The 72,089-nt window shown below is 34.8% G+C and overlaps 3 protein-coding genes across 3 annotated transcripts; all 3 read left to right on the top strand.

The window, feature by feature from the left end:
* Positions 1-14,834: 14,834 nt before the first annotated feature.
* LOC143560560 (uncharacterized) lies at positions 14,835-15,584 on the top strand. The gene has a single exon (XM_077048841.1). It carries the CDS (start codon positions 14,835-14,837, stop codon positions 15,582-15,584), a length of 750 nt encoding a protein of 249 aa, XP_076904956.1.
* A 40,090-nt stretch (positions 15,585-55,674) lies between these two features.
* On the top strand, positions 55,675-59,386 carry LOC143560572 (putative pectate lyase 1). The gene is made up of 5 exons (XM_077048852.1): positions 55,675-55,725; positions 56,796-56,867; positions 57,364-58,110; positions 58,193-58,331; positions 58,932-59,386. The coding sequence occupies exons 2-5, from the start codon at positions 56,857-56,859 to the stop codon at positions 59,151-59,153; spliced, it is 1,119 nt and encodes a 372-aa protein (XP_076904967.1). The 5' UTR covers positions 55,675-55,725; positions 56,796-56,856; the 3' UTR covers positions 59,154-59,386.
* Positions 59,387-66,270: 6,884 nt separating this feature from the next.
* LOC143560559 (uncharacterized) lies at positions 66,271-66,873 on the top strand. Its single transcript, XM_077048840.1, has one exon. It carries the CDS (start codon positions 66,271-66,273, stop codon positions 66,871-66,873), a length of 603 nt encoding a protein of 200 aa, XP_076904955.1.
* The last annotated feature ends 5,216 nt before the right edge of the window (positions 66,874-72,089 follow it).

The following is a 72,089-nucleotide window of genomic DNA, read 5'->3' as shown; positions in this document are numbered from 1 at the left end:
AAACTCGATTGGTCGTTGTCGTCTGTCGGCATAAGACACACATTCGCTAACGTTTCTGACGAGATGACCTCTCATATAGGCAAAAAGTGAGCACTCTTAGTTAATCGGTCCACAATTACCCAGATGGTATCATTGTTTTTAGCTGTACGCGGTAGCTTAGTTATGAAATCCATGGTGATGTGTTCCCGTTTCCATATCGAATCCTCCTAAGGTCATTACAAAAGGAGTAACAGGGAACTCACGTCCCTCTAATGCTTCCTTACCGCCCTTAACCATTCTCATTATCCTAACAGAGGTATCACTAGCCATTTTTACCATAAAAGTTTCACGTCATTTTAGCTACCTTACAAAACGTCACATCTACGTAACTTCTATTAGCACCCGAATCGAATAAAATTGAAGCAGAAATACCGTTTACTAGAAATGTACCTGTCACAAAATCGGGAATCTGCTTGGCCTGCTCCTGTGTCAGCATGTAAGCTCTGGTCCTTGGCCTGTTCTTCTCAGCATCCTTCTTTCCACTGTTTCCAACTTCAGCACATTCCCTCGCCATATGGCTCGTTTTGCCACATCGGAAACATGCTGGTTCTGCACCGCACTCATTGGCGTAATGTCCCATCTTACCGCACTTATAGCAAGCATTCGACCCAAACTTGCTGTCACACCCCCCGGCCGAAGGCGGAAACGCCGGGGCGTGCGTAGATTGAAATCATGCATATGGTATTAAATGTAAAATCTCCTATTAAAAGAAACCAACGAATTATTCAAATATAATCCAAATAGAAAATATGACATAGCACTTTATTCATTCAACTTCTAAGTCTGACTCATTCCTTATATGTAACTTCAAGAATCTTCATAACTTAATTTCCATCACCTGAAAAACATGCGAGAGTGTCAACTAAAAATAGTTGGTGAGAACATAGGTTTTGAAAAAAAATAAGTTTTGTGTTGAAAACATTCCATATGTGTTAAGTTACTTTGTATACTTTAGTGATTACAACCAAACCTCTGACACGTTTAGCGAGTCCTCTAATCCACGATTAGACTATATGTTTAATGTTTAACGATCGTCGGATTCTGAACACACAGGTCTCTACCCGAGGCCTGAGTGGGCGGGTCGGGCCAATAGATCTATCATCATACTACCACGGGCTTAACAAGTTAATGGTTGTACATGCGATTAAGTATACCTTTGTAATGATTACACATAACGAATATAATGAAATAAAGCTTGAATCAAATAGCATGTATAAAACGTAGAATAAATAAGTTGCATGTTTCCACCCGAAGTATAAAACGTTTAAAAGCATGAAAAGGGGCTATGAACTCACCTTGCTTGACGGATGAACACGAACACGAGCAAGAGTTTGTTGAACCGGTTACGGGATGCCCTAAATTAAGTTTGATTTTTAAATTAGTTAAAGTGTCGTATACTAGAATGTTCTAAACCAAGAGCATGACCTCCAGTAAGTTGATTCCTAGGTAAGAGTCGCGGGTCCAATGGGATTATTTACGCCACTCTTGCCTTAGACAGAACCGTTTGCTTGTCAGATACATACATACCCGGTTTATACTCTATTTGTATACTAACTCAAAATGTTTTAGAATGGTTTTCATAAATAATAAAGTACGAGGTTAAAAGTGTAATATCATATAGTTTGGGTGTTTATTGACATTTAGGAAAGTATAGGGTTCAAAGTGTAAATATTATAGTTTAGGATGTTTATCGACATTTATGAAAGTATAGGGTTTAAAGTGTAAATATTATAATTTAGGATATTTATGGACATTTATGAAAGTATAAGGACCAATTATGTAAATATAATTTTTAGTTATGATAACTTTATAAGTTTTTTTTTTAAGATCATAAGAATATTCATAGTTGTTCATGGAAAAATTATAATTTGATCCAAGATTATGAGAAAACAATTATGATTTCTTGGAATAACATGATCATCATAATCTTTTAGAGCAAAAAGTAAGGGTTTTATTAACAATTTATGATGATCATGGTGAGAGTATATGAACAATTATGAAGATTCAAAAGAAAACTCAAGAACATAGAAACAAACTAAAAGAAATTCAGAAGAACAAGATCAAAATCAAAGATATATGAAGAACAAATAATAAAACATATAAAATATACTTGATTATGCTTAGAGAGAATGAGATTTGGTGTGAAAAAAATATGAGAATGAGGTGCTATATTTATAGGCCAAAAGTTGAGGTTTGAATATGATTTAGATAGAGATAAAACTTATTTATACTTAAGAGATAAACTAATAATAATAATAATGATTATGATAATAATTCAATATATATATATATATATGTGTGTGTGTGTTTGTGTGCATGTGTTTAGAAAGTGCACGGCACTTTGATTTTCTTTCTTTCTTTTTTTTTCAAATTAAATAAATTAGATAATGTAAAATTTGAGAAACAAGATTAAGATAGAAGGTTCTAGAATGTTCTCTTTTTTTAAATCACATGATTAATTTAAATACTTAGGATAAAAATAATAATAACAAAATATTTTGTTACATGCTATAAAATATTAATCTAGGCATTCCGGTTCAACGTGTCATATTAATGATTAAGCACGATTATAATGAAATGAACATTGGATCATATAATTACGCATATAAAGATAATGCTATTCGATAAATGACACATAATTCAACACTAATAAATGTAGACAATGAAATAAATACGAGAACTTCATTAAATACGAGCATAAAAGCCTAGCGTTTTTGCAAGAAAAATCCATAGATGTTACACTTGCACTCTCCGCCATGAGCCTTCCCACATTTGCGGCACACATCAGAACCAGTTCCCATTTACACTCCCCACCATGCATTTTCCCACATATTTTGCACGGCATTTTCTCCCATTCTTTATATCTCTTATCTCTTGAATTCACCAACTGGGTGCCGGGTCGTTTAGCAGGAGCGACCCACTCCTTTTCTTTCTTCTCCTCTACCACCACTTCATTCACTGCCAGGTCCTCGTAAATCATTTCTGCAAGTTCCACCGCGGAATCAAAAGTAGCAGGTCTACTTGTCTTGACCAGTGTGCGGACGTTTGGTGGAAGTCCTCTGACATAACACTTGATCCTCTTAGCCTCAGTATTCACTATCTCAGGCACAAGTCTTGACATACGGTTAAACTCAGTAGTGTACTCGCGGTGTGTCATCTTTCCCGCCTTCAAGTTCAGAAACCTCATCTCAACCCTTTCAACCTCAGCATTAGCACAAAACTTCCTCATTACCATCTCTCTTAGATCATCCCACCTCATAGCCTTAATTTCAGCAGCAGTCTTTCTTTGTTCAACAGTTTCCCACTAGAACATAACTTCATCACCAAACGACTGAGTAGCGAAGCCCACAACTTGGTCGGGACGGCACTCGCTAATGCGGATAACCTTATCCATTGCGGTTATCCACTGAAGGGTAGCGATTGCGTCACCAGTACCAGGTAGCTTAGGTGGGTCACAACCTTTGAAGGTTCTTTAGTTGCAACCACCTAGGCCTCTCTTTCCCTCATTCATTTTCACAAAACGAACCTCGTTTGACACCTCATTCTCAGTCTTAGTGTCCTTCTTGCTACTCTCGCCAGTCTTCTCAGCAGTCTTAGTACAGCTTTCAGTAGACTTGTCGGATTGGAGATTTTTCACCGCAGCAGAAACGGCTTGAGTAATCATAGCTTGAATAGTTGGATCGAGCTGATACTCTTCTTCACATACAATCAGGCTTCTGTCTTCACTAGACTCAGTAATCAGTTCCTCAGAGGGTACTGGGTTGATGAGGGGCCTACCACGACACCCCTTGCGCTCTCCTTGTCCATCAGTCTTAGTACCAGCCATCTAAGTCCCAAAGGGAAACACAAACATCGTCACGTGAGGAACTATTTAGTACAAGGATAATTAGACTGCAGGTAATAACAGTGGCCAGCTGGGATTAGCTGCTCACGTTACTTTCCGTGTCCTATACACTTCCTTTTTTGGGTCTACTCGTGCTCGGTTCTACTTAGGGCAATTAGAGCATCAAACGTTGAAATATAAACAAGCAATTCTATCACTAACAATTCATATAACTTTCCTTACTTATCCCTACGTTATACGTATGGAAATTCACGTATTAGGCTTGCTTGAGTGACACGTGGCATTCTCTAACTGGCATCTTCTTTATTTCTTCTTTTCGTCCAATTCTATGTTTGAGTCTAAGCATGAAGGATGCTTATCCTCTCAAACTTATGCTCTGATACCAACCAGTAAGCCCCGTTGCCAAGAACCCTACTTTTACGCTGGTTGGATTTACTCATTCACATAATTCAGAAAATCAGGGTCAATTAAAACATTTCGCAGAATAAAAGTCAACTATCCTTACATAACTTAAATACTTTGTCTTAGCGGAAATAACATAAGTCTTAAACATTAAATATAAATAACACGCGCCTCTTCTTTTCTTCGATGCCAGTCTTTATTTATTTGCCACGTGTCCCCCTCTAAGCAACCTGCCTCGTTCTACCCCCCTGCGTGCATACTAAAAGTCAGCTACGCTGAGTGAGTTCCAGTTAATTAACATACATTGCATCCACTTACTTATTAATAGGCGTCCGAAGATACGAATTAATTAGTTACATATTCTTCTAACATTCATACATATATACATACATACATACAAACATACATTCATACAATCTTCCATACTTTATCTGACTTTCTTTTATTAATACATACGTGTCCTTTCTATATTTTAAAAAGCATTTCGCCATATAACCTTCGCATAGATTATTAGGGTCCGCAACCCTTTATTCTTCGCAGATATTAGTAGGGTCCGCAACCCTTTATTCATCGCAGATATTGGTAGGGTCCGCAACCCTTTATTCTTCAATTATAATATAATTAATTATAACTACGGCATACTAACTTAATCATTCAATAACGGTCACATACATACACAATCATATCTACCATACACTTACCATTTAAGGTAAGTGTATTAATCTAACACGTTGTAGTATGCACACAGCCCCGAAAAACGTAACATAGAAAAGGGGCTAGAACTCACATGTAGTCGGTTCCGCTCGGAGTTAATCGTAATGCCTTTCTTCAACTGAGCTCGACTAACTGTTTAATATCGTACACGTATTAAGTTCCTATTTTTAAGTCTCTTTAATACGTTAACGAAGTTATCCTTTAAGTTAACCGAACCGAACATAAAGCCTTATCAAACCGATTATATTAGTTTATGAAACCTAGCTTCATTTATTAGCTTATTAAACCTTAACCTCGTTACTAAGGTTCTTTAACGAACTTTAACGGTTTCTTAACGAACGTTCGGGTTTTGATTTCCTAAACAAGTCAGTTCTCGGACTCGGTTCATGAGCCGGGTCCGTGTCGAGTTCGTATTTGAATCTGGTTCGGTTAAGTCGCCTCATATATATATATATATGTGTGTGTGTGTATAAGTTAACAATTAGTTACTATATTATATGCTTACACTTTTATACAAGCTTTATAATTTTTAACAGGTTCTTCAACGAGTCGGGTTACGGGTTCGGGTCTCGCTTATTTTTTTTTAATCAAGTTCGGGTCACGCCCTTGTAGATATATATATTTGTATTGTTATTATTATAATAATTATTATTATTATTATTGTTTTTGTTGTTGTTTAATGCTTAATTACTAAATGACCAAATTGTCCCTCCAATCATCTCTATTTATAACAAGAGCCAACCATGCTCCTTCCTTATGTTCACAACTACCACCGTCGTTTCCTGTTTTCAGCGGCCATGGTGACGGAAAAGAAAGAAAAAGGTTGGAGTCGGGTGAAGGAACTGATATATGGGTTGAGTTCGAATCTTGATTTGGTTGAGCCGAAACCCAACCTCCGACCACTCGAGTCAACTACCACGGTCAAACGACCCCCGCACTAATCGAGTCGTTTTAGCTTCACCCAATCCAAAGACAATTCGAGTCGAGTGTTGTTTTCCAGTCGGCTCGTTATGGAGTCGAGTTTCGCCATCCCATCTAGCCGAGTTATGTGGTCGAGTACCCAGCTTCACTCAATTCAAATTGGAGTCGCACCCTCCCCCATATTCCAATCGAGTCATGTGAGTCGAGTACCTTCAACCAGTCAAGTCGACCATAGGGTCGAGTCAAATTTGGAGTTTCAATCGAGTCCCCCATGAACCCGGTCGAGTCGGCTTGTTTGAATCGACTCCTAGTTCCTTGTTTGAATCGATCGAGTTTCAAGGTCCTGCTCGACTCGAATGTGAGTTCGATTCTTCCATCCAATCGAACTTTTGGATCGAGTCGAATTTCTTCTTTTGTTCGGTTCGATTATCGTTCGGGTCGGTTACCCATTAACAATCAACTTGCATCGGTTACCCATAGACCACTCGACTCAAATATTTGAGTCGAGTTCTTGTTCTAACCGACCATAAATTGAGTTGGGTTTAGGGGTGTGCTTTTTAACCATACCTGAATAACAAACCCAAACCGAAGTGACCTGAGACCCAAATAAGCCAACCCGAATTCACCTGAACCAATTAAACTCCTAACCCAAACCCGAGATAAAATATTCGTGTCGGTATTTGGGTTGAAATACCCAGATTCGGGTTGACCCGAATAACCCGAAGTATAATACACCGATGCATGTATCCCTAATTTTATAGGGTAATTTAGCGAAAGTAGCACAGTGACCTTATGTATTCTTGTTTGGTTGTTCTCAAGACTCCAATTAATATTGGATCTACCACATCCCAATGTATTAATGACCATAAAGCATGTTGAGAATGTATCTTCAATTCAAAAACTTAAATAGTATAGTATTTAAACCAATATTTATTGAGCATGTTTCTTCAATCTACACAAGTATTAATCCACAGGCTACAACGCTCCTTCATCCCGTCTAATGCATTCTTGTATGATAAGTTTCATGTTTTGCTAAATAATATATGCTATTATTGAATATGGCTGTATACTATGGTTTTATAACGGCTTGGAATATGGTTATTTAATTTATGATATTGTTAAAGGTGGATTTTTTTTTTAATTTGTTAAACCAGAAACCCAACCCGAATTTATCCGACCCGTATTACCCAAACACGAACAAACTGAACTTATTTGGGTCGGTTCTTGGGTCAATTTGTTTTGAGCTCAAACCTGAACAACCTGACCCAAATAACCCGAAACCCGAATAAATAACCCGAAGAACACCCCTAGTTGGGTTTACCCCTTTTTCACTTGACTCAAACTTTTGAGTCTAGCCTTATCTTCCCTATTCAACCAACTTAAGTCGAGCCTCCTTATATTTATATGTATATACTCGTATATTATGCCAAATTATTTTAACCAATATCCAACTCATTTACGTATTAATATATGTTACGTCAAATCATTTAAACCGAAACCATCTTGCTTGTTCGGTTTATTTAAGGTTCATTTAAGTCGGGTTTGGCTCGGTTCATTTCGTATTCCACTTACAAGATCCATTGTTTATTATTACTTTATAACAAACAAGAAGGAGACGATTGAAAGGATTAACTTTTAACAAATACATACCTTTTAGATTAGTCTAACTAGATCTTGATTATCTCGAAATCTTAAATGAATCTTCTTAGAACTTGGATGAAAATGGAAGATAGAAATGTTTTGGTGAGCACAGAAGGTGGGTACGTGAGAGTATATGTGTGTTTGTATGGTGATGAGGAGGAAATGATAAGGATGAGGAATGGATTAAGGTTTTAGGTTTTCTTAAACAGGCTAGGTCCAAGTCTTTAGGCCCATAATCGTTTTTAAGCCCATATCAATTCCCTAGCCTTATCCATTCATTCCATATCATTTAATTAATTCAATTAATACTACGCGACACAATAAAATAAACTCGTATTTATTTATTTATTTATTGAAACGAGGACGTTACAGGTGGTGGTCCATTGGCAAAGGCAAAGAATTTAAAACATCGAGGTTTGGGAGAGGGAAGGTCTTGGGTTTAAGTCTAATAGACAACAAAAATTAAAATAAGTTCAATGTTCAAAAAAAAAAAAACATTCAGTTGCCCATAAACAATTACAATTTTAAATAGAAGTCGATGAATACCTAAATTGAATAAGTAGAATTCAAACCGTGGATGAGGGATTGAAGGAGCACTGGCCGTCGGCTACTTGGCTGTAGCATGGAGGTTTGGTGACGAGAGGAGGGAAGCAGGGGTCGGGGGCAGAGCGGGGTAAGAAGCAACTGAATGAAACTTTGTTTTGTTGAATGTTGATGTCCGGTCTAAACAAGCGTTCAAGCATGAGGGAATAACAAACAATGGTTTTATTTGGTTTGGGCTTAAATTTGGTTGGATTTTAATTGGTTTCGGCTTTTAATTTGATTGAGGTTTAAACAAACAGGGTTAGCGTTATAACTTTTCCGGTGTAGCGAAATACGAAAACCAACCACAACATATAAAAATTTGCACTATCGGTGAAAACTTGATAGGTAGCGGAGGCTACCCCTGATTCTAAACTAGTTCTCACGCCCGGATATAACTCATGCATGTCAATGTGCGTGCCCTTAATGGAACTAATTTCAATTCCATCAAATTTAATTTTCAGTTCTTTAAAAATAAACATTGTATCAACCAAAACAACCCTTAACTTATACAGTATACACAAGGAAAAATAAATTAATCACGACAAAATTACGAACTGGAATTGTTAAGCGGCCAAAATTAAGTGTCCTTAACAAAAATAATAATTTCAACATTTTATTCAATATTAATAATATAAACACTCATTTTGATGTGCCACGGTTTGCAAATTATAAGTGAAACTCACAAAATTGGAGTTCGTTTGAAAATGTCTAACCTCGTCCAACGTGTGACCAATTTAATATGATCACCTCCAGGGCCGGCTCCGAGAAAGCAAAAGAAATTTTAGGCCGAAGGCGAAAAATTTTTTGAGCCTTAAGTAAAAGAAGTATTTTGTTGGGTTTAAACAGTCTAATTTTTATATGGCTTATTTGGTTATAATTTGAGTTGTGTAAAAAAATTTTGTATAAAAAAGGATTAAACATGTCTCAAGTGAGGGTAGAACCCACAAACTCTTGATTGTGAATAATACCCATTTGCCACTAGACCAAACAAGTGGTTATGTAATTGTGTTTAAACATTAAATATATATATTGTTTTTAATAAAAATACATATAATTTTTTTTCAAAAAAAAATAAAATTTTGGGCCTAGCGGGGTGTCGGACCTGTGGCCGTCGACCACCTAGCCACACCCATGGGCCGGCCTGATCACCTCTCAGTAACAAGTGATCGTACTATTCACAGTTTATCATCACAAAGCCTAATCATTTAAACGTATAAATCAATTATCTTATATCCCTCAATGGACTTCTCGAATTTTACTCATGAAAACCCTAATTAATATTTTTAAGTCATCCATAATTTAAACCGAACACTTACGTTGGAATCTCTATATTCTTCTCAACCTCTTAATCTCAAAGTTTTCTTCTATATTTTATCCATCCAAATCTCATCTCTATCTCTAAAATATAGACATCTTGTAAGAAGTCATTATTCACAACCTCAAAAATCTAAAACGTATCCATCAAGCATTTTGATTTGTACCTTAAGCATTTTGGTTTATACCTTAAGTATGGAATCAAAAGAAATAAATAATAATAGAAAAAACAATTATAGAAAGATAGAGTCAGAGAATGAGATGCGCGATGTTAAACACTATTTAGTTGTAAAATATTTTTTAGAGATAGAAATGCAGATCCAATGTAAATGTTGTAAGGAAAAAAAACATTATAACTTTTTAAGGCTAACTAATAAATTTTTCATGTGCATTTAATTGACGATTAAAGGAAGTCCCAAAACCTTATAGAAACCATCAAACTTGTTGAACCACCGATGGCTTGGTGGTCTATTGGCAATGATAAAATCCTTAAACATCTAGGTTTTGAAGGCAGGTCCCATAAACGATAATAATTAAAATGAAAGTCACCGTTAAATAAAAAAAACTACTTGAACCATTGTTGGGCTAAATCCAATTTGTTTTTCTTCTTTTAAAACTTTGGGCTTCAATGAATCAAATGTCTAGACCATCCAAACAATAAAAATCTGCATCTGACTTCGCTGATTTATTTTCGTCAATGTCTTTGATTTCGTGTTATAACTTAAAACTAGTGCATTCATCAATGCTTCAGTGGCATTCAAGCAGTCTTCGAACCATATGCGTTTAGCTGGCGGGACCTAACAGAAATTCATACATCGATTACTTTTTTCTTTTTTTTTTTTTACCAATAGTTGATAGCAATACCTTTCAAGTTCCCATGACCCAAATCTTATAATCGACGTAAAATCGCTTTCATTTTAAGCATTTGTGAAAACAAGTTTCTTGGCTACCAACCAAAAAATCGTTATATTGATTTAAGCAAGGCTAAGTCACCAACATTATCATCTTTCGATAATGCAACTTCATCTCGGCTTCTTTATTATTAGTTTTAAGGATTATATTTGTGACTTTTAATAATGTTGTAAGAACACTTGGAAAAATCCTAAGAAGGATATCCAACGATAACATAAAACGACCGAAAACCAAGATTATTGACAATGCTCTATAATATTACCAGTTTACCACGGACCATGATCCATAACATTACAAACCTATTTAAAGCGGCCTTGCATTTGTGTACAATAGCGTTGTCAATAACAAGATTTCTTTTTCTCAAATTATGAAAGCATAATTATTTTTTTTTTGACATGTTTTAGTTATTCAACAATGTTAAAACCGCCATCATCACTTCAGTTTTACATTTATAGATCAAAACTCAAATGTAGGATTGGTATAAAACAATAAATAAATCGCTTGAGTTTCATTATCAACCCTTACTTTTCGGTTATGATAGGCGAAAACCATTCTTAAGGTCTATTTGGTATGAGGTAATAATGCGTGGGTGAAATATCGTGTATTAAATGAGTTATACCACTTGTTTTGTGAGTTTATGTGCCGGAAACACGTTTACTTTGTGTGTGCTTGTAATTACAGGTGTGCGGAGCTTAAATGAGCTAAATGGGAGCACATGAGATGGAAAGGAAAGAAAGATTTTATTGCATGGAATGATAGAGCAAGTGAAGACGAAGACGTGGCCGAAAACGGGACATAAATCGGAGTTCGGACGAAGAAGTTACGCGAGAAGTAAAACGTTGAGTGACAGGCCCACCGTAGCCTACGGTCACCCACCGTAGCCTATGGTGGGGGCTGCCACCGTAAGGTAGTGATCATCACCGTAAGCTACGGTCCCCACCGTAGCCTACAGTGGGGAGACCGTAGCCTACGGTCACCAGGACGGGGAAAAATCGAAATTTCAGGTTTTTTGGAACTATTTAAGGCCGGTTTAACCCTAGGACGGCTATCTTTGATATCATAACATACTTGGACGTTTTTGGAGGTTTCTTCCACCATCTTAACACCTTTCAATCACCCGAATCATCCATGGCATCATCCACTCAAGAATCAAATAAGCTATTCAAGACCACGATGCTAGGCTAAATCACTTGTGACCATCTCCGGGTGTAGGGTTGAGTTGTTCATTGGATTGTTGGTACTCTAAACCTTATTTTTGGATCTTGTTTGTGTGCTTGAACATACTTTTGGGTAATCAATGAGATTTGCAGTTTATCAGTTATTGATTTTGGTCATCAAAAATTAGGATTGAGTTCTTAGTGTCATTGGCCTAGTTATCTTTAACCATAGAACTAATATTTCATTATTGCCTAAGATTACAATCAAATAGATCATTGTTTAGATGTGTCAATTAATTGGATTAAGTTCTAACGATCACCATAGTCAAACATTTAATCTTTTGGTTTATTGATTCAAACAAAGAGTATAATTCCATAGGTTTAATCATTTATCCAATTGGCTTCAAAACCTGAACCCTGGAGTTTGGTTGCTTTTTAATCATTGTTTACAAATACAAATCTTTTAAACCGCTTGACATCGTTTGTCCACCTAGTATAATTAATAATTAAGTTTTAGAACTGATTAGCACTTTCCACTGATTCCCTGTGGATTTGACACCTTACTTGCCCTTGCTAGTAAAGGTAATTTATAAATGTTTTTTATTGACCTTTCGACATCGATCAAAATGGCGCCGTTGCCGGGGAATCAACGCGCAAAGTGCTAGTTAGTTAGTCTAGTTAAGTTTAATTTTAATTTCAGTTTTTGTTTCTTTTTCTTCGTTGATTTTACGCGGGGTTGTGTGCTTTCGTGTGCGCAGTAATCTTTCAGGTTGACGTATACACGGTATTCTCGAGAGCAAGCGCCGCTACAGTTTGATCCAGAAATAGAGAAAACAGCAAAAAGAAACCGAGCAGCTAAAAAACCGAGTGAAACTTCAAAACCTAAAGAAGAAGATATGAACCATCAGGGGGGATTACCCAATCCCACCCAAGTTACAACCTGAAAACCAAGAAGCACCTCCTAATCATGAAGCACAACACATTCCACAAAATCCCTCACTCAATGATTTACCACCACTAAACCATCACCTCAACCGAAACTGTAGAGCTCAAAGACAGTATCACATGAGGGATGATCGGTCAACCAGGTCTGAACCACCATATCTTTAAGGTGCGGTTGATTTTGAGAGAGAGAATAATCGAAGAAGGGGATTTGATGATTTTGAGGAATTTGAGGATGAGGAAGAATAGGAAGATACACCTAGGGGTCATTATTATCAGAGAGAACAACCACAACAACTACCACGTAACCAAACACATGAACCAGGACAGCAACCAAGAAACCGTAGGCTACGAAGAAGACCAATTGTGCAAGAACCACATGTTCCTGAGTATGAGTTTGATGTTGGGGTTTTGAGAGCATCTGCTCCACCACCAGTTCTGGGGGTTCAAAGCCATTTTATTCCACAGGTGGCTACAAATCCATTGCCAATCATTATTCCGGTGAGAAATGGAAGAACTTTTTCAGTCAGACAGAGTTGCTTAACCGGATTACCCACATTTCATGGAAAGGCCACAGAGGAGCCGTATCAACATTTGAGTGATTTTAACTCGATCTGTGTGACAATCTCCAGTCAAGGGTTTACTGTAGACGAAGTGAAGATGGTAGTCTTCCAATTCAGTTTGAAAGATGCAGCAAAGCAATGGTTCCTCTCATTGCCGTCAGCCAGTATTTATACGTGGCAAGATTTGGCACAACAGTTCTTAGATGAGTATTATACGCCACAGCGGACCTCAGAAGCTAGAACATCTATCAGAAATTATCAGCAGCGTACATGAGAGACTTTTTATGAAGCTTTTCAGCGGTTCAAGTTGTTGTTGAGGACTTGTCCTCACCATGGTATAGCTTTATGGGAATTGATAAAGGCATTCCATGATGGTTTATCGACTGAAGATTTGCGAGACCTCCAATCTACCACTAATGGATCTTTTCTGACTAATGATAAACATGTGGATTGGGGGCATTTGGAGAGACATGCTTTGAATTCTAAGAGACAGTCTCAGTCAAACAGAATGATAAAGAGGGTGGTGGTGAAAGCAGTAGACAGTGGAAGTTCAGATGATCGAATGGCACGGTTAGAAAAGTAGCTCGATCAATTAATGGTTGCTGGTATGAGAGAAAAAGGGAAATCGGGAAAAGCATATCCAGTTTGTGAACAATGTGGTGAGTTGGGGCATGATGTGGCGAGTTGTGAAATTGTGGAAGAATTGAAAGATGAAGAGGAAGAAGAGGTGAATTTTGTACAAGGGGAGAAGAGGTACAATAATAGTGGTAATATGAACTCGAACACGTACCACCCGGGCCTTAGAAACCATCCCAACTTCAGCTATGGAAACCAAAGACTCAGCAGAACCTAAATTTTCAAGGCAATACCCAGAGAACCGGTTACCAATCAAATCAGAGACAATATGGGAACGGTTCAAGTAATGCACAGAGTGGGTACAATCAAAGAGAGTTTGGGGGATACAACAAAGGATATCAAAAGGGTTATCAACAAGGGCAAGGGAGTTCTTCGGGTAATAAAGAAGAATCAATTAAAGATGTGATGGATTTTTTGAAGCAGATAAAGACGGATTAAGAGGCTTAGAATAAAAGCATGAATCAAAGATTAGAGCTCTAATAGAAAGCTAATGCTTCCAGGGATAAACAGGTGAGCCGGCTTGCTGAAGAGGTGGCTAGTTTGAAGAGAAATCCATCCAAATTACTAAGTGATACCTTGAAGAACCCAAGCCATCAGAGTAGCAGTTCATCAAGTGGGAAGAGCACTCACATCAACTAGGTAAGTACCCTTAGGAATGGTAAGACTTATGACAACGGGGTAAATCCACCACCCTTCATTGAGGGTGTGGTGGAAGACTTGGGGGAAAATGGTAAAGGTGATGTGGAAATTGTACCAAGAAATGAACCGAGAAAATCAATTAATAAAAATTTAAATGAATCTGTAAATAAAAAGGGAGCACCAACTACTAAGGAGGCGGGTTTAACGAGTAAAACTGTTCCGTTTTCTCAAGCGTTGGTGAACCCCGAAGCATCATCATCGCTTAGAAAGAGGGGCCCACAACAGGAGGAAATGAGGGAAATTTTCAAACAAGTAAAAATTAATGTACCCCTCATTGATGCTATAAAACAAGTCCCCGCGTATGCTAAGTATTTAAAGGACTTGTGCACTCAAAAACGAACTCATAAAATACCTAAACAAGTTGACTTAATTGCTAACGTGAGTTCGGTTTTGACGGGAATCCTCCCACCCAAACTTCAAGATCCGGGAACGCCAATAATACCCATTCAATTGGGCGATTTCAAAATGACAAGCGCGTTACTTGATCTTGGAGCCGGGGTGAGCATTCTTCCGGGAAGCTTGTACGACCAATATGACTTTGGTACACTTAGAAAAGCCGACACCACCGTGGTGTTGGCCGATCTAACACTCAAGCTTCCTAGGGGAATCGTGACTGATGTGATTGTCATGATTGAAGATTTTTATTATCCGATTGACTTTCTGGTTCTAGACTACGTAACAGTTGACCCGAAACGGCAACCGAACGTGATTCTCGGTCGGCCCTTTTTGGCAACTGCGAATGCTTTAATAAACTGTAGAACCGGGGTGGTCGACATGGCCTTTGGTAATAAAAATCTTCGGCTCAATGTGTTTTCAAATGTATCTAACCCTCTGGTGAGTGATGAATGCTTTGCGGCTGGCGTCATTGACGGGTTGAATCCTCACGAAAGTGAGGAAGATGCCACAGAGGAGTGCGTTATTTGTTGTAGGGAATCTGTTGAGCATGTGTTGCAGTTGAAAGAGGAGGAAAGGGCAGCTGAGGTGTTCGCTGCGAGTATTAGGAAGCCACCTTGGTCTCAGCAGGTGGAGAGACTACCGGACACTATTGACTCCAAGTTGAAACCCTCACTTGAGAGTCCACTAGTAGTGGAGTTGAAGGAACTCCCAAAACATCTCAAGTATGTGTTTTTGGGAGACGGAGAGACGTTACCAGCTATCATTGCCTCAAATTTAACAGACGAACAAGAACGGGCATTGATGGAAGTTTTGAAGTAGTATAGAGCGGCTATTGGATGGACGATAGCGGACTTACGGGGTATTAGTCCGTCTGTTGTGATGCACAAGATTATTACAGATCCCGAGGTAAAACCCGCCCACGATGCACAAAGACGGTTGAATCCGAATATGCGGGAGGTTGTGAAGAAAGGGGTGTTGAAGTGGTTGGATGCGGGACTCATTTTCCCGATCTCGGATAGTACTTGGGTAAGTCCGACACAAACGGTCACGAAGAAGGCGAGTATTCAGATAACCCATGATGAGAAAGGCGAGGAAATTGCTACCCGACAGGTAACTGGGTGGCGGATTTGTGTTGATTATCGGAAGTTGAACGCGGCGACCTCCAAGGATCATTTCCCTTTACCATTCATTGACCAAATCATCGAGAAATTATCAGGTCAGAAGTTTTACTGTTTTCTAGACGGTTATTCGGGGTACAATCAAATTGTCATTCACCCCGATGACCAACATAAGACCACATTTACGTGTCCATACGAAACATTCGCATTTAGGCGAATGCCTTTTAGCTTGTGTAATGCTCCGGCCACCTTTCAAAGGTGCATGATGAGTATGTTCTCAAATATGGTCGGGGATTCACTAGAAATTTTTATGGACGATTTTTCAATTTTCGGCTCATCATTTGAATTATGCTTAAATGAACTAACGAAAGTTTTGAAAAGATGTGTGGAAACGAATCTGGACTTAAATTAGGAAAAGAGCCATTTCATGGTTCAAGAGGGAACTATTTTGGGTCATGTCATCTCAAGTAGGGGGATTGAGGTTGACCGGGCAAAAGTCAATGTCATAGCTAATTTACCACCTCCTAAAAATGTGAAGGGAATTCGGTCGTTTTTGGGAAATGCGGGATTTTACAGACGGTTTATTAAGAATTTCAGTGTCATAACTAAGCCGTTATGTAATTTGTTATTGTAATATGTACCATTTTTTTTATGAAGATTGTTTAAATGCTTTTAACGTGCTTAAAAACAAATTGGTCGAGGCCCCGATCTTGCTTTCGCCCGATTGGTCACTTCCTTTCGAGACGCGAGCGATTATGCGGTCGGGGCTGTTCTTGGTCAACGGGTGGACAAGAAACCCGTTGCAATATACTACGCAAGCAAAACCCTTTCCGATGCTCAAATTAATTATACCACTACGGAAAAGGAGTTGCTTGCGGTAGTGTATGCGTTGGTTAAATTTAGATCTTATATGTGGGGAAACAAAGTTGTTGTGTTTTCAGATCATAGCGCAGTGAAATACTTGATGGAGAAGAAGGATGCAAAGCCGCGTTTGATAAGGTGGATTCTGCTCCTTCAAGAATTTGATGTGGAGATTCGCGATAAGAAGGGGAGTGAGAATGTGGTTGCAGACCATCTTTCCAGATTGGTAGAAATAGAAGAGGGAGAAGATGTCCGAGAGATAAACGAGTCATTCCCGGATGAACAACTTTTCTCCGTGTCAACTTTACCATGGTACGCTGACATCCTTAATTTTCTTGTTGCAGGTACAATTCCAGATATTTGGCCGAAGAAAAAGAAGCATCAATTAATGGCCAAAGTAAAACAGTACGTATGGGAGGACCCAGACTTGTTCAAGATTGGGGCAGATCAAGTGTTTCGAAGATGTATTCCAGATGAGGAGATCCGGAGTGTTTTGTCACACGCGCATTCACTTGCATGTGGTGGCCATTTCAGTGGGCAGAAACTGGTCATAAGATTTTAGCATGTGGTTTTTACTGGCCCACTATTTTAAAAGATTCGGCGGAATATGCTAAAAACTATGTGAGATGTCAATAGTTGGGTAGCATTTCCAAGAGAAACGAGATGCCCATGCAACCAATCCTCGTAGTAGACATTTTTTATGTTTGGGGGATTGATTTTATGGGCCCCTTTCCAAATTCCTTCGGGAATTTTTACATTTTGGTGGCGGTTGATTATGTTTCAAAATGGGTTGAAGCAATCGCCACCAAAACAAATGACCATGCCGTTGTTTGTAAGTTTGTCCAAATGAACATCTTTTCTAGATTTGGTGTCCCTCGCATTATAATAAGTGATGGGGGATCACATTTTAAAAACTTTAATTTTGGAAAACTACTTAAACGGTATGGCGTAAACCAGCGAATAGCCACACCATACCATCCTCAAACGAGTGGTCAGGTGGAGGTGTCCAATAGATAGATTAAAGAAATTTTACAAAAGACGGTGAGGCCCGATTGAAAAGATTGGCTACAAAGTTAAATGATGCTTTATGGGCCTACCGAATTGCTTTCAAAATGCCTATCGGCACCACCCCCTATCGGTTGGTTTATGGAAAGGGTTGCCATTTACCCGTAGAACTTGCTCATCGGGCATTATGGGTCGTGAAGAATGTTAATTTGGATTATGAGTGTGCATGTAAGGAGCGGAAGTTGAATATCTGCGAGTTGGAGGAGCTTAGAGATGAAGCGTATGAGTATGCTTCAGCATATAAAGACTGGATCACGATGCGAAGATTAAGCGAAAGGAATTTGAAGAAGGTCAAAGGGTCTGGTTATACAATTCACGAGCAAAGCTGTCTCCAGGTAAGTTGAAGAGCAAATGGTTGGGACCTTACCAGTTTAAGCTTGTCGGAAAGTTCGGTGAAGTCGAAATTGAAGATTTCGACGATCATTTAAGGCAGGTGGTGAACGGGCATTGATTAAAGCCGTATTTGGAAAATGCAGATTTAAACAAAACCATACATGAGTCGGTGGTGAGCTTCATAGCTAGTGCACCGACATATTCCGCCGACTGTTAAGGGCCAGGTAACGTCGGGCTGTAGACGATAAATACAGCGCTTTTCGGGAGGCAACCCGGGTTTGGTTTGAACATTTCTTTGTGTTTATTAATTAATTAATTAACTAGTTAAAAAAACGAAAATTAAAATACAATTAACCTTAACCATATATCTAACCTACCATCTTTCTTCCATCTTCTTCATTCTTCACTCTTCTCTTCTTCCACCATAACCATCTCCTCCAACCAACCCTAACTCCTTCAATCCTCCATCAAATCTTCCGATTCCAGGCTCTAATCTTACTAGTTTTTCGAGAGGAATTCAAGTCGGTTTTCTTCAATTCCTCTCCGTTTTTCGTCGGATTCGTGGTGGAGGGTGACGAACCCTAGAAATCCGAGTTGGGGTTTTTCGTGTTTCTTGGTTTATTTTAGTAATTGGAGTATCTAGAGACTTGTTACAACATTCAAGGTACGTTGATTATTGTTTTATTGATGATTGGTTGAGGTATGTTGTTACTAGTTCTTTGGTGAATGTACTTGGGTTGGTATATGGTTTTGGGTTGGTTTATGATAGTGTTCTATAGCTTATGGGCATTGGCTTTTTTTGGGGGTTAGTATACTTGTGTCTCGGGTTATTGATCGGTACGATTGTTATCATGGTTTGATATTTTTGAAAGTTGGAATTTAACGAGTAAAACACGAGTGTGGTAACAAAAAGGATGTGTTCATAATCATGGAATTTTGGGAATGAATTGTTAATGGGGTTTACCACATGGGCATAACTAACCATAAATGCATAACCAACGACAAGTGTGGGGAAATTTTGGGTTGGTATTAATCATAGTGAGAACCTCGGTTAATGCATTTTGTTTGTTACGTTGTGTGTAGGATGGGACGGACAGGTGAAACTCGCAAGAATCCACCGCGGAACAAGGGTAAGGCAACCTCGTCTTCGGCTGCACCGGACCCTCCATTACCAAAACGGAGGCTAATTTTACGGGATGATGATGAGGAACATGATCCGATGGAGGAACCGTATGAAGATGAAGGCATAGCACCTCCTCTTAAGCCAACCTGGAAAGGAGGTCCTTTGTTAGCAATTGGCCCTCGGTGGCAGGCAGAGTTATTTAATGATGAGATGAATAAGTTGCATGCGAAGAATCTGGGGTTTATTTGTGAGAGGAAAGTTGATGTTAGTGACATGAAACCATTCAGGATTGTCAGAATGTTTAAGAATCAAGGATGGGAAGCTGCGTTGAAATGCTATGATGGTGAAACCAGGGTTTAATATATGGAGAGTATTCGGGAGTGGGTATCCACGTTGAGATTAGATTGGGGTAATAATCCCCCAAAAACGATGCGGTTGATAGGAACGGTTAACCGTAAGGAGGTTGTGATGTCAATGGATTGTCTTCGCCGTATCGCTCAGTTTGATTCGTGGCCATCAGGGGAATACATCTACCCGTCGGAAGCCGATCTCTACCGACACCCCAACAAACACTCCACGTATGAAATGATGAAGGCAGAATGGTTTAAACTAGGGATGGGTAACTAGTTGTTGAGGAATAATCTGAGGGGACAGGTGCGATTATTGTTGAGTTTGGTGATTAGTAATGTTATGCCACGAAGGGAGGATCGAACAAGTGTGCGGCAGTGGGAGATCCCTATTTTGTATGCGTTAATGAAGGGGACACCGAAAATTTCGTTCCGATACTTGGTCATGATGAATATTTGGAAGGCTCGTCAGTCGAAGAAGAAACTGATTATCCCACATTGCCGGCTGATAACAACTCTGCTGAAAATGAAAGGTGCCATCGGGGAGGATACAACGACTTTTGAAAAAATCCATACTCTTTTTTCGATGGACCAAATGGAGAAGGAAGGGTAGGAGATTAAGCGAACAGAGCAGTATTTGATTTTGAAACATTGGGACACCAAGACGCTGTTGAAGGCTTTGAAGAATAGTGATGGTGATGACATCGTGGAAGAAGTGTATGAGCCGATGGTTGGCGGGGGAAGCACCACGTGGTGGTGTTGAGAGTAGTCAAGCGGGTGGTGTGTTTGAGCAGCCACATTTTATTCCAGTTCAAGAACCGCATGTGATGTTTCAGGATGATGCGCGTATGACCGAATGGTTTCACAATTCGAGGCCTGATAGTTATGGGGGGTTGGAGTAATGAGTTTCAGTATATGTATGACCAACAGAATCGGAACGCGGAATTACAGCGTCGGGAAACTCAGCGATTGTATGACAGGATGGAGCTGTGGAACCAAACCCATGCTTATAATTTTCAGCAGGAGATTAATGACCGGCACATGGACGATCGCCACCACAGGATGCATGAGGCATGGCATCGCGGGGAGCCGGTGGTGGAAAACCCGCCTATGATCAATTACACTACCCTGGGTCCTTATGACGGTAGTGTCCACTATCCACCACCACAGCTTCACCACTCACGCTGGGTAGATCCACATGTAGATGCAGCGCGAGATTCACAAGCAGGTAGCTCATCGGACGCATCTAACCTTTCTGGAGTGATGGAGACGATGCGGTCAATCTTTGGTGACCCGTAACCCCCGTATTATTGAGCACTCGCTGATCGGATGATCAGGTCCATGTGCCTCTCCTTATCTCTATGTTTGTGTTAAACAATTTGTCTTTGTTTTATGTGTCTGGACAGTTGGGAGGTGGCGTGAAACTTGTTGGCATGTTTGTTTGTTTATTTTGTTAACTATGTGTGGTCTGGTGTTGAACTTGTTATCTTTTGTGTATGGTCGCGTGTGTTTAGTGTCGTTTTTATGGGTAATCGGGTAGGATTCTCCAGATGCCTCACTTATGTTTTGATGGTAGCTTACATTGGGGACAATGTAATGTGTAAGTGTGGGGATGCGATTTGGTTTGAAAGAAAAAAAAATGCGTAGAATGTCCCGAAATTATTATACTTATAAACAATGAAAAATGATAGAAAAACTGGAACTGTTAAAAAAGTAATAAAATAAAATAAAAATAAATAATAATAATAAAATAAAATAAAATAATAATAATAATAATAATAATAGAACAGTAACACACTTAACTTGGGATATGCCGGTAGGCTCAGCCTTAAGAATGAAAGGGTGGTTTGGTTGTTGACATAATTGAACCTCTAATTGCTTGATTTTGGTGGGAAAAATTTTCGGGTTTTGTTTGTTTAGCTAAGCCTGTGTAAGGACTAGGATGAAAGGTCGGGCCATACTCAAGCCTTTTTGTTAGATTTGATCACCAAAAGAAAATTTTAAAATATGAATAGACTACTGAACGATGCTTGGATAGGCTTAACGTTAGAGTATGCTAGCTGGCTTGTGATATAAACATAACGAAAATACTTCTAGTTTAAGTGGTTAACGCTTCATAGGTGTATGGTTTTATGACCTTAAATCCTGTATTGATGGGATGCTCTAGGGTTCGGACACCAGGGGTCTTTATGCGGTATATCATCTGGGTATTCACATCTCCTAAGTGGATTTATGAATATTAAAAGAGCTCAAAGAGCAAACCCGTAGTTTATCTGCCACTTATAAGTCATTAAACATGATCATTACGTGCTTTTAAAGTACAATTACACTACTGACTTGATCATCCATGCTGTTAGTCATGTGGGGTCCCCGTGCTCGCGTCTCATTACCATTAAGAAACGGACCACACGGGACACGTCACATGTAAGCCCTATAGATGAATTCGTGCATACTCACCCCTGGAGATGGGCTTTGGGGTATTGCTTGATAACGGGGGTATACCATGTATTGGGGGCTATTTGCAAGTTGGTAACATAATTGTACCTTAATCATATCTAATGGCCATTCTGGTAGAATTTGACGCTTAAGTTTAGGTTTTGGTTTGATAAAACATCCAGGATTGTTTTAGCTATTGCATATGCGTTTTAATTGGTACACATGGTTGTGCATAATTTTGATCATCAGACTCTAAGGTTTAAGTCAAGTTGGGGTGGTCTGGCTCGGTAAAACCATAATGAAGCATGGTAAGGCGGCTTCAAGGCTTTGATGTGTGGGTTCCATTTAATCATATAAACTAATAGATTGTCACGCCTTATTTGTCCCGTAAGTATTAGGGCATGGGTTTAAGTGGATAGCAATATCGGCAATCGCGGTTTTTGTGTTATTTGTTGATACTTAAAATAAGTTGATTATTTAATAAAAACAGTTTCTGGTTCTGATTTCATTGTATATCTTTTTCGGGACGAAAAAGGATAAGTGTGGGAATGTGATGCGTGGGTGAAATATCATGTATTAAATGAGTTATACCACTTGTTTTGTGAGTTTATGTGTCGGAAACACGTTTAATTTGTGTGTGTTTGTAATTACAGGTGTGCGGAGCTTAAAGGAGCTAAATGGGAGCACATGAGATGGAAAGGAAAGAAAGATTTTATTGCATGGAATAATAGAGCAAGTAAAGACGAAGACGTGGCCGAAAACGGGGCATAAATCAGAGTTCAGACGAAGAAGTTACGCGAGAAGTAAAACAGTGGGTGACATGCCTACCGTAGCCTACGGTCACCCACCGTAGCCTACGGTGGGGGCTGCCACCGTAAGGCAATGATCATCACCTTAAGCTACGGTCCCCACCGCAGCCTACGGTGGGGAGACCGTAGCCTACGATCACCAGGACGGGGAAAAATCGAAATTTCAGGTTTTTTGGAACTATTTAAGGCCGGTTTAACCCTAGGACGGCTATCTTTGATATCATACATACTTGGACGTTTTTGGAGGTTTCTTCCACCATCTTAACACCTTTCAATCACCCGAATCATCCATGGCATCATCCACTCAAGAATCAAATAAGCTATTCAAGACCACGATGCTAGGCTAAATCACTTGTGACCATCTCCGGGTGTAGGGTTGAGTTGTTCATTGGATTGTTGGTATTCTAAACCTTATTTTTGGATCTTGTTTGTGTGCTTGAACATACTTTTGGGTAATCAATGAGATTTGCAGTTTATCAATTATTGATTTTGATAATCAACAATTAGGATTGAGTTCTTAGTGTCATTGGCCTAGTTATCTTTAACCATAGAACTAATATTTCATCATTGCCTAAGATTACAATCGAATAGATCATTGTTTAGCTGTGTCAATCAATTTGATTAAGTTCTAATGATCACCATAGTCAAGCATTTAGTCTTTTGGTTTATTGATTCAAACAAAGAGTATAATTCTATAGGTTTAATCATTTATCCAATTTGCTTCAAAACCTGAACCCTGGAGTTTGGTTGATTTTTAATCATTGTTTACAAATACAAATCTTTTAAACCGCTTGACATCGTTTTTCCACCTAGTATAATTAATAATTAAGTTTTAGAACTGATTAGCACTTTCCACTGATTCCCTGTGGATTCGACACCTTACTTGCCCTTGCCAGTAAAGGTAATTTATAAATGTTTTTATTGACCTTTCGACATCGATCAGGTAATGGTATAAACGAGAAAATAAAATAGTGTGAGGGGAAACCTACCTTAGGGTCTGTTTTGTATATCGAACATGGTCTTGATCTGAACAAAATTCTGAATTTGGGTTTTTAATCAAATTAGAATCTAAAATTTTAAAACAAGCCCTGAACATGTTTCAACCCCGGTGTTTCAAGAATATAGAACCGGATCCACTAGATTTTAGTGTCTCGCCAAATATGCAGTAGAAACCAAAAGAAAGCTAAATTTTGTGAGAGACATGGGATACTCCGTTTGGCGAGCAACATGCAGGGAAACTTGCACGTGTGGTTCAAGTTAAAAGCCTTAAGCCATGAAAGGGGCTTAAGTCATTGCTTCAAATCCACTCCGAACCCAATCCACGGCAAAACAGCCCAAGCGCTGGTTAGCGACGCAAAGTGTGAATATAGGTTCATCGCACCTTCCTTCATAAGGACATGTGACCAGGCGATTGACTCACTCGTAGGTAGCACTGTCTAATATGAGTTATATAACTTTTGTATCTCTATAAAAAAAAGAGCCTATATTTTTATTATTTATATGGTTTTTTATTTTATTTATTTCTCATAATTCAAGTCAAGTCAACTCGAATTCAAATCCATGTATGAAATTTCGAACAATTAACCTAATAATCACCATAACACTCTCCCTTAAAATGTTATCCAAAAATCGTAAATACTAATTTTCGTTTGAAGTTGGCCTTCTGCTACAATTGCATGAAAGTGATGGTTGGAGATTTAAGGTCTAAAGTTCAAAACCTGGCATATGAGTGATGGTTAAGACTTGAGATCTTATGGTCTCAAATTCAAAACCCAATTTAAAGGGGGGGGGGGGGGGGGGGGGGTTCCCACAATAGTGGGTTTATTACTTGATGGTGTTATTGGGTGAGTCTAGGGCTATAAACAGACAGGACCGGACTGGATGAGACATTGTTCGTGTTCGTTTGTTAAGCTTTTGTCGGACAAATGGATGGTTCACGAACACTCTACCGAACGAAAATTCGTGACTATGTCCGTCAATTAAGAAATTGAGTTTGTCCGTGACCGTTTGTGTCTGTTCGTTAATATTGTAAACAGATGTTAACGGACAAACGAACACTAACGGATCTAATGCACACTAATGGACAAACGAACACACAAACACTAATGGACAAACGAACACACAACAGACACTAATAAGCATTAATGGACAAACATTCGTAAACGACTAATGAACAAACGAACATAAATGATTACATATTAATTTCAAAAAATATAATCATTCCTAAACGCTACCGGACAGAAGTTACCGAACGTTCACGAACACTGTTGAATGAACACGGCTTCTGTCCGTGTCCGTCCGTAAAGCTTACCGAACCGTATGTTTTTGTTCATGTTCAGTTCACTTATTAAGCGAACGAACATAAATGAACTTCTTGCCAAACGGACGTCCGAACGTCCGCCGGGTGTCCGGTTCGTTTACAGCCCTTGGTAAATTAGGCCCGGAGCGTCAAAATCAATATGGACGGTTGACATTACGTCTCAGAAGATTCACCCAGATATTGAGGGTGATTTCAAACGTTGTTCAACAAAAAAAATGTCGTTTTTAGTTACTCAACTCAACGTATATTCCTTTTAGAAAATTATAAATAATGCAATAGAACATAAATAACATTTTTAAAAACAATTTTTTTTCCACTAAAATCCCTTTGATATCCTATATCCAAATTTGCAAGGACTTGAATCTAAATCCTTATTTGTAAAGGTCAAAACAACATGTCGCTAGAGCACTAGATTATGAATAACGGAAACTAAATAACTACAAAGTAAATTAAGAAAGTGGAGAAAGATATTAAAACTTAAAAGTCAAAACTAGAGTTAATGTAAAGAACCCCTTCTCCCCACAAAACAAAAGGATCCATACGAGATTGGGTAGAAAGTTTCACTTTCTTTAAAAGTAGAGGCCAAAATTATTGAAGTTCAGAAATATATAAAGTCGTCTTTTGTTTAATGACAATAAATAGAAGAAAAAGCATGAAGATAACTTTAAACGTACCGATAAAGTACATATATAGATAATATTAAAACCATCCAAAAACCATCCTTAGTTGATGGCGTTTTTGGGAGTTTGAGGTTAAAACGTCAGGAAACACCGCCTCTCGGCGTTTTGTATAGCATTTTGGAGGTTAGCGTTTTGTACATAACGTGAGGCTGGTTTGAATTTTGAGGGTTTTGTGATAGTGAAGCGTTTTGGGGGTATTTTCTTACAACGCTGACTTTTTTGGAAAATGCCCAAAAGCTAACTAGGCGCCACATAACGTAAAATGTCCGGATGTGTCTAGTTTTGACTACGCATGGTCTAAGGACTTGATGACGACAATATGCGGAGTTTCCAAAGGGTGAGTATTGGTAGGATTGGTCGAAAAACCTGAAACCTAAAGTCAGAAATCTGAAATATTTGTTATAGGATGCAAGTGTAGGTGTAAAACTCGATACGGGATTAATTAAAAGACATAATTCAAGTATTAAAGGCCAACCCTATAATATAAGTAGGTAAAGTCAGGGCTTAAGGCCTCCAAAAAGCTAGGGCATTCGTTAAAAAAATTTCAGTTTTTATATATCTACAAGGGTTAGTTTCATTTAAAAACTCAGAAAAAGTTAAGAACTTTTAGAAATTCTTAAAAACCAAATATTTTCTTAATTTTTTTTTATATAATAACATTATTTGAGAGTAATTTTATAATATTTGATATATAAATCACAAGTTTACATATATGTAAAGTTTATGTAAAACAAACTTCCATATGTGTTAAAGGAAATTAGATATGTGTAAAAACTAATTTTTATAATTGTAATCATATATATAAATATAAAAAAATGATAAACTACACTCAAATAATATTAACATACATATTTTTTTTATAAAAAACGTAAGTTATTATGAGTTCCTTATATTTCTTAAATAATTTAAGAGTTATTTAATGATACTCATCCATTCGAATATTTATTATAAATAATTGGTAATTTTACTAATCCTGTATGTTGGCCTGGTGGTTACTGCGATTCATTTTTGTTCCACCTTCTAAATCCAATCTATCTGTCCTACGCTTGTTCGATTCACACTATATATAACCATTTTTTAATTAGTTACATGGTCACTTATTTTAATCTGTTTCTTTCTAATTTTTTTTCCAGTTGTTTCTAATTTTATTGTTTTTGAACTTGTTATATATATATAGATCCTATTCAATTTTAAAATAAATAATCTGCACTTTATGATACATATACCGAACACATGTTGCTCGGTAAATTAAAAATAGAATGAAGTGTGTGTATATATATTCCTTTGATTTGTATTATATATAAATCTAACTTGTTTTTATAGCAAAACTGAAAATATTGTATTTTAATATACGAAACATGGCAATTTCTCAATGAATATTTAAAATAAATTTATAAACTCTATAATTTCATCTCTCTAACTTTTGATAAGGGCCCCAAACATTCTCTTTGCTTTAGACCTTCAAAATGGTTGGACCGGTCATGTATTAAAGGTTTACATATTTCTTCTATCTTTTTCCCGATTTGTTTGAAGTAGTGGAAGATTCAAACCATGTTTTTGAAGGTTGTCACATTGCTTCAAAGATTTGGAATGTTCTTAGTCGATAGATAGAGATGGCAATCCTAGTTATTAAGGGGCCAAAAGTTTTTTAGAGAACTCGGAATGGGACTATTTTTGGTCAACACGTGAACACAATGACACCAAAGAAACTTTATTTGATTCGATTGTTGCGATTTCGTTTTTGAGGATGTATTCTCGTAATTGAGACTTTAATTTGAATTGGGTAGCGTGGTTCAAAAACCAGTTACTTAATTTACCCTATTACTTAACTGGATACATTAGTATATTTTATAAAATTTGAAAATATAATAATATGGTAGAAGTTTAGCTAATGTTGGCGAGCTTAAGCAAGGGTGAAGTATAATGGTGACCGGGGTGACCCTGGTCACTGCTGTTTTTTCGCTTAAAAGGGCAAATTACGCGATTTCGTCCGAAAAATTTTATAGGTATTGAGCATGGTCACCCGTGAGGTATTGGGTCAGTGACTTCAGTCACGGATGTGACTAAGCCAAGCTTCACCACTAAGCTTAAGAATGTGTTTCGGATAATGAAAATTATTTCGTATGCTTTTTGACACATAAGATCCAATGTATACCTGATATCGGCAATAAAACTCACTACCCCAAAGGACAACTACCCCAAAGGACAAGTAATCCAGAAATCTAAATTAAGTTTCCCTGAACCAACAATCTTGTACTTGTACATTTTTATGATACAAACTAGTTTTTTCACCTCGAAATTCATTGCGTGCTTTATATAATTTTATAGGAGATACAAACGTTTTTAATATAATTTTTTTTTACGAAACAGGCAAAGTGTCCTAAAGAAAAGGTTATTGGTGTAGCCATATAGGAGCCTTTTTTTACATTATGGTATACCCACAGAGAAAAGTAGTGAAAAGAGATTTAGATTCAAGGAAATGTTTACAGTTGGGATCAGACAAATGTGATCATACTTTTTCATATTTTTGTTTGTTTTCATAATTAAGTTATCAATTTCATGGTTTTCTTAACTCTTTAAAAATGTTATATATTTTAAACCTTATCTTTTGATATTGGGACAAAATAAATTGGTGGGTGAAAAGGTCAAAATTTACCAGCTAGATTCTATGGTAGTGGGAGAGATTATTGATAATCGTATGCTCGAAGAGCATCTTCGGGATGACATGCTAGATGAGAAATTAAGGGCTTGATGATTCATTCTATATTGTTAAGGATTGTTCTACGGCCCATGACAATAAAAAGGAGGTTGATGCTACGATTAGGTTGGCTCGTGACTTGAGGATGAACTTCGAGGGTGTGGAAGATCTTGTTTGCAAGACTATAGATACGCTGATCTTGTGTACTTCTGGTTTTTTAATAGGTTTTTTGGTGTGTTTCTTTCTGCCTTTTAGTTTCATGGGTTATTTGTTGTGAGGTTTTTGTTAGTTTACCGCCAGTTTTTTTTTTATGAAATTTGTTGTAAAAAAATATATAAAATATTGGGTACCTTTTAGTATGCTTTTCCATCTAAAACCAGTAGAAGGCGTGATATCAAATCAGTTTTTGTTAGGTTGGAGGGGATGCTAAAGCATGTCATTCCAGGTTTAGCGGCAACACCGACGGCACCCCCCTCAAACTCCTTTCCGGTATTGATTCCTGGTTATACTGCTCAAGCACATTTCAAACAAATATATTCTTTAGGGTGATTGGATGGAGTCACAACTTAAGATAGTTCAGGATAGTTAAGAGTAAAATTAGGATGAGAGTGCGGGAATGGTCGTCTTATGATACTTTAAAACTTGGAAGGAGTGCCTCCATCACCCTTATGTTGACATTGGCTAATTGACGGTGTACAGCCCACGCATAACTATTTGTAAATAGTAACTAGCCACTACTTATCATACTTGATTAGAATTGATTATAATCTAGCATAATATGTGGAATAAATAGGCAAATTTTATCTTAAACACAAGTGAAATTACTGAATTAGTTGATCACCCAAATTAAGTATACTCATCCATATGGGCATGTTTAATAACCTAAGAGCGTGGTTTGAGGGTTTAAGCTTCATTGCTCATGTTTAACTAGACCCGGCTTATTTCTTTTACAAAAGTAAGTTTGATCACCTATAATATAAAATATATTCACAATTTTGTGTCTTCCATTCGAATTAGTGATGATTATAGTCTTCATTAACAAGTGCAAGATTTATTGTTCCCGATACCAAAATTGGAATCACTACTTGTAACCTTATGGTAATCAAACTTCAAATTGCATCTTGTGAGGATCAATGCTCTCAAAAATGTATTTTTTGAGGAAAAAAAATACATCTATGATTCATAGTCCTCAAATAGCTATGTGGGTGTCTTCAACTTTAAAGGTCGCATGTCTGTCACAAACTACGTTAGGTATTAATGGTGTCCTCTGAGTTTATTGATAACAAGTTCTTGCATATCCAAAGTCAACTATTAGAATCCAAATGAAGGATCAATCCAATTGGGTATTCCTTCTTGATATGTTTTGACTTATATCTTCCCTGAAAACTAAAATCTTTGTTTTATGTCTTGTGTAAATCGAGCCCGGGGAAAAGAAAATGTATTCATTAATTATACCTTGATTAAATGGCAAGATTGGTCCATCCAAATTCAAATAAAAATTAGTTGGATTATATTTAACTTTTGTGCTTCTGAAAATGCACGTTTATGATGGCCACGCTGTATTAGCAACTTACAATGTGTGCTAGCTAGCCTGATGTAGAACTTTGGACATCATGCAACTAGCTTGCGCAACAGGTACATGCATGTACTTTAATTTTGACTTGCAAAAATCATTAATAATAACTTTAATCTACCTATACTAATAAACAAAAATAATGATGATGATGTGTCCTAACCACATTCAATCTTAACTTTAATTTCCTAATCTCCACTCTACTCAATCCATGCTATCCATGGGTCATGAGTTTAATTAGTATGATCCATTAGTTGTAACTCATATGAGTAAAAAGTATTTAATGTAATTTTAATAACATTAACTTATACTAACCCATTGCGTCTAATGTTACTATTATATAGAAAATTTGACCATAATTTAAAAAAAAAACATATAAACAATTGAATATCTATAATAAGTTTAAAATCAAACAGTGAATTACCAAATTAATTAAATAATGATTTACGAACCATTATCGTATAATAATTAGTGACCTATGTTTATAATAGATATTTAGTTATGTGTGTCCTTCAAATTTCGTTGAGTAAATACAACATTTATAATCTTACAATTTGTAAAACACTATTTAACTTACATTCGTATTGATCATATAAAAAATCTTTAATATGTTTATGTACCAGTAATTGATTTTATATCATCTTAAAACATTATTTCGAAATTAAGAAAATGTAAAATTTAAATATGTAACATTTGGAGTGTGTGTGATTATATTAAAATTAATCTATAAATTCAAAAGAAAATCTCTAAATTATGTATGATTAAATACTTAAATTTCGGTCATTTGACAAATTTCGTGTAATACACGGGTTCAAAAGCTAATTTATTTATAATAGCATAAGTCAGTTTGGACACCATTTAAACCGATCGTTTTTCCATAACGGCAATCTATAAACGACGATTAAAACTTGTAAATAACCACCGTAATATGCGTATCAATTCCCGTAATCACCGCCGGATTTCCGGAAAATCAATTATACTCAATCAACGCTAACACGCTCCAATTAGTAGTATAAATAGGACGCCCTAATCAAACTAAACTCGCTCACACCCATTTCTTTTTCTCATTCTCTCTTAATGGGACTGTAATCTGAGTTGAAGATCCGTCTCCGGCCAACCACGGTTCTCCGTCAACTCGTAACGACACAAGGTAATTATTATATGCAGCGTTATAGTTTTTCGCCATCGAAACCCCCAACCTTAATTAAGCAAACATGGAACCTTTTAACTGAATTGGAGATCTAGGTATTGTTAAGGAAGAAGATGAAGTTGCAGTACATATATATATATATATATATATATATATATTTCTTTATTCATTCTAATACCAATTAATCAATCTAGCTCACTGAATAAAATGCAGGGGTGATGCTCAATGCACAATTTTTTTATTTTTTTCTTTTACAATAAACCAAATGTAATTACTAAAAATTAAATAGAAATAGTTATAATTTATATTTATCACCTAAAAGAAATTACTTTCGTTTCCGTTAAGTTTTCGTTAAAACCCGGTTAATATTAGATTAATATTTAACTTTTAGTTAACTTTATAAATCAAATTATCTTAAAATTAGTTATAAATCTAAACAACTAATTTTTCGTTTCACGACTCCGTTAATATCATAATGTTATATTATTATTATTTTTTTTCCGTTTCGTTAAGTAGGCTAACGTAACCGTTTTCAAAATAAATATTAAACCAAAATTCGATGTTCCATAAGATTTCTCATATTAATAATAATAAACCGTTATTTGAAATAACATGTAAATAGTATTATATTATAATTCTTTCTCGTTAATATTAGTTTCGTTAATTTTAAATCATTAGATATTAGTTCCGTTAACTTAAATTCGTTAGCTCGTAATTCATTGACTTTAAATTCGTTAGCCTTTAAATCATTAGACTTTAATTCGTTAAACTATAATTTATTAGATATAATTCGCTAGTTTAATCCAATAACACAACTAATTTTTGCGAGATAAAATTTGTGCCTTGTATATACCATAAGTCTTTTAATAACATTAGTTATAATATTTAAATAATATAAATAATTAAAATTCGATTAAAAATTAAAATAATATTATTATCATAAATTAATAAAATATTAAATTAATGCTTAAACCCTAAAACCAAATTACTTTAACTTTATCGATCCCGGTAGCTAGTCCTTGATTTTGTATCTTAGTTATTATTTATAGTTCATGAGATTCAATCGCTTGGGTTTCGTCATCATGCTTTCGGTTTTCATTGCAATGTTTATCTTCGATTTCAAGGTGAGTTTCTCACACCTCTTTTTTAAATGTTTTCATATTTTGGGGGTAGTATATGTATCCTTTCAAATCTCATTATTTACAATATTGCTTACAAACTACAATTCATATCATGGACTTGTGTGTTTACTTGCTTATTTGTTATATACATGGATTTCAAGTGGTTGCCTCAATAAGTATAATCATACGCCCCCCTTTGCACTCAGGTCCATTTGTATCGAGTGGAAAAAGGACCTCATATCCGAGTACGTTGGTAGCCCCAACTGGAAAGGACATTCATTTGTTCTTTACACTCAGGTCCATTGCATCGAGTGTAAAGAACCCTTATGTGCTCATTTCACAAGTTTCATGGAATTGTATAATTTTTACGTATTATATCAACTGTGGGAATCTCACCAGCTATGTTCATAGCTGACTTTATTTTATACATGTGCTATAGGTGTAAAGATACGAGGATGAAAGTTAGAAGACACATAGCATGCTTATAGGATATTCAAAGAACACCTTATCGTTTCGTTTAATTATTTGTTTACAACTTGTATTATTTAATAAACTTGTTACATGATGATTTAAATGAAATAATGTTATTACGGTCACCTAATAGTGTCACGTGTGTTTAAGCAATCTGTACATCACACTCAGTCGTTTTCGCTTTAGCCGGGGTGTTACAAAAGACAATGTATTTGTGCATGTCACTTTGAATATGATACATGAAAATATCATAAGAGCATCTATATTTCTTCCTCGTTATTTATCTTTTAAACACTTTATACAAGTACATTTTTTGGTTATTGGGATTCTCAGTAATATATATTGATTATAAACAGACCTAGCTCTCACCCATGTAGGGCTTGGCGGTCATGCCCCGCCCGATTCCGACGGGAACACTGAAAGTTATTATTATTTTTTAAATTATATGTGTAAAAATTAATCTATGTTTACATAAGGGCATGAGTTTAGATAAAGGGTTTAAAAATATTCAAAATTTCAAATATAAACAAAATAATGGATTTGAACTCTTCTAATTTTTAAGAGGTTAGTGACAAATTGAGCTAACACTTTATTTAATTGATAAATTGGGCCTAAGTTCTAATAAATTTGCCCCAACAATTGATAAATAATTTTTTTATTGTTGATCTTTTGGAAAATAAATATATATAAAACACATTTTACGTATTCATTTTGCACACTCGAAATCTCGAAAACATACGTTATTATGAAACAGAAGTGTTTAAATGAAAATAAATTAAGAATCTATGAATTTTGTTGATTAAAGTTGATAAAATAAAGAAAAGAAATGAAAATAATTTAAGAAATGTATCATCATCCATAATGAGCGGTGAGTGGGCATGTGAGGGCGCATTTCATGGCATGTGTGGCCGCTGATTTGGGGGGCTTAAAAACGTTCCACACAAACAAGGATTCTCCTGTTTTGTTTGCCCCATAAAATCTGCTTTGACCCGTTATATGCAATCCGTGACCCAAACTCGTCGGATTCGGGTCACGTGAGAATACCCTTCACTATTAAATCTATCTATATATATTAAAAAAATTCATTTTGTTCAATTCTTACTGGTTCCATTCACTAATTTCCATATATATCTTACAACCTTAGAATTTATTATCATTTAAATAATTCAAAATACCTTTGTAACCGTTTTTCTTTCCCCTAAATTCTAACCCTAGAAATTTTCTGAAATTAAATCTTAGCATTATAACATAACAGTTACAGTGCGGTTTCTCTCTACGCTCCCACTCATTTTCTCACGCTGATTCTTCTTCTTCTTCTTCTTCCCTATAACTCCCATTCACAACATCTTTTTTCTTAAATCGTGATGCCCACCATCAATTCTTAGTCTCTTCTATGTCGTTCAATTAACAAACATGTAATGGTTCTTATTGCCTCTATTCTTTTACTTTTCCAAACCCAAAATTCAATCTTTTGGTCATCGATCAATTAGCCAATGATTTATGTCGCTTACATGTTGCTGCATAAGTTTCATATTTTATTACTTGTATTAGTTATTTTACTGATTTTTATTCTTTTTAGTTCAATCAGGTACATGGTTTTTAACAAACATAACATTATTCATGGACACTAGGTTAGGGTTTCTTCATAATTTACATGAATATATATAGCATTATTCATGGGCATCAAGTTAGGGTCAGGATTGACTCACCTAATACTGAATAGGGTTAAGAAAGTAGAAACCGAGCAGCTCACCAACAAATACATTTTAGGGTCTGGAAGGATGCTAATGGTGTTGAACAGGTTGAGGTTACTCTTTTTAACTTCATTTGGTCAATATAATTTTGCTTAGGAATATACATTTGTTTAAATTATTTAATGATATGTTGATTTTATATTCTTAGCCCCACATGGAAAATAATAAAACAAGTTCCACCCTCTTTGATCTTTTATAATGTAGCGTTTTATGTTTGTCATAAACTTCCTAACGTGTGCTATTTTGATATAGTCTTCAATTAAAATGCTTTTTAGTTAACTAAACATGATTAAACAGAATTTTATCAATATAATCATATGAATTTTCTAATATTCGATTACTTGCGGCCTACCAAGAGACTACAGGTTTGATCTTGGTCTAGGTAAGCATTATCAATCACAGTTGAAAATTTTTTAAAAAACCTAGAAACTAGATGGGCTTATAATTTATGGGCTGAAAAGTTATTACAGACAAATGTGATATTTTTAATATTATAAGCAGGCTCCTTTTAATTCATGTATGCATTGAAAATAGTTAGTTAAAATGTCACGTGAATATTTGAGAAGATAAGTGATACAGACGAACAATAATCTTGTATTATATCATTAAATATTCTATTGTAATTGTGTAATTGTAAGATCTTCAGGTTGGATTCATCATACTTGCAACGCCCTCCTTGTTCTAGAACTCCATTATAATATATGTTGTATATAAACAACAAAAAGTTTTTGTTGTAACTGAAAATTCGGTTTTAAAAAAAAAACAAAAAATTAGCCGTCGGTTATTGCTTTGGTTCGGTTTTTTCTGTTCGTTTTTCGGTTAATTTGGTTTCGGTTTAGTTAATTCGATTTTCTGCTCACCACTACACTCTACTATGTAACTTCATTTTTTATAAGCTTATGATTTTCAATACTTTCTTTCCGTATGAATATGAATTGCAATTATAAATTATGTTGTCGTCTCAAAAACGTATTCAAAAACATCTTGTCGTTTTAAATGACATGTGTATACTCGACGATTTCTATATTTCCGCCCGTGTCGTACACGGGTTAATAACCTAGTATTTTCATTATTCCATTTTAGTTTTTCTTCTTTTAATCAAAGATTATAACAAATTAGACATTTAACTTTTTCCCCCTCTTTTTAGAGTATAATAATACGTTTTATTTTAGAAAAATAGTTACTTTTAACCATGAGCTACTTGAAAGCTCATAGAACCTCGTCACCAGGTAAATCGGAGCATGTGGCTGGCATGTAAATATCAAGACGCTTTAATAAAAAAACAAGTAAAAACAATATTCAACCACAAGACATTTGTTATGTAAGCATAAGAATATACCATCCCTTGAATATTAAAATTATATATATTTTTTAATTTCTTAATGCCTGTTGGCGTTAAATGATGCATACGGCTTACCAAATTTAAAAAGTAACAGTCGTAGCAAAACCAAGGGGGTCTATAGATGTAGGGTAGCGAAAACTACCCGCAAATCAAAGAAATCGCCCCATGGATCACCAGTGAGCATCTGCGGAAGGAATCCACGGGTCACATAAGAAATCTCGCATGAGCAAACTTCCCACGTGATAAGGTTGAACAGTTGCAACAAATTGTTTCTAAAAGATTATCCCAACATTCCCTGACAGCGACATCAACCAATAAAAAGAAGACAGCTAGACACCTGGTAATCGTCCCAAACGGGGCTAGGCTGTCACATCCTGTGAACGCGCGACACATGTCCATTCAGGTAGATATGGAATATCTTAACAACGACAACTCCAACAATCACCTTCCCCCATCCCCGGCTATAAATACTTGAATCATCTTCAAGAGGTATTTATTCACTCTCATTTAATCGGAGCAATTACTTGTACTCCGTACTCTTTCATTCACAGTACAGCACTTATTCTCACGCCGGAGGGTGGTTACGAGAAGACCCCCCATCTTGTCATTCCCGTAGCGAGTCTCACGGTGTCTATTTTGTAGGAACTTGGCTGGAATCTGATTTCGTCTGAAGTTTAGTGTATCTGTACTTGTGGAAACATAGATTTGAACTATCCAGTTTGGATCCTTGCTTCTGCATTGGCACCATCCGTATTTGAGGCTAGATTTCACGGTTTTTTCGGTTTTTGTGTGATTTTTTACGATGAGTTAGAATCAGCAGCTTCCGATCGTCACTCCGACAAGAGTTAGACGGATTGAAGGTTCCGGTGGCCCTGTTCTAGAAGATGCTAGACAGGTCATTACGGAATCCCATCGAAACGCTCGTACTCTGGTTTTTAAAGACAAAACTGGAGAATTTCCTAGATTTGAAGGTGACGAAACACGAGTTCGCCACCAATCCAGATCTGGAAAAGTAGTTTTAACCCCGGAAGAGTGGTACCAACAAGAACAACAGAATTTAAAGGAGAAATATAACATATTGGTGAAAAATGATCAGCTTCAGGCGAGAACTTTAGTTTATTAAGATTCGCCATCTCCTTCACCTCCCCACCAGTCGTACGACGAAGCCAGCTCACTACAGAACTGGAAATTCCGGAACAGTTGAGCGAACGCCAGCATGGTGGAAGTCGTGACAGAGATCGCCCATTCCAGCGGAGCTTATCCCGTAGGGTCGTGTATGATCAAAGTCACACTTCCCAAAGACAAAGAGATCTCAAGTACCATGATGAAGGATACGCGAGTGATGACAGTCGCGCGTATGGTAAAGAAGGGACCAGCAGAATGCGGACGGTAGTGAAGCACACCGAATACCGCAGTGATGCGGAGGAATATTTCACAAAACCCTACCGCCCGGTGGCATTTGTAGAAAAATTAAAGTTCATCCCACGAATTGCCATTGCTCCCAATCAACGCGAAAATTCCGAGCAACCTTGATAAATACAACGGGATGACTGATCCAAGTGATTACCTGTTGAATTTTACCGCGGTGGGTGGAGTCAGTGGTTGGACCTTGCCATATTGGTGCCACATGTTCGCCCTGACCTTAATCGGAGCAGTACGCGAGTGGTTTAAGAAACTTCCGAATGGGCAAATTAAAAGCTGGGATGAATTGGTTGCAAAATTTTCACAACATTTTAGCCAACAACGCAAACATATTCAAAAATTTTGAACGTAGTCCGCCGCGACAATGAGTCTATTGAAAATTTTATCACTCGCTTTAACAATGAAAGCCTGAATATTGGAGGAATTAGCGAGGATATTTAAGAGGCGCATTTAGGCAAAATTTTAGAACCAATGAACTGATCCGTTGCTTAACTAGGCGGGATGGAATGCCCAGAACTTGGGATGCCATTATGATCGCGGCCAAGGTATTTGCAGCTACTGAAAGTTTCTAGGACGGGAGATTCCGAAACAACCCGCTAAATCAGAGTTTAAGAGAGCCCATCCTAAGAAGAAGAAAAGGGTTCGATATGGTCGAGGATTCAGCCACCCGAAGAGTCTTCCAAACAGTTTGATGCCAGGTCATTGATCGGGCAAAAACAAAAAGATCGCGGAATGGAAAGCAAGACCAAAAATGGACTCCTTTAAGAAAAACTCCAACCAAAATCCACACAACAAAAAATGTCGAGTTCAAAAAGCCACAGCCAATGACTCGGAGGGCTCATTTGAAACCGAACAAACATTGTTTGTTTCATGAGGATATCGGACACAATACTAATGATTGTGTAAGTTTGAGAAATGAGATACAAGCTGCAATTAAATCAGGGAAGCTCGAACATCTGTTGAAAAATGTTCGTCAGGGCGCGCGAAAGCAATCTGCTCAAGACAAAGGCCCGCCAAAGAAGCAGATAAGGGATTTAAATGTGCACACGATTCAAGGCGGACCATAGCGTCGAAATAAGAGACCTGAGATCGAAGAAGATGATTGGAAGAGCGAACCGATAATCTTCCCAATGATAAAAGTAGGTCCTTGTATGAAGCAACCATTGGTCATAACCACACATTTTGGGCACTACGGGTCTCAATATGTCTTCTTCGATATAGGGAGCACGTCATACATAATGTATGAACAATGCTTCGAGCAATTAGATGAAGATGATAAAGCGCGCCTAAAACCTATTCATGCTCCAGTATCAGGATTCGGGTACGAAGTTATGCACCCGCGAGGGGTCATAACGTTTTCAGTCACACTCAGTGATGGAATTTACTCGCGAACTGAAGAAGTAGAATTTTTAGTCCTACCCGCAAGATCTGAACATGATGTAATCTTGGGGCGTGAAGCAATAGAAGATTTTAATGCCAATCTGTCGACTACACACGGGGCAGTTGGGGTTCCTACAAGAACTGGCATCGCGATTATCAGATTCAATAAGCATCGCTTCGCGACGGAGGGATCCAAACCCATTAAAACTCCAAAAGTGGTTATAAGGACCGAATCGGAAAGTGGGTGGTCAATCCAAAGTACCCAGAACAAACGGTTACTATCGGACCCACAATTTCAGAAACAGTCCGCGTATTCTTGAAGCAAATGCTTGTCAAAAAAACTGATGTTTTTGCTTGGAAACCGTCTGACATGATAGGAGTTCAAAGAGAAATTTCTGAGCATAAATTACGGATGAATCCGGTGTATACTCCAATTGTTCAGAAGAAGAGGAAAGGGGGCCCAAAGCAAACGAAGGCCATGAGAACAAGTTCAGGATCTATTGTAGGAGGGATCATCCGCGAAATACAGTATCAAACCTGGGTGGCGAACCCAGTAATGGTCCCCAAGAGCAATGGGACATGGCGGATGTGTATACATTTCAAGGACTTGAGCAAAGCTTGCTCGAAAGATTGTTACCCTCTCCCAGAAATAGATTTGAAGGTGAATGCGGTGGCGCCGTACAAGTTCAAATGCTTTTTGGATGCGTACAAAGGGTATCGCCAGATTCGAATGGCTGCCTGTGATGAAGACAAAACGGCCTTTCGAACGGATCAGGGGATCCTTTGTTACAAAATGATACCACTTGGGTTAAAAAACGCAGGTGCTACCTACCAGCGACTAATGAATAATACGTTCAAGGATCAGATCGGCCGGAATTTGGAGGTCTATATGGACGACCTGGTAATTAAAAGTGTGGAAATAGATCAAATGTTGCTGACATTGAAGACGTCTTTTCCACATTGAAAAAAAATCAATATGAAGTTTAATCCTGTCAAATGCTCTTTCGGTATGGAAGAAGGCAAATTCCTGGGCGTCATTGTTACTGGTGAAGGATTTAAAGCAAACCCGGAGAAAGTCCAAGCGATTGCGCGAATGCCTTCCCCTTCATCTCTGAAGGAAGTACAAACATTGAATGGTCGGTTAGTGGCGTTGAACAGATTTTTAGCTAACCACGCATCCAAATCCTTTCCCTTTGTGTCCACGTTACATAATTGCCTGAAAAAGGCGCATTTTAAATGGACACCAGAAGTAGAAAAGGTATTTTTGGAAGTAAAAAGATGTTTGATGGAACTCCCAACACTGGTCGCACCACACGCAGGAGAACCTCTCACGCTATACCTATCAGCATCAGACATTGTAGTAGGGGCAGTATTGCTAACGGACCGGAAGACCGTCCAAACGACAATCTACTATGTCAGTAGAACTTTGGCGGATGTTGAGACCCGTTATTCAATATTGGAAAAGTTAGTACTAGCTTTGGTATATGCGTCGAGAAGGTTGCGAAGATATTTTCAGGGTACCCCATCAATGTATTAATAGACTCCAAACTGAAGAATGTGTTGGGAAGCCAGAATTATCAGGACGAATGGCTAAGTGGGCAATTGAATTCGTCTACAAAATTGCGATTCGTATCATTGACTTGTATGTTTCCTTGATTACTTGCTCAGTATTACTTGCTCATGGTTGCCTCAATAAGTACGATCAAAAGCCCCCTTTGCACTCAGGACCATTTTATTATGAGTGGAAAAGGGGCCCCCGATCCGAGTACTTTGGCTGTTACCGACCAGAAAGGATATTGCATGCGTAATTATCACACTTGTTTATGGAATTTCATGGTTTTTATGAACTTATATAAAACTTGTGTGAACTCACCAACAATTAATTTAGTTAACCGTATTATATATATATCTGTGTGTGTGTGTTACAGTTACGATTATTAGAGGATGAGACGGGTGAAGACACTAGAATTAAGATATTAAAATAATGGACAAGTTGATGTTTATTCTTATTTCCTTTCAATGTATTTGTTTACTTGAACACTTGTGTACTTGCGATTTAAATGAATTAATGATAATATTGTCACGTAATAGTGTCACATGTATTTTGAGCAATCTGTACGTCACACTCGGGCGTTTCGGCTTAAGCTGGGGTGTTACAGTTCGATACTTGATAAAGTGTCAATTCCAAATCCGACAAACCAAAATGTTTAAAATATATGAATGAATTTAATAAAATCAGTATCTTAAACAAGTTTGAGAATTTTTATTAATTAAAGTCTCAAAATCAGGTTTAAGCGAGTGTAAGTCGACCCGATCTTAATATAAAACCAAGTTTGGTCTGACATACCATAATCTGAGAAATATAAATAATATAAAGTGAAACATAAGTTAAAAATGTTAGGAAAGATTTTTGGTGGCTTAACGGTATCTAGCTCGTTAAGGCGTCGTTAAGACGAGAAGTTCGACTTTTACTCGGTTTTTACTCGAAACTTGGTTTAAGCCAATATTTGTTCAAACAATTCCATAATCTTAAGTAATATGAGTAATATAAAGTAAAGCATAATTAAAAAGATAGGTTGAATTTTTGATGGTTTGAACATTGACTAACTCGTTAAGACGAGTGTTTAGTTTCAATTGGTTTTTACCCGAAATGGATTCAGTTTCGTTGACTTTTAAAGTCAAACTTAAGCAAAACTAGCTAGAACAACTTGCATGATCAAACAACTTGGGAGAAGAAGGCGACAATGAGTAAGTGAAATGACTGATATTGAGGGGTTATTTATCGGGGGGAGGATTAGGGTCTGAGGAAATGGATAATATGTCTGTCTGGTGGATAAACCGGTACACTTTGATCTTTTTATTTAAAATGATTTTTGATTTAAATAAGTTAAGACCAAGTATAAAAATATGTTTGGAGGGTTCGAGAATAATTATGGGTTAAGTTTTGGTTGGTTTGGATGGTTAAACACGAGTTCGGGGCTTAAAAGAACAAAGCGAACCACAAAAATGAAAGTACTGCTTCAGCGAGTTGGTGGTGTCGCACACCCAACAAAAGGGTACCTGGTCGTGTGATGCCACGAGGGGTATTTAACAGAAAGTTTATTTTTGACGAGTTTGGCCCCTGGACGTGTTTAAAACCAATTTTTAATGTAAATTAAGCGAGTTAAGGACCAGTAAGGGTAATATAAGAATACGACAAGTATGAAACAAGATATAACATAAAATCATTTTATTAATATCCAAAGATCCGAAAACCAAAGCTGGTTGGGTTTACAATATAAAAACAAATGCAAATCGAACCGAAAATGACAAATGGCAAATATCACACCACTTTTCAAGTACCCTAAACCATGTATTTAAATTTTAATAAACTTCCATTTTACTACTAAATTAAATTCATTAAAACATAAAACAAAAAATACAATACTAGGTTCATTAAAACATAAAATAAAATTCTGAATTATAAAATATAATTATCAACATACGAAGCCACTATCGGGGGATCATCATGTCGCACCGGTTGAATGATTCAATGATTTTTTTACACGTTTCACGTTGTCAAGTGGTTAAATGCATTTCTCCGGTGATGTCCATACTCACGAAGGGTCTTGACAATTGCTTAAGCGTCTGTTCGTTCATCAAATACGAGGTTATAGAGTTCGTTGGAAGACACCCCTACTTCCTAAACCATATATAAAAATCAAAGTTTTATGCAATTTAATTAACATTTATACAGAACAAGGGACTAATAAGCATTATTAACAAAAGAAGTTGAGTTGATTGTGACCCATGAAAATGACGTGTACCCTATTGCTTCTAAATGTCACATGGTTGTACACATGCTATGTCTATGTAGTCGGATTCCAAGATTTTTAGGTTCTAAATCGTCGTCAAAAAACAAAGATAGAATGATTTGTTTTATATAAAACAAAGTGGATATCTGTTTTAACTAATATTGATTGTTAGATAAGAGTTATATTAGGATGCAATTCGCATTCATTTGAAAGCCAAAATTAATTGCACATGTCACAAGAGTATGGTAGGGAGGGATTGGGATCTAGTTGGTTCATATGTCTTCATAACTTAATTATTGGATATTTATAATATACTAGTTTGAATCTCTCGTATGGTGGTTATATTTTTAATGGTTTTGTTATTTTATATTTTTTAATAATTATTTATGTTTGTGTTTAATGTGATTGCTATTTTATATTTTATAATGATTTGTTTTATTTTTTAACGTAGTTTTGTTTTGATTTAAAACGTATATATTAGATTGTTACGTTCATTATATTTTTTAACGTTTGGGGCTCTTTTAATTGAGATGTTTAGGTTTTTACGATTTTTAACGAACAAACATCATGTTGATTTTTTTTATAAGAATAAACATGAACACAAATATTTGTCTTATGAAATGTAATATTCGTTACTTTTCAAATCCGAAAACCCGATCCATTTCGAATTTTCGGTTTTTGTTTCTCCAGTTTCGTTTGATATTTGTTAATGTTTATTCATATTCGTTGGGCCGACCTGTATATCGTTTATTATTATATCCCTAAGATTTACGATCATCGTTCGTTCATCTTATATTGTTTTCAATCAATAAACGAAACTCCGTGTATAATTTCAAAACCATCCATACATATTAATTTATTTCATATATAAAACAACTGAAAGTACAAGGTTATAAATGTCATTATAATTTAAATTATGTTTTTAAGATAACATGAAAGTTGAGGGGCCAAAATTGCAAATTACATTTAAAATATAAATATAAAATATCCCAGCCACCGGCCTCCCGCCGTCGCCCTAAGCCCGTTTTTCCGGTGACCGGATTCCGACACCGGAAAACTTGCTAATCACCCCAACCTTATCCTTTGACCCATTAATTTAGCCGGACATCTTTAGACAACAATATTAATCGTTACTTAACATGCTAATAATATTATAACGTCCATAATTCCGCCAATTGATCTGCGAGACCCGCCGGAATTTATGAAAATTTCATTAACAATGATTTAAGTTAATACGCTCCAATTTGGACTATATATAGGACGAAATTCTTCACCTAAACTCATCTCAAACTCCAATTTCAACAAATATACGCTCTGGAATCACGATTTGATTCACCACGGTTTGGTTTCCGGCGAGCCTTCATCTAACATCAAACAAGTCGGTATCCAGGTAATAAATATATGTTTCGTGTTTGTTTTTGACCATCGATCATTACCCTTTTAATGAATTGAACAAACAATAAACAGATTAATGAAGATTGGATCTAGGGTTTAGGTAATGAAGAAGATGAACTTGAAGTTATAGATAAATATAATCTGTTTCATTTCTAAAATAAATTGAAGTGTTACCTCAGTTGGTTAAACTATGTGTGTATGAGTTGAGAGACCCGTGTTCGAACACGGGTCAGCTCACATTCTTTTTTATTAAAATTTTGAAATCTTTATTTTATTTGTTTCAATCTAATAAATTTACAAAAAAATCATAATAAATCAAATAAAATTATTTTAAACTAAATAAAATTTTTAATAAATTAAATATAAATTATATATCACCTCTTCCCATAAAAACCAACTTTCTAACTCGTAACCCACAAATTTTAATTCGTTCGTTCATGTTAAATCGTTAAACTTTAATTTGTTAAACTTTAATTCGTTGAACCATTTAAAATTAGTTTTTAAACTCGTAAACGTTAACTCGTACCTTGCAAATATCATGTCCCTCATATTTCTCATAGTTACGTTAAATTATTAATCAATTAATATCAAAATAATATTAAATCGTTAAAGTTCCATTAAAACATAAAATATTACTAAAATAATCAAAGGCCTTAAAATTAGTAAAAATTAAAATAAAACATTATATAATCCCAACAAATTATACAATAATTAACTTTATAAATCCCGATAGTTTGGTCCTTAGATGTTCGTATTTATTTTATTTATAGTTCGAGAAGTTCGATCGTTTCTCTTTAAAGTACTTTCGGTTGCTTCGCTTTCATTATTGTGCTTACGCTTTATATTTCAAGTTATCTTCGATTTCGAGGTGAGTTCTTCATAACCCCAATCTTAACGCTTTATAATGTTTTGGGGTGTAGCACGTCACAAGTTTTTCTCTCGTTAGTTATGTGTTTGTTTACAAACCGATTCACTTATATCGCACATGTTAATATTATTCGTGCATATTGTTTATGATTATACGTGAATTTGCTTGCAACGTGTTTATTGTTTTAGTGGTGGAAGTTACACAAACGCAAACGCATACACATAGTGGGAGGGTCCGACGGGACGTACCCGCGCAGTCTAACTTTACGAATTCGGTTGTTTACGTAAGGTGGTTCTCATTTCCCTAACTTCAACGGCTTCGGCTAAATGAACGGGAGGATGACACTATTTAATTTCATTTACTTTACGCTTGAATACTTATTGCATGACGATTGTTGAATCGCGAGTTTTCTATATATATGTACATGCAAAAACTTATGAAAACTCACCAACTTAATTGTTGACAAAATATATTATTTTCAACGTGCTACAGGTTGAATCGATGGTGTGCTAAGGACGAAGATCATTAGTATGCCTCAGGATATTGAAATAAAGAACTTGTTTACTTTTTTGATGAAATGTTATTGTTTTCTTTTAATTATGACCAATTTGTGTACTTTTGATGATATGAAATGAATTAGTTATAATTAATGTCACTTTAATAGCGTTATGAGCTTATGAATGATCTGTACGTTACACCCGGGTGTATTCCGCTTACAGCCGAGGGTGTTACATGAAAAAAGGGGCGGGATGCAGGTGACGAAGGTGGTTGATGCATGAGAGAGGAGGTTGACGATGGTGGGTGGTAATCGAAAGCTAATCGGTGATGGAAAAGGTTGATCAGCGACATAAAATATGTAGATGAGAGAAAATAAGTTAGGACTTGAGGATGAAAGAGTGCACAAATAAATGAGATGTTATAACCCGTTTAAGGGGCTATCTGGGTTTGGTGAGACCCATGGCTCGCGAAAATTATTGTTTGATGATTGAGGGTTATTTCACTAATAATTGAGATGTTATAACTTGTTTAAAGGCTATCTAGGTTTGGTGAAATCCATGACACACGAAAATTATTGTTTGATTATGAAATATACAAATAAATGAGATGTTATAGCTCAATTCTGCTTGTTAATATTATTTAAAAAAGTGCCTTTTTCATATAATCCAAAAAATATATAAAATTTCATAATTAATATATGTATAGAGAGGCGGGCTACTGCACAAAAATAAATACAATAAATATTTGGGAATATGAACAGTTCATTCCTGGAAATGGATTTGGACATTCATTCTTTATTCCACTTGGAAGGTGAATTTCTCGTAAGAATCATTACACTTATTCTCGGCTTTCGATAACGACTTGGATCTGCTTCATAGTTCAGTGCCAGTTGAGTTGGTAGTGGTGATTTAAAATGCCATTATTCTTAGTCTGAATGGCAGTCCATTCAGCTTGATGAGTCAAAACCTAGTTCTTGTGTTATTTTGCTTTCTACTTCTACTTCATCAAAAGAATGATATAACAGTAAATCCATAGAAGTGTTGCTGGAAAGCTCAATAAACATTTGTTCAGTGTCGGACGTGTTTTTTACTTAGCTTAGATATGAACAAAGTCAGGTTCGCTGAATTGAATGGGAAAAAAGGTTTAATTTGCAAGGGTGGAGCTTGGTGCCTTAGTGATTCAAGCTGAGCGGTGTCGGAGGTCTAAAACAAGTCAGGAGTTTGGTGACAGTGGGAGCACGGGTTGTGTTCATGGAACAGTTACAAAACAACATTGAGTTTTGAATAACGTTATTTCGATTGATGAGATCTCTCTTGCGGAACTCTTGTTAAATGAGGAGAGTGTTAACGGTTCTCCGGTTATCTCTGAAACTGGTGCATCGTGCGTATCAGTTGAGATAGAGGATGAATCAGTTTTGGCTGATGAGTTGGAGCTCAGCTTCAACTGACCCTTTGGTACTTGATCTTGTACTGCAACTAGGGTAGGTTAATTGCTAAAGTCTTAGCTTATTTATGAGAACTGAAATCTTTGAAGACTTGTTATTGAAGACATTTTGATATGACTGATGGCTGGGTTGCTTTGAGCTTGAACGTAGGGTTGGAGTTTATCGCAAGATTTTCAAATGAGAGATTTTTAGGTTTGTGAAAGCCTTTGGGTAGGTTTCATTGGTTGACATTTAGAAGACTACCGTGGGTAGACCGTTTAATTATAGTGGAAGGCCCATTCGAAGTTTTCTTGCCCCTTTAAGTCATTTAACATAATTGTTCTCTCTATACATGATAATAATGTATTGTAATCTTGTGTGCTATGTTTAATAATGAATACTCTTGTTGCAGCTCGTAGATGTAGGTCATCTTGATTGAACCATGCAAAATTTCCTGTCCTGATTATTACTTATCTACTTTCGTATTTGCTTCTGGCGTGTTAATTTTTCTGAGCGAGTGTGTGTTGGTTCTGCTGCGCCATTTGATTCATAACAATGTCACCTCACACCAATAGTGTTGCTCCATGAATAATACCCTTCAGCCTATGATCGCAAGTTCATTGATCAAAAAAATAAAATTTCAATTGTTAAAATAAAAAGATAAAAGTGTAGATAAAAACTTGTAGCTTTCGACAGGTGATAACCACACATTACGATTGATGTAACTACTCAAATTAATTTCCGAAATAATCACCCTATTTTTGGACTCTTATAAAAGTCGTTGGTCGTTATATCGTTTACCACATTTTGTTTTGAAAAAAAAGAAGATATAACAACCTGTTGAAATTTTAGGGTTTAGTTATATAATATTTATTATAAAAATAACACAAGATGCATATAAAAAAATAATAGCTAATTATAATTGACTTTTTAAATATTCTTCTTTTATTTTAACATATTCCTAAATATCTAAATAAAAAGTATCTATCTTTTTTCAACACAAAAAGACTAATATAATTAGATGGATAGGTTATCTATCTTAATTATACGTAAACGAAACCTTTATAAACTCTCTGGTTGCTTCCTACATTCTCTCAAGTCACCAGATTGCTTTATTTGTAAATGAAGGCTTCTCATGTATTTGATCCGAATTTACGAGTATGGGTCTCACCAAACCCAGATAGCCCTTAAACGGGTTATAACATCTCTTTAAATTAAACACTAATTTCACCAAATATTTTATATGGAAATCCTATAAAATAAGGATATGATAAAAAATAATATCCAATTTTTTTTACAAAAAAAAAAAGAAGATATTATTCATAGTTAAGAAACAATTTTATGGTAAAAAAAAATAAGCAGGTCATGCGTATTACCAAACCCAGATAGCTTTTAAACCGGGTTATAACATCTCATTTATTTGTGAAACCATTTTATCATCAATCACTGAGTATATTATTAACTTCTTTACAATAAATAAAATTAAAATCCAAAACAATATATAAATATTATAAACGAATAATGTAAAACAACCCCCGTAATAAAGGGAGATAAAGTCTATCTATAATATATATAAACGAAACCTTTAAAAGTTTTCTGGTTGCACTCTAAATTCTCTCAAGTCATCAGATTGCTTTATTTGTAAATGGAGGATTCTCATGCATTTGACCCGAATTCACGGATATGGGTCTCGCCAAACCCAGATAGCTCTTAAACGGGTTATAACATCTCATTAAATTAAAAATTAATCTTACCAAATATTTGATATGAAAATCCTATATATAGGGAAATACTAAAAATTAATGTCCGATTTTTTAAAAAAATGATATTATTTATAATAAAGAAACAATTTTATAGTAAAAAAAATAAGAGGGTCAAGGGTCACAAAATCAAGATAGCTTTTAAACGGGTTATAACATATCATTTATTTGTAAAGCCATTGCATCATCAAACCCTAAGTATATTATTAACTTTCTTATAATAAAGAAAATTAAAATCCAAAAAATAAATATTAAAAAACAAAAAATGAGCGGTTCATGGGTCACCAAATCCAGATAGCTTTTAAACGGGTTATAACATATCATTTATTTGTGAAACTCTTTCATCATGAAACCCTAAAGGCACGTTCGTTTCACATAATATAATAGAATTGGAATTGAAATTCGCATAAGATTTGTAATTGGAAAGAGATGGATTTGGAACCTAAACATTCCAATAGGAATTGAAATTGGAAGAATTGAAATCTAATTCCATACTTGATGTATTCGTTTAACAAATGAATTATAATCTATCACTACAAATGAATTGGAATCGTTTTTTTAACGATGATAACGGCGAAAATATTTTATTTTTTTAGATTTTTAGATTTTTTGTTTTTTATGTATATTTTGCGTTATTATTTCTTTGAAATTTGTTATAGGTTTTTTATTAAGATGAAAAAACCCTCAAAAAAATATTCAAAAAATAATAATAATAATAATAAATTCGTAACTAAAAATATAAATCAAAAACAAAAAAAAAGAAAAAAACTAAAATGTTTTAATCGTTGTCCTCGCAAAATAAAATAAAAAAACTCAAGGATAGATTCCAAAATTCCTTCACATTTTGGAAGGATTTGAAATTCATTTAAGCTTCCTCTCTCCCAGCAAGCAAGATGAGATCACCACTTCTCACGGACTTCCTTTACTTCGTAACCTTAGCTTTAGATATCCTTTCATAGATTCTCAAACCTCCGACGGACATAATATGCATATCTCGCCCTCAGCCATAGAGTCATTTTCCCCCCTTTTTCACTATCTCGCCCAGCATATCTGCCAGGAGCAAGAGCATATCCAAGTCCCATATTCGGTTGAATTAGATCTAGTAGCGCTCACTGCTGAGGCGAAAGAAGGGAGCAAGATACGGCCAAAAAGCCGGAAATTCTCACGTAGGAATAAGCGTAGGCCTATAGCGCGCCCTTCAACCAGGAAGAAGTGCTTTTCTTGGCGAAGCGAGGAAGCACAGTTGCGCGCCTCTCAAAGAAGTTTGCGCGCCTCTCAAAGAAGTTTGAAGGAAATGAATTCCAATTCCAATGCTTTGAACCGAACATACCAAAATGGAATTAAAATTCCAATTCAAACGAAACGAGCACGTCATGTCATAGGATTTTAATTCCAATTCCTTCGAATTCCCACGAATTCGGTTAAACGAATGCGCCCTAATTATATTATTAGCTTTCTTACAATAAAGAAAATTAAAATCCAAAAAATAAATATTAAAAAACAAAAAAATGTAAAACATCCCCAGTAATACGGGGGATAAAACCTAGTCTAGTATATAATATATATAAACGAAACCTTTAAAAGCCCTCTGGTTGCTCCCTAAATTCTCTTAAGTCATCAGATTGCTTTATTTGTAAATGGAGGCTTCTCATATATTTGACCCGAATTCACGGGTATGGATCTCACCAAACCCAGATAGATCTTAAACGAGTTATAACATCTCACTAAATTAAAAATTAATTTTACCAAATATTTGATATGAAAATCTTATAAAATAGGGATATACTAAAATTAATATCCATTTTTTAAAAAATAAAGATATTATTAATAATGAAGAAACAATTTATAGTAAAAAATAAGCGGGTCATGGGTCACCAAACCCAAATAACTTTTAAACGGGTTATAACATATCATTTATTTGAACCCTTTCATCATTAAACCCTAATTATATTATTAACTTTCTTACAATAAAGAAAATTAAAATCCAAAAAATAAATATTAAAAAACGAAAAATGTAAAACAACACTCGTAATACAAGGGATAAAACCTAGTTTATTATATAATTAACTAGCTTTTAAACCCGTGTATTACACGAGATTTGTTAAATAATAAAAATAAATAAGGTATGTTTTTTGAAAGAAATGAACAATATTAAAGGTAAGAAGAAAATAAAATAAATACTACAAATAATTAGACAATCTAGTCTATGTTTCAAGTATATTTAGAGAAAAAAATACTGTCTCTAAGGCCTCAATTCTATTTATCAATTCATTATTTAAGTTGTTATTTTTATCTTTATTAGTATAAAGCCACTCGGCGTATAATTCATCAGGGGAGATTTTTTCTAATGTAAACAACCATATTCTTCTTGCTAGTATTTCCTCAAAAGTTGACAAACTCGGAGGATATGTAAAAGATATTCTTATAATCTCAAATTTACAAATTAGAATGAGATGACCCATTACAGCAATATACAATATTTTTCAAAATTGTTTTGACTCATTATAACCCATTTGTCAAAATTGTTTTGACCCGTGACCCATGGATATATAGGATAAATAAGATTAGGAATTAGGGAATTGTAGAAGAAATTATAACCCATTTGCCAAAATTATTTTGACCCATGACCTATGAATAAATAGGATGAGTGAGATGAAAGATTAGAAAAGAAATTATAACCCAATTGTCAAAATGGTTTTGCCCATAACCTATGGATAGGCAAAATGAATGAAAGGAGAGATTAGAACAATCATGAATGTGGGATTACCACATCATCCTTATTTTTTTTTTTATTAGTAAAGTTAGATTAGATTAGATTAAATTATCATTCAACTAGTGTAAAACACATATGTTTAATACGGTGTACAATAAATATATCCATACGATACATATTCATGTATTCGCATTCCTAACAATAAAAATTATGTTTATATAAATATAACATTATTGATAATTTCTTTTCACGTTGGCTTTTTGATGACATGAACCAAAGCACTCAATTAAGTTGGTACAATATGTTGATTTGAGAGATTTTCCCTTAAAAGGGAGAGGGTTGAGAGAAAAGGACCATTACAATATTATTATTTAAATATTTTATTTATAAAATCAAATTAAAAAGTAGAAAAGAAAATGGGGAATAGAAAGATGAGCGAGAAATGTTTTCCAATGATGCGAGTCACCAAGACTACCAACCATAATATTGCTCTCTCATGTAAAAAGCCTTCGATGGGGGGCTCAATGACCCAAACTTACCACTTTTATAAAAATAATAAATAAGATTATTCTACAAATTAAAACGACATGTTAAACCCTAAATAAAGTAATTAATGATGGATTTTATCCTGAAGATGATATTGAGTTGATCGGTGGGTTATTAGCCGGTAGTTATCCAAAGAGCCGTTAAAAAATTTTATTAATAATATTCAATTCCACATTCAACCATGCTTGCTAACGATATTCAAAACAAAATTATACATTGTTTTGTGAAATATTCGGTAGGTAGATATTGTATTGAACCCCTTGTTGATTGCACTTGGAATTTACCCAAGTATTAAGTTCTCAAATTATGCAAAGAAACAAATAATCATATTTTCTTTTAAGTCAAAATTTGCATTTTTGACCAAAACATGTTGTTTTCTTATTATGCATAAGCTTACGTTATTTGAATTCTTTAACGAGAGAGAGAAAGATATATTTAAGGATAGACTGTTTAATGCAACCGCATGTAATGCATTTAAAGGAAGTGTACAAATGCAATATGCAATCTCAATATGATATTGATTTTGAAAAGAACATCCTTCTATAAAGAAAAATAATTTAGGCAAAAAAAATTAATTAATTAAATGAGTTAATTATGCAAATATGGTTGGTCATAGTGACACATGTGTGGTCAAAATTTAGAAGTTCTATTTTTGTGTCACGTGGTTTTTATTTTATAACATGTTTGGGTTGTAACACTTTTGTTATATTACCCGTTTAATTTGTGTAAAGTCCTTGGCAAAGCTAAGAAATTCTTTGTGTAGCTAAGTCGAATGAATAGAGAAAAAACATACCACGTCCCTTATCCCCTTGAAAGTTTGGCAAATAAATTTGGCAACAACCACAACGTTTCAGTCTACCTAAATCCTTTTTGCATATTGGCAGGACCGCTTTCGAAAAGCTCTTAAAATTTCGAAATCAGGGACGAAAAAAAAAGGCCTTGATAATCAAGTTTTTAATTGCATGATAATTAATTTGATAATTTTATCAATTAGGCTGAACTTCCAAAGACTAGTACAAACAAAAGCAAAAAAATATATTAGTAATAATAAAGTTATTAAAAAATTATTAAAAATGACCATTATAAAACACAAAAGAAAGTTTGTATCTATAAAAAAATGGATGACCACTAATGGTTATAAAACATAAAAGAAAGTTTCTATCATAAAAAAAAGAAATAAAAAAACAAAAGAAGAAGAAAGGAAGACCACTATTGGGAATTGAAGCTATGACCTATGGCTTTGGTTCCATACCTTAGCTTTCTTTCCATTATGAGCCTTTTGGAAGAGTATCCTTAGGTCTGTCACCCTCCTTGACCTCCCTTTGGGGCAAGTCTTCATGTTGGTAATTATGGCTTGATACACATTCTCGCAGATCCAGATCCTTGTGATATGGTTTAAATTGGAATCTTTAACCGTCGTATTGATAGTTTCATATGCCATTGCCATGATGTAGCTTCATATGACGAGTGTTCATTGGGTTCATTTATACACTGTCATGTTTTTGTGTCTTTTTGCATGGGAATCAAGATTCCGTCTATCACAAATAGATCAAAATGAAACATATGCGATGACATATTGTTGTCCTAGCTACAAGTATATTAATAATAAATGTTGATAGTTGGATTATCAAGATGATTGGGGAAAACTATAGTGTTGGATTCATAGTTATAACAAAAGCGAGTACATGAACTAATAACTAGACACGATGTACACCAAAATTGTTTGTTTTCAACGATACTTATGTTTAACTTGCCAATTTCCTCATGTTTATGTTTTATGATTTACTTGCGTTACTTTTGTTTATGGCTAAGTTGTATTGTGAATAGTATGTGTTAGGGAGATTGCTAGTTCTATTTTGGATGGATTTATCATAGGTAATGACCAAAAGTGTGGTAGCCTAGAGAGCTTGATTGTTACTAGAAAGAGCCAGACTTGATTAGATGATTAGACAATTGGCCTTGAAGACAATGATCTTCACAAACCACAATGTATGACCATTCTCACATATGGAATGTTGTGAACCAGGATTCATGCTCACACTATTGAGGACTATAATACTTGGTGTTGTGAAAATTGATTAACACATACAAAGTTTTTGAGCTTGATTCACAATTGGAATTGTGGCATGAGATTCACAAGTTCAGTATGATATTGTGGAAAAGGTTCACCAATATTGGTTATAAGCAAGGAACTATATGGGATCGTAATCACCTTAACCACATGCTATTGAAGTATGTTATTCAAGTAAACTTCTCAGGTTTCCTCAATCTATTACTATGCACATTTGTGCAGTATTTGATCATTATAGTGAGATTAGTAAGAAGAAACTTTATTTGATGTACACTGCTGAAAAGGAAAAATACACTTTTAATTCTAGATATAAACTAGTTGAATAGATATATAATTGAAGAATGAATTTTAGAGAACAAAAGGACCCAATTATAATAGAGAGACAAGTAAGCGGTCATCAAGCTGCGTCGCCACCCCCGCTTTGAATGGCAAACCCGATCCGACTGAAAACAAAGTCATAGTTCTTTGGCATCGATAAGTTACTGTACACGACCCGCTGAACTTTTTCTCGAAACGTAATAGCTTCGGGGGCAAGGGACCCAAATGCATCAAAGACAAAAGGAATGAAGACATAATGATTCTCGACACATGCTTTCTCATGCTTAGCAATTTCTACACAAAGTTATTGTTGAGTACGCGGGGTATTAAGAAGTTGCGAAAAATACGGTTGTGTAATGCGATAACACCTGCATCATTGGCTTACAATGTTTCCACCGTAGCCTTACAATGCTTGTGATGTTTTCATTCCAATACAAATCATTTGCATTGCTTTCAAGAATGCAACATATTTTCATGTTTGGTTTTTAATGCATTATGCAAACAATTAATTAAGTTTGTGGTTGTAAGTATAAACCATCTTTGTATTGATTCAACGTTTTCCTGTTGTCTATAGTTGTATATTTTTGATGTAATAAATCATAAAGATGTGAAAAAGTACATCCCACAAGTGTTTTGACCTTGAAGTTATATTTTGTGTCATTGAGTTGTTATAGTTTGCTCGTTTCTCTTTACCATAAATTCATATTTTTATAATTGCACTTCATAACATTTCAAATATGAAACGAAACCGCTTTTTGGTCTTTTTTTAATGAAATAACATCTTAAAAAGTTTATTAAACATAGTTTTTATTTTATTCATTAAAAAAAAAAGAAGATTCAAAGCTTCTAACAGACTGTACAATTTCCATTCAGTAACCATTGCCGAGAATTTCGGCAGCAATTGAAAAATTAATTTCTACGCAAATAATAAATAATAGCTAAAAAATAAAGCAGAAAACATATCCTCACAATAAAATAAAAGGATAAAGATTAAAAAAAAATCCAATTCTGCTGGAATGTTTGTACGGACAACGAGTAACCTAACATGAGATCTAAACCCGACCCGAATGAACCGGAATAGTGGATAATGCTGACATGGCATAGTAATGGAATAGTTAACTTTGGTTATACTGAATACAACAAATTAGACGATCGTCGGTGAGTGAGTTAACTAAACCATGGTTAAAACTTAAAATCGTCCTTTTGTAACCCGTCAATTTCTAACGGCCGTTAACATGCTCTCTATAAATGAAGCCGTTAATGATTTGACTCCACACTTTCATTCTCCCTGTAAACTCACACATGGCAATGGCGGTGTTTCGGTGTTGGTTTTTGTTGCTAACTTCGTTGATTATTGTCACTGTTTCAGGTGATAAATCGGATCTACTCAGGTGTGATTCAATTTCTCACTTACAGAAAATGAAGCTTAATTCTAAATAATTGTTGAATGCTTATATGGAGTGAGAATGTAGGGGATTTGAGCTCATATTAAGATGATGTTTAATTGTTTCTTGCAGTGCTGTTGAATCAGAGCAGTTTCAGAGGTTGAATATTTCGTTATTTGAAGCAAGGTATGCTCTGTTTTTATTTTAGCTTGAGAAGTTGTTCGTTCATTACGGTATCGTAATCTAAAGAAGATAAATATTAAATATTACCGACGAAAACCAAATCAACAGACGGTTCGGCTTTTTAGTGTTAAGTGAAATTAACCGATCCAAATCTTTCATATGTTTATATCTCCATTTCATTTCATGCAGTGTGGTAGTTTGGTTTTGGAGAACCGAACCAATTTTAGTTATGGGTTTGGTGGAGATAATAACTTAGAGATCTGAAACTATTATAGACATTATTCCTCTTTTATTTCGTCTTTGTCTTCATTATTAAATGTTAATAATGATTCGCCATTTCACACAGACTCGTAAATATTTACCTGTTTCCGACGTGTTGATTTTCTGGTTATTTCTCTCTCTCTCTCTCACTCGAATGGTTGCAGAGTTGTACTTTCTGCAACCTTCCACTTTCTACGTGCATTTAATGGAATACATGTCGGTTCTTCACTTTTTACACCTTCTTGTGGTGGTACTTTTTACTGAAATGCCTTAGCTCAACATCTTTTTGATGGCGGGGTATGGTATTTGGCGTGCGTCACCTTTTGTGTTCTTTCACTCACATTCCCAAATTGTATCATTTTTCATCAATGTGGAAGCCTGTATGATACTGACACACATCTACCAAAGTCATCAAAATGTTTGTTAGAAGGGTTTGCTAGTTAATTAAAATTTCATATCAATTTCACTTAGATAATGGGATTTTAACTAACCATCTGTTAACTCATTTGTTTTGGTTTAACCAGGCATTACTAAAAATATCTAACAAAATAAAAAAGTGGGATTGGTTATTTGAGAGTGGCCCCACCTAAATGTATGTTACTAGTGTAACTGGTACCCCTTAATGCCTCCGCCTTAACGACCCGGTGTGGTACAGCCGCCTTGGTGCCTCACAAGAAGAAGCCTTAGAATTTCCGTTTTAGAAATAAATTGTATATTGCATTTTTATGATCTTGAAAAGTGTCGTTAGTGTATTTTTAATGGAAAATTATTACAAATCTTGAAAAAGTATATTAATTTTTATGTTGATGCAGAGCAAAAGAGTCTCAAACTTTGAATGAAAAGGCAGTTCAAGACCCTGAGGAGGTGGTTTCCATGGTTGAAATGTAAGAATCTCAATAATTTTTATTTTTTTTTATAAAATCATGTTTATTTTTAAAATAAAAACAACGGAATCCTGTAGCTATAGGTTTTGTTTAAATAAGAGAAATTTATGATGAATAAATGAATAAATTTTGGTTTCCCCACATTATAAATTCCAAAATAAAAGGTTTTTAAGACAAGGAAAAAAAGGTGTTTATAATTGCATTAACTAACCTCAAAGGGTAGTTGAGGCATTAGTTACCCATCTTTAGTTTCGCTTAAAACACAAATATCTGATCTATAACGATTAGGCTATGTGTTATGATCACGTGACTATGAATTAAAAAGTGACACCACGTAGACATATGTTATTCCGCTCTTCACGACAGCCATTTTTTTGAGTTATCAAAAGGGGTTGCGGCGCAGCTTGTTGCCCGCTTACCTGCCCTGCCACTTCATTGTAACTCGTTTGTTCTACAATGATATAGGAATTGATTTTATTCTTGATAATTATAACAGGAGCATGAGAAACAGTACTGAAAGAAGAAAATTAGGATTCTTCTCATGTGGGACCGGCAACCCAATCGACGATTGCTGGCGGTGCAACCCAAACTGGCAAAAAAACCGCAAACGACTTGCTGACTGCGGTATCGGGTTTGGCAGGAACGCCATTGGCGGTCGTGACGGGCGGTTCTACATTGTCACAGATTCCGGTGATGATGACCCGGTCAACCCGAGACCCGGCTCACTACGCCACGCTGTTATCCAAGACGAACCGCTTTGGATCATGTTCAAACGTGACATGGTCATCCAACTTAAACAAGAACTTATTATGAACAGTTTCAAAACCATTGACGCGCGTGGAGTCAATGTCCACATAGCTAATGGCGCGTGCATCACCATCCAGTTCGTCACTAATGTCATTATTCACGGGTTACATATTCACGATTGTAAACCGACTGGAAACGCGTTGGTTAGAAGCTCACCGTCTCATTATGGTTGGAGAACGATGGCGGATGGGGATGCAATTTCTATCTTTGGGTCGAGTCATATCTGGGTTGACCATAATTCTCTCTCTAACTGTGCTGACGGGCTCGTTGATGCGGTTATGGGTTCGACCGCAATCACAATTTCTAACAATTACTTCACACATCATAATGAGGTTATGTTGTTGGGACATAGTGACTCTTATACTAGGGATAAACTAATGCAAGTGACTATTGCTTATAACCATTTTGGTGAAGGGCTTATTCAAAGAATGCCAAGGTTGTTGAATTTGTTAAATTTTACACCTTCTTTTATCTATTCATATGGCAATGGGAGACTTAAATTTGGTAAAAATGTGTAGATGTAGACATGGATATTTCCATGTGGTGAACAATGACTACACCCACTGGGAGATGTATGCTATTGGTGGAAGTGCAAACCCCACCATCAACAGCCAAGGGAACAGATACCTTGCCCCTACCAATCCCTTTGCTAAGGAGGTAATGTATATGTGATCAACAACTTTTTTATTTACTACTATTGAGATAAAACATTCACACTGGGTCCCTGGTTAGGGTTGTTTAGAAAGCTCACGGCTTGCTTGATTTTATCTACTCGAGCCAAGCCAGGGTCATGACTTGGTTTGCAAGTGAGCCCGAGCCATGGTTAGCTAGGCTCATAGCTCGCTCGATAACCAGAATAATAATAGTTATTAAAATAAACAAAAATAATACTTATAATATGCTTCTCGATCTTTAAAAGATAAAAAATAATACATGTAATGTTATAATTATCGTGTTTAAACATTTTATATTATGTGCATGTTATAACTATTTATTTTTCTTTTATATATCAATATTTGTAAAAAAAAATATTAATGAGCCAGTAGCTGGGTCGAGTTTTTAACAAGCCAAGCCGACTCGTTTAAATTCGAGCTCAAGCCCGAGCTACCCTTGGCTCGACTCATGAATAGCCTTAGTAATAAATACCCTAAAGTCCTAAATTGAAATTGTGACAACTATTTTTGACTATTGGTCTTGTTGATAATTTGATACATAGTCTTAACTAGATATTAATGGAATTTAAATTGAAAATGACAGGTAACAAAGAGGGTAGATACAGATGCAAGCCAATGGCATGGATGGAATTGGAGATCAGAAGGTGACTTGCTTCTTAACGGGGCCTATTTCACACCATCTGGTGCAGTAGCCTCAGCAAGTTATGCAAGGGCTTCAAGTTTAGGTGCCAAGTCATCTTCCATGGTTGCAACCATCACTTCGGGTGCTGGCGTCCTTGTTTGTCGCCGTGGCCACCAGTGCTAGCCATCGTATCATAATCAACCACTTTACGTTTCCTTAACCACCACCACCGCCACCTATATATAATTTTTTATACATCCTATTTGTTTTTTTTTCTTTTTTATCCACCAATTATTGTTGTGCAACCTCAGCCAAGCTTCAACAAAAACAAAACCATATGGAGCGGGTGCGTAGCGTTGTTCATCCTCATTTATCCCCTTCTGGTGACCAGACCGGACCGTTTGTATTGTTGTGTATTTACGAATATCGGTTTTATTTCTCTTTTTTTGTTCTATTTATCTTGGTAATGTTGGTTACTCTCATACAACTGTATTTGTTAAAAGTTAAAAACTTAAAACCATGAGTAATGAAATGAAAAAAGAGAAAAAGAAGGGGAAATTATTTGTTGTGGAGTTTATATCTTTACACTTTTGTTGCACTTTTTTGCTATGGTAAACAAGAATCTTTTTCCTTGCTTTTGGTTACCTTTTTGTTGTGGATTGGTGACTAGTGTTCAAGGATGGGGTATGAGTGTATTTGATTATAAGTTAAAACTTGACTTATTGCTAATATTTTGATTTTATAATAATAATAATAATAATAAGTAATGATGTAAGTTGAAGAATAATGAAACAGACAATGCATATGTAAATTCTTTTAGATGTTATTATCAAAAGATCATCAAAATCCAGAAGATGCCCTATAATTAATAAAGGATTTTAAGGAGAGGGCCGAGGGGTTAGGGTGGGGTGGTCAAGTGAAAGGTTAAGAGGCATTCATGTGAGGTGTGGACCTAACCACATAGTCCCATGTGACTCTAGTGGTGGGTCGGTAGGACCTATCTCCTTTTCAGTTCCAACTTATTTTTCATCCTACAACTTCGTTGCCACATTTACATGAATATGCGTCTTTAGGTTGTGTGGGGTTGTGACCGCTAGCTGATACAGAGTTTTTTAAAGGTTTTGAGTTCAAGTCTCATGAATTAAAAGAATTTGCCGTAAAAAAAGATGTCTTTAAGTTGCAAATGGTGTTGAAAACATATATACATATTCTTTTAACCATGGTAAAATTTTATTAATAAAAAGGCCACAAGCAATATCACAGTGAGTAGTACCAACGCGACCAACTAACAGATCAATATCTTGAACTAAGTTCAATCCAAGTGAAACGATGCAATTTGTGTCTTCAACTATGTTTGCTTGGTATGTCTAACTTTGTTGAACCCTAAGGCGTTATGCATCCCTAATAGCGTTCGATGATATTTATCCCATCACCTATCAATGTCTTTGTTTGGTTTGTTATAATATTACCCTTTCACAAGAATGATAGTTCGTGAATCTTACGTATAAGCCATTTTAATCTTTAAACAAAATACAAATTTTATGTAAATCTACCTATATATTAAAAAAATGGGTTTTCAAGAAACCTTTCTTTTTTATAATTAATAAGTAGTCTTCAAAGCGGCACATGACAATTCCTATTATGTTTAATTATTTTAAATTCAAAATTCAATATCTTTCCTTTTATTTTAAATTAACAAGGAGTCAGTGGGTTTTCCATCAAATTCTCTTTTTATTTTTCACCAAGTTTTTTCAAAGTGACACATTGCATTTCTTAATTATTTTTAATTACTTTAATTCAATTTCAAAATCAAACTTGCGATGGCTATCATATTCAGAATTTTTTCCATCCAAATTCACATGTTTTAACCCTAGCAATCACTAACTATCATATTACATTGAAATTCATCAGTATTCAAGGTAACAATCAAACCTTTGTAATCATATTCATGTTTCACATTCACAGATTCAATCGGGTTAACATCCTCAATCGGAGTCAATCGATTCATCTACACATATTCAATCGGATTCAATCGATTCAAAGGTTCAATCGATCAATCTTCTTACTGCGATTCATTTAATCCGAATCATGTAATCTGATTCACGTAGTTGATTGATATGTAATCTGCTGTCTTTCAATTGAAACCCTAATTCTATGATCATTATATAACACCAATTTTTTACTTAGAGATATATCACAAACAAAATAAAGTATGTGATCAGTTATGGATAATTATTATTTAAATAAAGACATATTATCTTTAAAAACACATATTAAAATATCCAAAAAGCAAGTTGATATAGTAAAAGATTCAATGTTTAATAGATTAACGAGTAAATGTCTTTGAATATGCAATGTTTGAATTACTTTTATTCTTAGTTGATTATTTTCGAAGAACTATGGACTTTTTTATTGTTTTTAAGGAAATGATATGTTCTACATTTAGCAATACTACTTTGCGAATATCTCTATCTAATATTACTGATGATATATTTCTCTAAACTCTTATTTTTATTATTGATTACATAATAGTTATTTATTTATTTAGTAAATTTACCATATTTAATTTTTTATTTTTTTTATATAGGTATCACCAATAAGAATTTAGTCTCTATACAACAAAGATTGACTACAAATTGTAAGTTTCATTTTTTTAACTAACCATGTTACTATCACTATTATGTCATATTATATATATATATATACATATATATATACATATATATATATATATATATATAGTATCAGGATCATATGAGAACTTTTTAGAAATTGAGAACTATGGGAACAATTTTGGATCACAAAAAAACCCAAAAATAAAAAAAATCATAAAACAAAAAAAACACAAAAATAAAAAAAGTAAAAAAACCAAAGTTCTTATTTTTCATCCCGGTTTCTAAAAAAAACGTAAAAAAAAATTACCAGTTTAGCTAAATTATACATATACATATGTGTATAATATGTACATATATGTACACACATATTTTTTCCTATACACATATGTATAATTTATTATACACATATGTACACACATATTTTTTCCTATACACATATGTATAATTTAAGGTAAATGATAATGTACATATGTGTACATTACATAACTAGAGATTAAATGAAAGTGTACATATATGTATAGGTATAATACGAATTAAAAAGAAAAAAATCGGTTTTTTTTATTATACATATATGTATAATATGTACACATATGTTTTTTCCTATACACATATGTATAAGTTAATGTAAATGATAATGTACATATGTGTATATTACTTAACTAGAGATTAAATGAAAGTATACATATGTGTATAAGTATAATACGAATTAAAAAAAAAAATTTTAATGAAACCAAAATGAAATATAAGAATTTTGGTTATTTTACTTTTTTAAAATTTTCGGTTTTGTTTGTTTTATAATTTTTTTAAATATTTTTTAGAGAGTTTTTTAGTGGTCCAAAATGGTTCTCAATGTTCTCAATTTGCCAATGGTTTTCTTAGGATCCTTACCCTATATATATATATATATATATATATATATATATATATATATATTTAAAGTTTAGCTATCTTAAAAGAAAACCAAAGGATAAGAAAAATGGTTTGTAATAACAAAAAAAAGAACCTCTCCCAAATATCTTACCCATCATAATGCAACTTTATATCACCCTTATCATACTGTAATTGTAAGTAATTTTAAATGACCGGTTTGGGTTCATGTTTACTTGTTTAGTTCAAAATAATTGTAAGTAGTTTCATTGAAATTTATTGATATAAATTAAAATTTTCCGATACATATGTTGCGATGACTGTAAACCAAAGTCAAGGAAATATTTAGAGAATTGTAATTTATATGTTTACTTAAAGTAGTATAATCTTTACTCTCTAATAGAAAGCTACAATTTTGTCATTTGTCACTCTCACTTTAAACCTCACCACTTTTAACAAATTTATAATAGTAAAGGAATATTTACCATTTTTAAAATTTATGCTTCAAAATTTGTTAATTTAATATTTACTTCATATTTTTTTTCAAATATTTGATATTTATAATAATCTTTTACTTTAAAACTGTTTTTAAAGATTATTTTACAACGATTGTGTACTAATAGTATTTAATAGGTTTATTGTTTCTTGTATATCGATTATTTATTAAATATTGTATTTTCAAAAATTACCCGTATAATAGACGGGTCTCAAACTTATTGTTTATATAATATGAACTCATTATCTATCTTATTATGTATATATATGTTTTTTTTATTTTGTTTTATTATATTTTTAACCAATCCATGTGTCACACAGATTCTAACCTAGTCATATGAATAATTGTATAGACAAATGAGCGTACTTGTTTATTAATAAACTAACATATGGTATCGCATAATGTGGAAAGTTTTGTCCACATTAAAATATGATTATAAAAGTTTTCGTGAATGCAATTCAGTTTTCCAAATAACTAGTTATAAATCTCGCCACGTTGCGTCGGCGGCGAGTGAACGTGATCGGACAGTACCGGTTACGCTTATTACGGTACTGAAACTAAAATTCGTTAATACCAAAATACAACAAATTAACATATTCAAAATCGAAAAGAAAACATATCGAAAACAAAACAAAACTGTGGCTAACCAATTGGTACAAAAATACAATGAGAAAAATTATGTGTCGTAGGTGTAAACAAATTGCTAGACTTGGTGGTCCATGTTGCCACACAAATATACAGAAAACTTAACTGAAAAAATTATAGAGTAACGGTTCGAGCATGCGTTTAGAAAACCCAAAGCCTTTTAAATTATCATTATATCCATTGGACTATAACAGTTAAATAGTTTTACAACCCAAACATTTTTAAATATAAACATAGGTTGTGTTTGTTTTTTGTGAGAAGATCTTCAGGACCTCTTATGTCTGCGCCGCACAGACCTTTAGCCTTGAAGACTGTTTGTTTCTTTGAAGACATTTAATTAAAAAACGTCTTCGGGCCCTCTTCTCCTAGAAGACATGGACCAACCTCTTTTCACATCTTTTCCATCTTTTATCTTCTTTCAAACCCTAGCCCCTTTCATTCTACCTTCTCCTCCCCTATCATCTCCCCTTCATCTCCTCCCCTCCTCCACCCCGGCGACCTCCACTGCCGCTCCAGTGCCGCGCCGCCGCTCCAGTTCCACCGCCGCTGCTCCACTTCTGCACCGCCGCCGCTGCTCCACTGCCGCGCTGCTCCGTCCTCCACCTTTGTCTAGGTAAGCTTCTTGAATATTTATTATGTTTTTGTTTGATTCTTTGTATTAGAATTGTACATTGAAACAATTATTATTTTCTATCTTAGGATTAACTTATGAATCTTGTTAGATAGATACTTAGGTTTAGGTTTTGTTGTTGATTAATGTTAATTATCACTTGAATATTGGTTATGTTTTGGTTTGATTTCTTATATTAGATTTGTACATTGAAACAATTATTGTTTTCTATCTTAGGTTTAACTTATGAATCTTGTTAGATAGATACTTTAGGTTTAGGTTTTGTTGTTGATTACTGTTAATTACCACTTGAATATTGATTATGTTTTGGTTTGATTTCTTATATTAGGTTTGTTATTGTTGAATATTGATTTCTTATATTAGGTTTATGTTTTGTTGTTAAATATTGATTATGTTTAGGTTTGGTTGTTGATTAATAGAAATGGGAGAGAAACAACAATGGTTAAATGAGAATCTAAAATGCTTATTAGAGACTTCCATTGAAAAGGTAAACAAGGTGGGTAGAAAAGATTTGAGTTTGCAAAAAGATTCATGGAACAACTTAGGGTGTGTTCTTAAGGAAAAGTTTGGGTTGGAGTTGAACAAAAAACAAATGAAAAATGCCTATGACAATCTTAAAGCCAAATACATAGGATGGGTGTATTTAAAAAACAAAACCGGCAACCTTTACAATGCTCAAACGAACACGTTCAACTTAACAAATGAGGAATGGGAGAAATTTAAGAAGGTATGTTCATATATTTTATTTTTTAATATGTAGTTATAAACAAAAACTTATGTCATTTTCTACTTTGGGTTTAGGGACATCCGAAGGCTGCATCATTAAAAACAACCCCATTGCCATTTCCAGATCTTTGTGCACAATTATTTGATGGTAATACTGCCACTGGGAATCGCAAGTGGACCTCAACCCAAACATCAGTGGTTGGTTCCACCTCTTCTTGTTGTCACCGGGTCCAACAACTTATGATTATGGACAACATTTTTGTTAACACTGAAGACGATGATGCTGGCACTATTCCTGACCCGAATTCTAACCCTACTACTGAACCTACTCATGAGCCTACCCCCGAGCCTAATCCAAATAAAAGGGCCAAAACCTCAAAGTCGTCATCTGGCACTATTGATGATTTAGCAGTTGATATGCAAAAGGCCTTACAATATTTGGTTAAAGGCAAAGATGGGCCTACCGTTCGTGAATGTAAGGAGAAGTTAAGTTTGCTTGGGTTAGAAGGGTCGAACCCTCTATTTTTAGCCGCTTTTCGTATATTTGGAATGGTGGAATTGAGAGAGGTATGGATGGAATTGCCAAATACTCCTGAAGTGTTAAAAGGGTGGATCAAGATGACGGGTATAGGTTTAGGAATATTAAAGTAGTGAAGAACTTGGTATTTTGGGGGTTTTAGATTTGTTTTTGCTATGTTGACATTGTATGCTTTTGGTTTATGTTGAATGATTGTTTGGTTTATGTTGATATTGTATGCATCAATGACATTGTATGCTTTTGGGTTTATTTGGTTTTATGTAGAATGGTTGTTTTGATGTTTATGTTAATTGTTGTTGTTGATGTTTAATGGATGTTTATTTTTAATGGTTGTTTATGTTTTATTATCATAGGATCATAATGGGTCACGATAAGAAATTACTTCTAGCAATTCTTATGTACTTGTATATCCGCTTTTTTTTTGGAGGAGATGTTTGAAACGAATGCGAGACAATGATTCGGCTATGACGGGGCATACATACACGTTAGAGTTATTGCAAGGAAATCCCAAACAATGAAATGAATTGCTACGTATGTCTCGTGAATCATTTGTCCGACAATGTGTACTGTTTAGGACAAATTACTCGTTAAATGATAGTAAACATGTATCGGTCGAGGAGAAGATGGCTATGTTTTTGATGATAATCGGTAATAATCAACGTTACGTAGTTATCAAGCGTAGATTTCAACACTCAAAGCAAACAATTCATAAATTTTTTTATGAGATGTTGGATAAAATGATGTTTTTCGCCAAAGATATGATAGTACCAACTTCTTTCAATATGAATCCAAACATTCCGGGACATAATAAGATGCTACGACGGGTTTTTAGAGGAGCGGTTGGTGCACTAGATGGAACCTTGATATATGTTGTTGTCCCTATTAAGGAACAAGATTTATATAGAGGAAGGGGAAAAGGGGATTGTTATCAAAACGTATTAGCAATTTCTGATTTTAACATGATTTTTACCTTCATCGTGGCCGGCTGGGAAGGGGTAGCATATGATTCTAGAATATTATCAGAGGCATTATCAGATCAACAAAAATTTAACCATACACATGCAAAACTTCGGAACGTCATTGAGCGTGCTTCTGGTGTCCTGAAAGCACGATTCCCTATATTGAAGAGGATGGCATCATTTTCGTTGGAGACACAAAGGAACCTTACAGTTGCATGTTTCGCGCTACATAATTTGATTAGGAAAGAAGGTTTAAGTGATGAGTCGTTTGAACAATACGATCAACCCGATGTGTCATTCAGAAATACTCATGTGCACGTTGCTGATGAAGACGAGGTTGAAGCGCATGGCACTGCATCAGATCGTGAATATATGACGCAGTTACGAGATGAAATTGCGGAGCAGTTAATGCAAAGTACCGAATAGATTATTTGAAAAAAAATGTTCTTGTTGCTTTATGAATATTATTGCACTATTGTTTGACTGTTATTTAAATTTCGATGTTGAATAACTTTTTTATTTAAATCTCAGCTTATTTAAATATTTCTGTTTTATTTTAGCAGTCTGCAGACGTTAAAAAACAAACAGCCTTCTTCTTGTAGACTACAGAGGTTTGGTCCACCTCTTCTGCTACAGATGACTGCAGATGTGGTCCGCAGACTGCAGACATTTTACCTCTTAAAAAACAAACAGCACCATAGATAATTAGCTTTCAATTTCTTTCTGTAGCACCGACAAAGTGATTTTTATCTATAGTATATAATAGAGGAAAAAAATATTATTTTAAAATCATATAGAATGAGTAGCAGTGGTGGATCCAAGGCTTTTTGTCAGTGGGGGTAAAAAACAAACCCGTCAAAATAGTTAATAATGGACCAATCAAAATAAGTCGAATAATGATAACTTATTTGATTAACTATGCTAAAGTTAACCACAATCTAAAGCGATAAAACTAATGCATCTATAACATACATATAGAACAAACCAACTAAAACAAAGAAAAACCAACTAAAACAAAGAAATCATGTAACATTATTAGGTTCGTGTAACAACTGCACAAAGATTCGAGTGGGCAATTGTGTCTAGCTACTTATTATTACTAGTAAAAGTATCATTCTTATATTAGAAAAATAACAACTGTAGTTCTTAAAGTAGAAAATAAACTAAAAGCAAATATCATTCTTTGATTTAAAAATCATTTGTATATTTAAGAAAAATCAATATAGATAAACAATGAATTAAGAAAAAAGTAATTAAATAACCGGTTTGCAATTGAATAACTCCTTCTAATCATAGTTACTATTTTGTGGGTTTCCTTTTATTTAACTAAATTTGAACTTCTTGTGGCATGTAAGACATTTCTTTGGGAATCTTCATGAACTAATCAGCCTAATATAACCTTATTAGTTTGAGACCCGTGTTAGCCCTGCTTGTGGTGCGCACATATGATGTATATATGTGTGAACCCTTGGGTGGGCAAAAGTGAAATTGCACTAATTTTGACGTTATTTTACTAATCTCGTGAAAATAACGTTAAAAGTGACGGACGGTTAATCAGGCATCATGTAGTGGCGTTGATAGCCGAAAGACAAGGGTACATGCACCGATCAGCCGGTGTCCCGATGATTGAGTGCTATGTGCCTTATGTCCAAGGCTTGATGCAAAACTACTATCGAGCCGGGAGTCTCACCGAAAGCAGCCTCTCTATCCTTATAGGGTAGAGGTAAGGCTGTTTACATCTTACCCTCCTCAGACCCTACCATAGCTTTGCGATTGATGGGATATACTGAGTACGATGATGATGATGATGATGAGTTTGAGACCCGTGTATTATAAGGGGAATTAATAAAAATTATAATATTTAAACATTAAGCAAAATATAATCAATAGCACGTAACGCAATTATCATATATTATTAATACACTTACAAATTACATTAAAATTACAGGAATTACAAAACAAACATCACGCAACCTATTTTACAAATAAGAAAATTTTCCTTAAACACTACATTTATGGTTGTATTGGTCAGATTACCTTGTTTATCAAGAATCAGAATCTTTAGCCCACACCTGCTTGTAACTCTTGACAAGGTGCCATATAGCTGTCCATGTGAGAACACGGGTTCTTTCAAGTACAAACCAACCCTAGATAATGATTGACCTTGGATTTTGTTTATGGTCATCGCAAAACATACTGCAAGGGGAAACTGTTGTCTTTGAAACTTATATGCTATTTTGTTGTCTGTTAGAGTCAGTGGTGATCTGTGGATCAAAACTCTATGTCCAATGTTAGTTCCAGAAATAATTTTTTGCTTCAACTACACGAGTACCTAAAGATATAACTTGTAGTCGAGTACCGTTACATAAGCCTTCTTTCTGGTTAAGATTTCTAAGGAGCATAATAAGAACACCGGTTTGAACCCGATATTACAAAAACCGGTTTATAGTTATAAACCACCGGGTTAGGACCGGTTTGGAGTTTTTTTTTAGCTAAAACCGATTTGAAGCCGATATTTTGGAACCGGTTAGACAAAAACAGGTTTCATCCAGTTTAAAACCCCATTTGTAGGTCAAAACTAATTTATAGCTCACATATTATATCCATTTATAGTTCATTAACCATTCCATGTAATGCCCCATTGAAAAATCAATTTATTGTAAAGGAAAAATATGATTGTAATTATAATAATGATATTAACAATTGCTTGTATTACAATAAGAAAGATATTTTGGAACCGGTTAGTCAAAAACAGGTTTGACCCTGTTTAAAACTCGTCTGTCTATATACGTCAGCTTCAAAACTAATTTATAGCTCACGAATCATATCCATTTATAGCTCATTAACCATTCCATGTAATGCCCGGTTGAAATATGAAAATCAATTTATTGTAAACGAAAATAGGAAATATCAATTGGAAATTAATATATGGTAATTAGTTCCAGCTGTAATGGCAGTATCAATACATAGATACCAACACTAATCGGATAATATCAATTGACGTAAGTGTTGGTTGACTTACGTGAAGACCCAAATCTATTGGTAGTATATGGTAAGTAAAAGATTCTTGGTAATCCTTTGGTTGACAGTTTCTCAAGGTTATAAAAAAAGATGATGATATATACAACCTGTCAAAACTTTTTTATAAAATATAGGCCTTTTAAAGTGTAAAGAACCGGACGTTCAATGAACTGCTCGGGTTTAAACCGAAAACCGGTTTGCGCACCTCTAGTAACAAATGTGCCAACTACTATTTTAAAAAGGAAGCGGTAAATAGCAAATGTTGTTTAATAATTTATTGTTATTGTATAATAAAGGAAAATAACCTAAAATGAAAAGTGACATACCTTTACACTAAACGTGTCGACGGACGCACCAACAATAATGGAGTCGGATTCTTGATGCTATTGAATAAATTAAACAAACAAATTTAAGTAAGACTAAACAAATCAAAATATCAATTGATTTGAAATTAGAAATAATTCTTCATTAAAAAGTGTTGATTGGTCATGGAAAGTTTAAAATATCATCTAAAAAAGTGTTTGTTCACCATTCTTTTAGGCAAGTAGCAAACCAAGGATAGAATAACAATAAGCTATTGAAGAAAATAAAAAATCATTCCTTTTAAAAATTAAAGTTGAAATCCAATCATTAGTGAAAAATAATTGAATAGAAAAAATTCCAAAAAGTTAAATCCTCATAGAAAAAATTCCTGACAGAACAAATCTAGATTTTAATTAAAACAGATAAACTTTATCTTAAAAGATCAACATTTTTAGTTGTCAGTATTGCTTTGATTTTTGAAAAATTATTAAGTTAAATTCGATACTTACAAGTTACAATCTTAAAGTAATACAATATAATTGCTAATATATTAAATACATAATTAAATTAAATTGATTTATCTAGTGGATATGGGTTAGAAAAAGGGGGAGTCATGAGAGCATGACAAATGGCAAAACATGATACTCTTTTATTAGAGTAGTAAGATTGGACTTGGTTCAGTAGGGGTCTATACCCCCTTCAGTTATACATAATCTGCCACTGATGAGTAGGGATGAGACCGGTCTCATGCTGGTATCTGTACCGAAATACTAATACCACATTTGAACAAAGATGTGTACTAAATACCATACATAATGTATTGGTTTGGTACCAGTATTTCGGTTCGTTACTCGCTTTGGTATCACTTTGTTTTTTTCTTTTCTAATCTTCATTGATTGTATCAAATTCATTTATAAACATTGGTAATTAAGAACTTTTGTATCATATTCATTTGAAACTAAAATAAATTATAATACCAAAACCTATTTAAGTTTATGTTGAAAACATAGAAACTCTACATATTCTATCTAATTCATAGCTGATATCGAAGTACTAAAAAAAAATACCGATATCGTTGTTACCAAATACCAAAATAATAAATCTTGAAACCTTACCGAATAGGCTAGATCATCGGTACAAGTACCGGCATTCGTGAAACAAAATTTATCCCTCATTTGAGAGTTAAAGTCCAGTATTGAATATTAGTGTGTGTGTATATATAGGGAGAGGATCAAGAGAAAACTCATCTTTAGAGAGAAAACTTAAAAACTCTTAAAAAATTATTTTTAATTAAAAATAAAAAAATATTTTCAAAATTCTGTTTTAGCCATTATTCTTATATTTTCTTATATTTCACTCGAAAAATATAAAAAAAATTAAAAAAAAAATAAAAAAACCGCTGTAATGCACATACGTATTACTGTGTGATACCGTTGTATTACACATGTGTATTACTATGTATTTTTGAGTTTAATAGTGTTTTATTGCATATATTCAATATTTGTGTATTGTATATGTGTAGTAGTGTTGTATTATATGAAAAAATAATAATAATAAAATAAAAGTCGATGTGGTGCACATGTGCATTAATGTTGTGTTACACATATGTACTAATGTGTATTCGATGTGTGTATTAGTCTTATATTGCATATATACAATGGTGTGTATCAAATATGTGCAATAGTGTTGTATTCTATGCAATACAAACACTTTTGCATATATGCAATGCACACTATTACATATGCGCACTATACCAATGAGGTTACTGACAAGTTTTTTTTTGGAACCAATAACAACATATAAGAATAATGGAAAAAAAAAGAAACTTCAAAATTTTTTTTTTAAAAAGTTAAAAATAGTTTTTTATAAGTTTTTAGGAGTTTTTAAGTTTTCTCTTTAAGAGGAGTTTTCACTAGAACCCACCCCTATATATATATATATATATAGAAAAAGATTTAAAGGATGTGCTGACCGTTTTAAAAAAAATCAAGCATACGAAAATGAAAAGAAAATTAACACTAAGGCTATGTGTAGTTGTTATATATATATATATATATATATATATAGAAAAAGATTTAAAGGATGTGCTGACCGTTTTAAAAAAAATCAAGCATACGAAAATGAAAAAAAATTAACACTAAGGCTATGTGTAATGATTTTAACTAATTGTTTAGTTAAAATGCTACATAAATGTCATGAAGACAAAAATGAAATTACCAAAGGTCATTTTAAATCAAGTGTAGTGGTTTTAACTAATTGTATTTATTACTTAACCATTTTTTAAATTTTGTTTTATTATTAAAGAAATATAATAATTA

The sequence above is a fragment of the Bidens hawaiensis genome, unplaced genomic scaffold, assembly GCF_021521415.1.
Source record: "Bidens hawaiensis isolate Kalapana, Puna unplaced genomic scaffold, B.hawaiensis_p1.1 tig00020412_1, whole genome shotgun sequence".
Classification (NCBI taxonomy): Eukaryota; Viridiplantae; Streptophyta; class Magnoliopsida; order Asterales; family Asteraceae; genus Bidens; species Bidens hawaiensis.
This window is presented reverse-complemented; position numbering and strand designations above follow the sequence as displayed.

Bases quoted from the DNA above. Each gene is read 5' to 3' on its own strand.
- LOC143560560 (XM_077048841.1), top strand. From the start codon at position 14,835: ATGACAAGCGCGTTACTTGATCTTGGAGCCGGGGTGAGCATTCTTCCG.
- LOC143560572 (XM_077048852.1), top strand. The intron at 58,111-58,192 runs GTTGTTGAATTT...AAAAATGTGTAG, and splicing joins CTTATTCAAAGAATGCCAAG to ATGTAGACATGGATATTTCC. The intron at 58,332-58,931 runs GTAATGTATATG...TGAAAATGACAG, and splicing joins CCAATCCCTTTGCTAAGGAG to GTAACAAAGAGGGTAGATAC.
- LOC143560559 (XM_077048840.1), top strand. From the start codon at position 66,271: ATGAATCCAAACATTCCGGGACATAATAAGATGCTACGACGGGTTTTT.